The following is a 63,173-nucleotide window of genomic DNA, read 5'->3' on the forward strand; positions in this document are numbered from 1 at the left end:
TATGTGGCTATTCAAACAATACTAGGGAAAAAAATCTGACATCTTTCACTCACCATTTCTATAATTAATGAATGAATCTGGCTTGTCCAAATCTTAAATTATGAAATCACACTATGTAAAATGCACCTATTATATTTAAAAAGTTAAACCCATATTTATTTACTAGCACTGTTAAACATTACACAAAACACAGTCAAGTGGCAAGTAATTATAATGCAAGCCCTTGCATGGCAATCCAAATTTATTGAACTACTGATGCTAAGTTATACAAAATTGCACCACTTTAATTAAGGCTTTTAGTTTACATTTGGCCACCTCAAAGTCGTTGTAACATTAGGTTGGTCAATTTAAATACTGTGGCTCCCTGTTGGATAGACACACAATCTTTACACCCAAACGTTAATGCATACAAAGCAACAAGGCATTGTTAAATAAAACAGCAATAGTTACTGCAACTTAGGCCTTGTGACCAATTACACATGATTAAAATTACTTCCCACATTCACATCCACAGTACTCGTCCACCATTTAACATCTCAACCAAAACGTTACACATGTGAAACAATCACTAACAGGCAAAAATACTAAACCTGTATATTTGGTATTGCAAATACACTTATGCATGAGCAAGCAAGGGATTCACAGTGAGAATCTACAGCTGCAGAAGCCTGAAAATGATTTACAAAAATTGTTAAATCATTAAAAAATTGTTTGAAAATATACACTTCTTGTTGTAGACCCCCACTGTACACACAACTATAAACATTGTTCCCTATGTAAACAAAAAAGGAAACATATAATAAAAGATTTGAAAAGTCTGGACATTTCCTTCCCAACAGATATTAAAGGCAACGTCTTTAATCTAAGACATTATACTGAAAGGACTATCATATTTTAAAGACAAGATCACTGTCTCCACAGGTTTTTTTAAAAATTAAAAAAACTATATAGCTGTGTTAATCAAAGCACTTATTTGTACAATACAATGATAATGACCTTGAATTTCTTAAAAAAAATTACAATAAGCTACAAGTATCAAAGAAGCGAAGTTATCTGGAGTAGTCTATATAGGAGCTCTTTGGACTTTCTTTTATTATGCTAAAATAGTGGTGCTTTTAGGATTTACATTATTGTACTCTCCAATACAAAGTATGGGGCATGTTAAAGTATACAGTACACCATTTTCATACATGTACAACATTGGTGGATGAAAAATGTCTCTTAGCAGTAATACTGGATTGTAGCCTCTGGTTTTACCAGCTGCATACTCTAGGACTATTATATAAGTAAAAATCTCTCTTGTGATACTGGAAAGTGATTAGAATGTGCAAACTGATGTAGTAGCTTTCATCCGCCTCTTAAAGGGTACCACCACAGAAAGTCCATTTAAGATGTTGGTAGGTTTAACAAAGTTGGAATGCTGGCACTGTTGAATTGGGCAACAGTTCTTCAGACCTGTCAAAACGAAAAAATTACATTGAAAACATGGGTTGAAAACAGCACACTCAAGATCCAAAGGAACACATTAAAACGACAGTGTTAAAGTGTTAGAAATGAAGAGAATACAGGCCCTTGTCATTATATTCGTGACGATGTACACACAACTCATAGCAAAGCAAAGTGTGGGGAGACATTTTCATCTTTTTGGAATGACTTCATCTATTCTGCTGCCCTCCTGAAAGTCAGTCAAATGAAAGTTTTAGATACAAAAAGGGAATGTACCTTAGTGCAAATTTCTGTGTATTACCCTTCCAAAGACTAAAAGCAGAATAATAAAAAACACCACATTAAAACTTTAGGTCAGGTCAACTTTATTAGAATTAGGATTAAAAAACAGATAGCGACATTAACAAAATGAATGTTTCCAATCCTAGAATTACAGAAGTATAGAATGCACATCCAACCAGGGTTTCTAATACCAGAAAACCAAGACCTTTCTTCCATACTCTTCCAGGAAGAGTGGCTACAAAGCTAGTTCAGAGTAGCAGACAAAACAGAATTTATTTCATGATGGCTCTTAACAGTTGACAGTTATAAATGTTCTAATTCCATATTTAAACAAATTAGATCAACTTAAGATGGATGTCAGAAAAAGCTGGTATTATGCTAAAATCATACGTAATTAAACTTAAAAAATTTGTGAGTGATGTAAAAGAAGTAAAATCAGAACTCTTTCTGCCAAATATTTATTTTCTTTGGATGATTTTCTGTATACATTCCTGACTATGAAAAAGTTTTCTTTTTTTACTGTTTCTCTGGGGTTCAGACTTGCTGCAAGTTCCAGAAATGATGTTAATATAGATATGGCTGTTGAAGCAATTTTTATAAATGCCTTGAACTTTAAGTCCTCATTTAGTCTGAACGAGTTTGGTAACTTTTCTAAATCCTAGCAGACTGAATGTAGCAAACTGAATGCACAGATGGGAGTGTGTGAGCTCACGCACATGTGTGCCAAGAATGGGCATGTGGTCAGGAGTGAGAGGATGTCAGGAATGAGGGCACTTATCTAAACAGAAAGCTTTAAATGCAGAGTAGGGACAGAAACTCTAAGAGGCAGAATCAGAAGTGCTATAGTAGAGGGCCATTTTAACACAGGAAGTAGCAGAGCCACAAATACTAAAAGTTCTCAAGGATAAGTACAGTAAAATATAGTTTTAATGATAAGGGGGCAAGAAACCATTCTCATTGGCAAAGAGCAGCAGATGATAGTTGAGGGTTTACCAAGTACCAGGTACTGATCTAAGTGATTTACAAGTATTAACTCATTTAAAAAAAATTAAAAAAAAAGTTTTTTTAATGTTTATTTTTGAGTGAGAGACAGAGCACAAGTAGGGGAGGGGCAGACACACACACACACACAGAATCTGAAGCAAGTTCCAGGCTCTGAGCTGTCAGCACAAAGCCCGACGAAGGGCTTGAACTCACGAACTGCAAGATCATGACTTGAACCAAAGTCGGATGCTTAACTGACTGAGTCACCCAGGCGCTCTGATATTAACTCATTTAATATGACTGTTTTCAAAAACTATATAAAAATGTTGCATGTTCAGTTTTCCTTTGTCGTCTCATCTCTTGAGTTGTTTCTGTGGTTTTCTATGCCTGGGAACTCTCTGGCTATCAATGTCTTTTGCTGACGGACTTTCCCTGAATCCGCAGTTTATATTTGACTAATTTGGTGCCCCAGGTATATATGCTCCTATAGGACCTATAACAGCATAGTGACTAAGCATGGGCTTGAGAGCTAGTTCATTGTTTAAATTCTGAGCCATGAACTCAGATCACTGGATTCAAATTCTGGCTCTGCTATTTACTAACAGCAGGGCATGAACAAGAAATAATCTTTTTGTGCTTTAATTCTCTCATCTGTTATAGGAGAATAACAGCTCCTGCCTCAGAGGACTGTTGTGAGAATTCAATTAATATGTGGACAATACTGAGTGCCAGGGATATGATAAATGTGTCAGGAGTTTTTACTATCAATCCGATGCTGGACTTATACTATCCTGCATTTATCATATTTTGCAACTGTTTGTCTAATTCTTCCACTAGACCTGACTTAGCTTAAGGCTATAGATAGGAAAGAAGGTTGGTTTTGCTCACCACAATACCGTCAGCACAAACCAATGTCCCAGTGGCGCATAAGTATACACTGGATGAACTTACCTACAATATTCAGTTACATGAAATACCCTACTTTTGATGATATATAAAGGAAATAATTAATTACTGGGATATCATACTAACTTGTGGATATCTTAAAAAGGAAGTAACCATCTTTTTTTTTTAGAACAACAAAACATTCTATACTCGTTTTCTTCATAGAGTGCCCTTAATGAAGCTGAAGTTAAAGGTTAGGGAAAAAGATAAATTAACATACCTGGCTCAGAGCTACAATGCATTTAATATATTAAAGCAGCTGACATGTTGACTTTTTGCGGGTCTTCCCAGGCACTGGAGTTTTTCTGTTAATTTGCCGCACTAGGTCATAAAAGATCTGCAAACACAGTATTTTTTTTTTTTTTAATTTATAGGAGAAAAAAACCCAAAAAAGAAAAAGTAAAATGAAAGACTGAACTTTCCATGGATATATATATGAACTCCAACAAGTATTGGAGTTAACTTAACTTATTGGAGTTAACAAGTTCAGTTAAGGAATAAGTAAAACCAGGTATTTCTGTAACTGCTAAATTTTCTTATTTATTTTTTAGGGGTGCTAAAATTATTCTCCTTAAAACAAACACTGACTTAAGAAGCAGCAGAGATCTTATTGTAGTTCATTAGAACATTTAACACCATTCAAAGAAAACAATCTTTTACTCTTTAAATCTTTCTATGTATCTTTATCCTATAATATTACTTAAGCCCCTTCAAAGCAAGAACCGTGCATGCCTTCTTGAATTTGTCTCCATCTTTTTTTTCTTTTAAAGTTTATTTTTATTTATTTTGAGAGACAGAGAGCAAGCAGGGGAGGAGCAGAGAGAGGGAGAGACAGAATCCCAAGCAGGCTCCATGCTGTCAGCGTGGAGCCCAATGCGGGGCTTGAACTCACCAACCGTGAGATCATGACCTAAATGGAAATCAAGAGTTGGACGCTTAACCAACTGAGCCACCCAGGTGTCCCAATTTGTGTCCATCTTTTACAAAACATCCTTTATACACACACACCTGAACTCTTAATCCTGTCTTTCCCACCCCTATCTTTTTTTGTCCAGTCTTTCTTTTTTTCATAGTAAATTCCAGCATTTAATAAAGAGGCTATAATAGATAGCTGTGCTGCTTATTAACACATATATATTTAACATAAGATTTTTGGTTAGAAGATCAACAAGCACCCGGAGTAAGCATTAACTTGGAGCTGTGTTAACACATACACATATTTTTCATTAATTTTAAATCCTGAATTCCAAACCAAGAGTTTTTTTAAAGTATGTCACCATACCTCATTAACATTTATTTTTGATTTTGCGGAGGATTCTAAGAATGCACAATTGTTCCATTGTCTTGCTAGATTTTGACCTTGTTCCTTTCCTACAACTCTTTCATCTTCCAAGTCACACTTATTACCAACCAGAATCATTGGAACCTAAAAATACAAAACAAAATTGTGAGGGTAAAAAAAAAGTAAGTGAATATGCTCTATACATTCAAATCCAAAGAATTCTAAGAGTCAACCCTAAGGATTACTTTTTATGCCCAAGAAAAATACTAAATTAAACAATATGTAATAAAATTTATAGTCAAATATGAAAACCTTAACTCTGTTCAGAACCTTTCATGTGAAATTTTTAGAAAACAAGCCGTGATGTACTTATAAAAGAGGGAAAAAAAACTTTAAAATTATGTCCCAATGGACTTATAACTAAATATAGTAAGCAAAACACAAAATATTTTTAAAAAGTACAAAAGGGTATTACTATGAAATGTCAATATATTTCAAAAGTTTTAAATGTTTTTCTAAGGGATGTGAATCAATTACAAGTTTTTTGGTTTACCGACATGCATTTATCAAATAATCATTCTTAATTTAATAATATAAAAAGGAGAAATTTGGAAAGCTCCTAAAAGTTTTAGTTTTTACTAAAAATTTAGACAACCTTAATCATGTGATGTCTGTAACTTTAAAAGGACACTATAGAGATAAATAATACTTACTCTGTAAAATTCCTATTAATCATTTAGAGATTGGTTTTCTAGAGAATTTTTGGGAAAAAAATCCAAATTAGAATATCAAGAATTTTGGCTTTTAGGAACAGATATAAAATTTTATATTCATACTTATTTAATTTAACGTAACTGATAGAAGAACACTAATTATCAGAAATAGCAGAAAACAGACTAATTGTGAAATGTTCACTGAGCTGTAAAGATGTAATAATTCCCCAAAGTTCTCCTGTTTTAGAAGTCAAGGAAATGGGAACATTTCCCACAGATGCCTCTGAACTCTTACAATATTTGCTTATAATTAAGTTATGTATATAATACAGTGGTTCTTAAAAGTGTGATACCCAGACCAGCAGCATCAACACCATCTGGAAACCTGTTAGAAATGGAAATTCTTGAGCCCTAATCCTAGACCTACTGAATCAGAAATTGCGGGAGTCAGAGTTGGCAATCTGTTTTAACTAGGCATATAGCTGGTTCTGATGCAAGATCAGTTCTGAGAACTGCTATCTATAGTATGATGAGGAAGTTAAGTAATCCTTTTAAAGTTTCCTACAGGGATTAAACTCCATTATGGTGCACTGTGAAGAGGTATGCAGGTTAATGTTAGAATCTAATGTATTTGTTGGCTTCCTTCTAAAAATATTATTATGCTCCTTTTCTATCAGTTGAGGTGTGTTCATATGTAGTTCTGATTCTTGTTTGAAAGGCTCTTAAGTCTACCAAAAATGTATAGAACATCTATTAGTAACATTTGCCACCCACATCTTTCCTTCCTTCCCACCAAATGCATGATTTAAAGAGAGGAGGGGGATAAAATTTATTTTACACAGGTTAAGAAGGGAGGAGGGGATTTCTTACTTTCCACGTTATAAATATTTGAAAATACTATGAGTGTTAAAGATGTATTTCTGCCTTTTAAGGAAAAAAGCTTTCGAAAAACTAGTCCCCCAACCCCCCACCAGCCACATGAACTTTAAATTGGATTTAAATTCAAATTCTTAAACTGGGTATCACTACAATAAGGGTTTGAAATAAAATCTATTCATTAGGAAATCAGCTTACATCATCAGTGTCTTTAACTCGAAGAATTTGCTCTCTCAGATCTTGTAAATCATTAAATGTGGACTGTGCTGTGATGGAATAAACTAATGCAAAGCCTTGTCCGTTTTTCATGTATAAATCCCTCATTGCGGTAAATTGTTCCTATAGCAGAAACAAAGGATCATTAAAAAACAAAGTTCTTACAGTTAATTTGATAATTTTAAACGTCTATAATTAGTGCTTGATGAAGAATATAGTAGTATTATGTAACATTACTTAAAATTATAGTCCATGGCAAGATGCTATTTGAAAACTGGTATTTCATGAAATTTTTACTTAACAATAAAACAACCAAAGCAGATTTATGTGCAATAAATATACTTAAGTGGGGAAGAAATATCCTTTCTCCAAAAGAATCCGAAGGAGGCTCCAGGCTCTGAGCTGTCAGCACAGAGCCCGACACGGGACTCAAACTCACGAACCGTGAGATCATGACTTGAGCTGAAGTCAGACGCTTAACTAAATGAGCCACCCTGGCCCCCCAAAAGGCAGTTTTTTAACATATAATATGTAGGGTACTGAAACAATCCCCAAGTTACTCACAGCTCATTTACTAGCTAGTTTACTATAGCTCTAAGGGGACCACCAGCATGCTTACCTACCTTATCTTGCCATTTTCCCACATTTTTCCTCCTTCACTAGACTGAGAGCCTTTGCAAGTAAGAACACAGCCCATGCCACATTTCCGGTACTCAAACATTAGATGAATGAATACCATATACCCAGAATAAATCTTCCCTTCACCTTCAGATACCAACAAATCTAAGTTGGTCTATAAATACTTTGAAGGAGGAAAGATACTGCTCAAGATATTTCACGAGCCACTGAGAAATAAATGTTTACCAAAGTATTTTCCACATTAATTAAAATATGATAGTACAGCTTAACTTGTTTTAAAAGTACTAGTGAGGCTGAAAATTTTCAAACAAATTTTCTACTTTTCTTCAATAAATGACCCACTGCAATTACAAAGCACACGCATAAAAAACAGAATCCAAGAGAACAAAACAGCTTTAAGATTTAAGGCAAGTAGTAAACTTTTAAATAAGCTTAACTAGTATTTACAAGGTCAATATTACACAAGTTGTACATATACTTTGGTACTTGTTTTACATACCGTTCCTGCAGTATCCAAGATTTCAAGCATACACTGTTGTGCATCTACTTCAACTTGCTGGGGGAAAAAGCAAAACACATCCTCATTTTTATAAGATATAAAAGAATACTTCATTATATACAAAAGCTAATATGACATTTAAAATAGAGATTGCCACTTTACAACTAATCTCAAGCAATACCTGAATAAAACAGGAGAAAAAAACAGCTAGATAATCAAGGTCCACTGACCCTACCCACCCCCCCAAATTGTGTAAGGTGCAAAAATGACATGCTTGCTTTTTTTTTTTTTAATTTTTATTTTTACAGAGACACAGAGACACAGAGCACACAAGTAGGGGAGAAGGGCCGAGGGAGAGAGAGAATCTTAAGCAGGCTCCATGCTCAGTGTGGAGCCTGATGTGGGTCTCAATCCCAAAACTGCGTAAGGTGCAAAACAACATGTTGTTTGTTTGTTTGTTTTTTTCAATGTTTTATTTTACAGAGACACAGAGCACACGAGTAGGGGAGAAGGGCAGAGAGAGACAATCTTAAGTAGGCTCCATGCTCAGTGTGGAGCCTGATGTGGGTCTCGATCCCACGACCCTGGGATTATGACCTGAGCCAGAATCAAGAGTCAGACGCTCAACAGACTGAACCATCCAGATGCCCCTAAAACCATGTGTTCTCAACTCAAAGAAACCTACAAGATCCAAGCTCAATACGAATCACTCAGAACTTAATTCTGGGGAGGAAAGGATTCCAAAATAGCTCAAAAAATAATTTAAACCAGTAGTAGTTCCAAATAAGATCAGAAGTCATTCTATCTTATCACTGCCATACTTTACTTAGATATACCTTCACTTCTCTAGATAACTACATCCCCTTCGCTGCACTGGAACATTTCTGGTAGCAAAGAAGAAGACATGTATCAAATAAGTTATATATCCCTGTGACCTCTTTCCACCTAACATTTCCTAGGATAAGAAGTAAAACGGTATCTACACAGCAGCAGAGGACAAGCTGGCTATTACATAAGAGAGAATTCTCTCCCGACTAATTAAAAACATCTTCATATTAAGTTTTATTGTCACATGTTGTGTTAGTGGACACTAACAGCAGCAGTAGCACTTTCTCAAAGAGTTATAAGTAAAAAGGTTACGGGAGACTTCTGTATTTCCATCTCTAATTTAAAAAGAAAGGAACCTGAGAGTATTCAGTCTTTGGGGGAAGGGTGAGGGGATGTGGAACTATCACTTGAGATGGCCTCGTTCTGAAGTTTGTGTGTCAAATTACAATTTTAATTGTAAACTTTAATTGTAAACTTAAAACTCTCTGAGAGAGAGAGAGAGAGAACAAGTGTTTTAAGATTCTCATTAACTGGTAAGGATGCAATGTCAGGATATAATCAAGGGTGAACTTTTCCTACTAATTTTATAGATTAACTCAGCTTCTTCATCCTACTTTGTAAACGATATTCAACACTTACAAAGCTAAAAATATTCATTTATATTTATAGTAAAGTCTAAAGCAAAAGGCTTTCTAGGGTAACATGTACCTTTCTATAAGAATCTTCTATCGTAGGATCATATTTTTCAACAAAAATTCCTTGAACAAACTGTACAGTCTGAAAAAAATAAATAGCACACCATTATACTTCTTAAAGAAAACTACAAATCCAAATATGTATGCTTTAAACTATTAAACTATTGATTTCATATAGGCACTTATGCCATTGATGAAAACAAAACCACCACTATATTTAAAGTATGCATTAGGTGAGAAAATTACCTTAGAAAGCTTTTTTAAAAAAACATTAGTAACCACTATGCTCCTTATTAGGTAATTCTAACTTTAGAGCTCACATATTTAAAAAAATTTTAAATGTCTTCTATTTCAAACAAACTCAATGGCTTAAATTTGAATTGAATTAGAAAGAGGCTAATTATTTTGTGTACACAAGTACATACACCCTCAAGACACCGCCCATCACTTTGGATACATTTACAAGTGAAAGAGCAGCTCAGGTCCCATGGTACCTACTTTGCAGTTTGATCTAAACACATCAAGTTCTGTGCATGGTGGCCAATGTAAGTGGCTGAGTTAGATGGTCAATCTGTCTTATCGTGGGGTTTTGCTGAACTGAACTACATGTACTCAAGTTATTTAGCCTGAGTTTCTCCCCTTCCCCAGCCACTACTGTCAAGTTTTCTTTTTTCTTACTATACTATTCTTGAAATGGAAAGCATGGCTGCTAAAATAATGTGAAAACTGGACAGTCATAGGAAATATTTGAAAAAGGTTTTTTATAAGCTTTAATATTTTTTAGCATAAAATGTATACTATAAGCCAAGTCACAATGAGAAAGACCAAAATTCATTCCTATCTGGCTCAGAATACAGATGGACACACATTTATGTGTTCTGTGCTTAGCCCAAATTGTATTCTGCTTATCTCATGTTGGTCTGGAACTAATACACCAGGGGGGGATATGATCTACCCAGATACAAGTAAAAGCTGACTAAAATTACAGGAAAAAAATATTGTATTGCTTCTAAAATCACTGAGATTTCACCTTAAAAATAAATGAAGACAAAATAAATGATAATCAAAACCTAAAACTCAACAGAAAAAGAACATGTGTTGGAGTGAATTAGCTTAAGTACAGTGAGAATGACTTACCAGAGCAGATTTTCCAACGCCTCCTGAGCCAAGAACAACTAGCTTATACTCACGCATGGTGCACGCTTGTCAAAGCTAGTACCTTGTAATGAAAAAAAAAATTCTTAAGTAATGTCTTTGTATTCATGTGCTTCTTTTATAAATTAGATATTCAACCAAGTAACTTAAAAATGATTATTCTACCATACTAGTGTGGCACGTTCCATAAACAGACTTACTAACGGGTGCTGTTGGTAGGGCTCTTTATGCAACATCAGAGGTAGAAAGAAGCCACAAAATTACAACTTGCAACCCTATCCTAAATTTATACAGAATATTTGCTCTATATTAAGTAAAAAAAGGGGGGGGGGCTGAAAAACAGCATGAAGGGATATTTTACTGGTTACAAGATGGCAGTGACAGGCATGTTTAACTCCTTTTCCTGAACCATCTGTAACCTTGAGACCCAAGTAGAGTGCCTACTAAGTACAGGGATATATCCAATGAACAACAACAACAAATTCCTGCCCTCACTGAGCAATATTCCAATAAAGATGAACAGACTACAGCACAGGTCTGCAAACAAATCCAGTCTATCACCTGTTTTTGTACATAAAGTTATTGAAATTTAGTCATGTCCATTCATCTGTGTATTGTCTGTAGTTGCTATCTTGCTTTAGTGACAGAGTTAAGTAGTTACAACATAGGCCATCTGGTCCACAAAGCCTAAAATATTTACTATCTGGCATTTACAGAAAAAATTTGCCAACCCCTGGGATACATGAATGGTAAATGAGTTAGCAGAGAAAGCAGACCAAATATCTATTCCTGAAATGGGGGAAGGTACAAGGAGCCTGACAATGGTCAGGAATCAGAGGCAGAACTAAAGAATATGAGTGCCCAGACTGAAAAACTATGGCATGTTCAGGATGATGAATTAGTGGAAATCAAAACCAAACCAAAAAGAAACAACTAAAATTTCAGTATACTAAGGATAGAGAAAGAAGATCCTAAAAGTTTCCAGGCTAGGAGAATAATGTAAGAATACAAAACTCCTACATTCCTAGAAAACAGTAATTGGTCAGTGGCCATTATATAAAGTAGCCACCAGAATAAGTTCTAAATCTTTTTTTTTTTTTTAATTTTTTTTTAACGTTTATTTATTTTTGAGACAGAGAGAGACAGAGCATGAACAGGGGAGGGGCAGAGAGAGAAGGAGACACAGAATCTGAAACAGGCTCCAGGCTCTGAGCTGTCAGCACAGAGCCCAACGTGGGGCTCGAACTCACGGACCGTGAGATCATGACCTGAGCCGAAGTCGGACGCTTAACCGACCAAGCCACCCAGGCGCCCCAATTCTAAATCTTCTTAATCAAGAAATGATAGTTCTATAGTTATAGTTAACAAGTAACTACTAGAACTGGTTTAAACACATTTAATCTACCAATAACCAATTGCTTCAATGAATGAACATGCTTCTGCAAACTAGCCATTACCATCAGCCCCTTACTTCTAAAAGTCAGTCAATCAAGAAGGGACTCAATTTAGGCACATTTGTGTTAAATCTCTTTATATACTCTTTCCTTTTCTAAGACTTTCTACAGTCTTAGAAAAGATATCATTTGTTTTACCTTTTTATGCCACTCTTTTATTTCTCCTTAGGACACCGTATCTATTGCCATGGCTTCCTTTCAAAACTTTCTCCATTTCTGACTTTAAATATGTAGACTATCTAGCATATTTTCTCTTCTCCTTAATGGGAGGAAAATCGCCCAAACCAACCAACTAAATTAGCTAACTTCTCCACTTAACTAGTTCCTATGTTTATTTCTACACTGATTGAATCCATCATTTCCATGGACTTTTACCCCAGTTCTTGAACACTGTCTCCTTGACTTTTGTGACCTGGATGATTCTTACCAGATTATAATTTTAGAAAAGGGGATATAAAAGTTGGATCTACTTTTAGCTTTAAGAATATTTCACACAGTAGTATCCATACAAATTTAGGACAAATTACTCTTGCAAATTTATTTTTTAATGTAAAAAATCATTTAAAAACAGGATTATTCAGGTGGCAATTCTATTACCAGTCCCATGCTGACATTACTCAACCACACAGGATCTATACTGAACAATTTGAGAAATACTGTTTTAAAAACTTCAGGTTCTATGAAAGATGTTTCCAAATTTGTGCTTCTGAATCCAACTAGAGAAAATATGGTAATTTTGGGGATAAGAATTTCCTAAACATCCCAAATACTTCAGTAATAGTAAACCAAATATTTTAACATCAAGAAAACTAGACTCATCTCTCTGCATTCTTTTATCCTTCATGTAGCTGGGCTGTGCCAATTTCTGATAACTTCATCGTGGTTTATCTATCACTTAAAAAAACAACTCACTTCAATGAACATACACCAAAATGCCAAGCAACTGCCTTGACAGTGTTTCTACAGTTGACATTAATTCACTCCTGCCTTTGAAAGTTTGTCAATGTTTGAACTCTTGAGATTCCCTCAAACCCTGTAAGATTAGAAGTCTGGTCTGCTGAGGGGAGGTGTCTGACCAGGATATCTTTCCCTTAAGTAACCAATAACTGCAGCTTTGTGCTTTTTGTTTCAGATATTGAATGGTGCCTTCCACTCTTTGATATTTGACCTTAGACCCTCATTTAGCATCATTCCACATGATGCCCTTAGACAAACAAATGTACTGAATGGGATGCTTGTGTCCGACCAATTTGTTTGTTCTATGAATTTGCCATCACATGGATCAGTCTCAACAATGATGGGAACTCCAACTGGCTCCTTGAGCTCACACTGCCAAATTTATTTTGTTATCCCAGCATTTGTACCAAGCAGGTCTTTGTAGAATGCAATGAAGCCTTTTGGATATGGCTTGGAGGTGTACTATTTGGTAAATATTTTTGCCATTAGTTTAATTCTTCAGCTACTTGCTTTTTGTTCACCTATGTGCGCAAAATTTTGTGTCATGTGTTTTGTTTTGTCCTGGACTGTCTTGTTTCCAATCACTGAATAAAGGAATGCTCCATTTGGAATGAATGGAGGCATAGGCCCCACAAGCCTCCAGTCCAATTCAAGCTGGCCCCAGGCACTAAACGTTGAAGATGAGTAAAACCAGTGGCCCCTTAGGCAGAGGCAAATGATTGGTCAAATGTCACTCTGGGTCACTTGCAAAATTTTGTGACAGTATATTATAAGGTCAATAACTGTGGGGCTGTTGATTATGCAGCTCCTCCCTAACCTCTGCTTGGTCAGGGAACCCGAGAATCTGTAAAGACACACTTGTTAAAAAATTTTTTTTCCAAATATTTATTGAGAAAGAGAGTGAGTGGGGGAAGGGCTGAGAGGGAAAGAGTATCCCAAACAGGCTCTGTGCTATACAGGGGCTCGATCTCACTGAACCGTGAGATCATGACCTGAACCGAAACCAAAAGTCTGATGTTCAACCCACTAAGCCACCCAGGCACCCCTAAAGCACTCTTAAATCACTTTTACTTAGGAATAATTTCTATCCAGTGAAACAAGCAGATCTTAAACAGTGAAATGAATTTTGACGTATGCTAATACCCTCACAACCACAGACACAGCCCTCATTACAATTTAAAACCCTTCCATCATCCAGAAAGTTCCCAATGTGCCTCTTCTCAGTTAATTAACGGGATACCCTTTTTCTTAACTCTAGGGACTGCTTTCTTAGTTGTCAAAGCCACAACTTTCCCTAGGAAGAACTTCTGTGTTTTTTATAAACTCAATATAATCTTGATTCTTTTAATTTTTTTTTTTTTTTTATGTTATTTCGGAGACAGAGAGAGACAGAGCATGAGTGGGGGAGGGGCAGAGAGAGAGGGAGACACAGAATCTGAAGCAGGCGCCAGGCTCCGAGCTGTCAGCACAGAGCCTGACACGGGGGCTTGAACTCATAAACCGTGAGATCATGACCTGAGCTGAAGTCGGATGCTCAACCGACTGAGCCACCCAGGCACACTTAATCTTGACTCTTGTACGTATATGGGCAAATGACAAAAATTGTGACTGACAAGAATGACTTAATTGGACTTATGGCCAACTTTTAAAATATCAAAATTAATACATTAAGAGAAACTGTAACTACAGAAAAAATTATTAGACAAAATAACATTCAATAATCAACTTCTTTAATTGGTATTCTGGGGCCTCAAAATGACTAAGAGAGCCTACTCTTCTTGAATCGTTCTCTTTACTCACACTACCCACACAATCCTATTCCTTTTGCTCCTTCCCCTTACCTCTGAAATACTTTTCTTGAGGGTTTGTCACCAAAGGAACAATTATACTCACCTCTTTAATTGCTGGAGTAAAAGAACTAAATAGAAACTGAATTTAAACATGAGTATAGATTTAGTTGAAGTTATGGTTAAGGAATTTTCTTAAATCTCAGGATTTAGAAGACAGAAATTTGTTTCTGGATTTCAACTTAATCACTAATTACTTTTCTCTTTATAAAGAAAAATGTTAAAAGCAGAATAGGAAAGACCAGATTCAAAGAACCCAGCATATTTTAAAAACTGGCCTTGACAGAACAAGAACCTATTTAGGAAACACTATTTCAGAAGTCTTTCTTAGAGGTAGACGGGTCAAGATTTAAAACTGTAAACAAAATAAAAATGACTTGATATGAAACAAAATAAAAATTAATGTCAGGAAAGTGTAAAATGTATTGTTTTAGACCCAATAGCTGAGATAAAGAAAGGCATATCTGTTCTTTCTGTTAACTGGGCTTAGACCTGAATAGGAAACTTAAAATAAGAAATTAGTAATTTAGAAATCTACAATGGCTGAGATTTTTCAAAGACCCCTACAAAGTAAAAAAGCTAGAAAAACCAAACCAAAAAGGTCTTTGTTTTATGAGAAATGGGAGTTTATGGATGAAGACACTTACATAATGCAAGGAGGAGAGCCATAGGAAGGACCAATGTTTCATGTTTGCTAAGAAGTGAAATACAATGATTCAAAATCTGTCCCATAATGCTGCTCCAAGTAAAACATGAGCACCCCACAATTCCTGCCGTTTTTCCACAAAAGGTAGCAATGGACTGACTACATAGAATCACAAGGGAATTTTGGGGGGTGATGGAAGTGTTCTAACACTAACTGTAGTGATGATGCACAACTTTATGGTTACTAAAACCCAAAACGAAACACTGACACAGCTGACTGAATTAACATAACAATTACCATTAAAAATATTGACTATAAAAAGTAAACATTTATGGGAATTGCATTTCTTAATGAGATGGTTGAGACCTACTTCCCCAATTGCTTTATTTATCCGTGAGTATTACCTATTGTTAGAATTAGAATCAGGTTCATCCACATTATTACTTCCATCAGTATTTTGTTTCTTTTATTCCTTATGATCAAAAATTATATTCATTGTAGGGATACATGACATTTTCTTTACACATTCATCAGGTGAAGAACATTTGGATTATTTTCAGCTTGTGGGTAATATAAATAATGCTTATCTATTTGTTTTAATTTTAGAAATTCAACCAAAAAGAATTTTTATTATAGAGCCCTATGGTCACAGGAAGTTTAAAACATTTCAAATTTTGAAGTAGAGAAATCTGATGTTGTCAACAGACTTTCAGATCTAAAAACATAGTGACAAACACATCTAACTTGCCAAAAAGGTTTGTCACAAGGAACACTTATAAGGAAATGCAACCAAGCAAAGTCATTATCTTTCATTAATTTTTACTAATATCTCCTTATATATACCAAACTAAAATATTAAAAAAAAATTATCTTGAAAGAGAGAGAGAGCATGAGTGGAGAAAGGGCAGAGAGGGAGAGAGAATCCCAAGTAGGCGGGGCTGACATGTGGCTGGATTTCAAGACCCTAGGATCATGACCTGAGCTGAAATCAAGAGTTGGACATCCAACCGATTGAGCCACCAGGTGCCCTCAACTAAAATATTTTTATTTAAATCCCGATAAATACCAATGCTAGGGATATTTTTTCCTTAAAACGAAAACCTAACTGTATGATAGCCAAGATTTGAACTAATATCTACATTTTAAATTGGTACTTTCCACTACACCAGCTTTGAAAAATTGTTTAGAGATTCTAAGATTGAAATAATGGATTTCATTGTGAATGCTAGTGACTGAGAAAGGCCACTGCTTCTGTTTTGAAAATGACTGTGGGGTTGCATCTAGTTTTAGCAGAAAAGACAACTCTGCTCAGCAAGTAAAGTCTGTCATTGGCTTTTTGGTGGGGAGGAGGAAAGAAGGTGCTGGCACCTGTGTATTTGAGATGTGGGCAGAACCTTCCTGTTCAAGTGCTGTTAACTTGAAGCCCAAGAATAAGCACTTGAGAAATCTGAATTTCTAATTTCATGCACAGTTCTGATGGGGAGAGTTACATCTGAATTTCTAAGGGATTTGTGATAACTACTGTTTGAGACATCGAGAATAACTGCTCTCTTTTACAGAATCCCAAAAAGGGACAATTTTGACAGCATAGCATAGTGGTTCACAGCACCTAAGTTTCAAATCCTAGTTTTGTACAACCTTGAGCAAGTCATGAAAACTTTCAGAGCTTTACTTTCTTTACGGTGAAAGTGGAAGCAGTAATACCTACACGATAAAGTTATGAGGCAGATACAAGAATGTAAACTCCAGAAAAAAAATTTTGTCTGTTTTACTCATTGCTATATCCCCAGAACCTGAAACAGTGCCTGGGGCACATAGTACGTGCTTAAGAAATTAAGGAATGAAATGTAGTAGTACTTTTCTTTAAAAAAAAAAAAAAAATACATACTTTTAATGTTTATTTTTGAGGCAGAGAGAGACAGAACATGAACGGGGGAGGGTCAGAGAGAGAGGGAGACACAGAATCTGAAGCAGGCTCCAGGCTCTGAGCTGTCAGCACAGAGCCCGACGCGGGGCTCGAACTCACAGACCGTGAGATCATGACCTGAGCCGAAGTCAGAAGCTCAACCGACTGAGCCACCCAGGGGCCCCTGTAGCAGTACTTTTCTTTAAGAGTCATGGATCCCATGCACATAGTAACAATCAACAGAAGATAGCTTTTTAATAATAATAGAGGAGGGGTCCCTGGGTGGCTCAGTCTGTTAGCATCTGACTCTTGATCTCAGCTCAAGTCCTCATCTCAGGGTCTGGAGTTCAAGCCCCACGTTGAGCTATGCGCTGGGCATGAAGCCTACTTAAAAAAATAAAAACAACAGCAGCAATCCTCTGAGCTGTTGCTCAAGTTACCTCAGTTGAGAATCCATGCTCTACCCTTTTACCTACTCGCTCAATAAAACATGTTGAGGGAATAGCAGTCCAGCTTTTGTTTGAGAACGTTTCTTCTATGTAGGTAAAGAGACACAATGTACAGGCTAAAACTGTTTTCCATCCATATATGGGTTTTTGTCCTTATTTCAGTCCTCGTGTTACTACAACCAGTAGTGGAATAGTGGAACAGTTCGGAATATTTTAAGATCAACTGAAATATATTGTAATTCTTTAGCTACAGACTCTAAGGCTTCCTACTATATTCTACTAAATCTAAGAAGCACTTAAAAAAAACCACATTTTAGGGGACCCCTGAGTTGTTCAGTTGGTTAAGCATCTGACTCTTGATTTCAGATCAGGTCATTATCTCAGGGTTTGTGAGTTTGAGCCCAACTCAGTTTGTGAGTTTGTGCGTCGGGATCTTCACTAACAGCACACTGTCTACTTGGGATTCTCTCCCAAGGCCCGTGCTCCCCCCCCTCTCAAATACATACCTAAACTTAAAAAAAAAAAAAGGTACTATACAAAAATTTCTGTAATAGTGTTATCTTTGCTCTTTAACATTAATTACACAAGTGAATGAAGATTACTGTATGTACCTCAAGTTTCGCAGACTGTTATTTTGACTACCTAGGGAGAATCTCAGTATACTTTAGAAGCAGAAATATCTTGAGATGCTAATGTAAAATGAATTTTAATTCCTTTTGAACTTGTAAAATAGATATGTGTATGTGATAATGTGGTGGGATCATTTTCTTCTACTTTTGTTTTTCCTGAGTTTTTAAAATTACTAATAAACAATATATTTATAAAATATGCAAATGAAAATTAAAAATTGAAGGCAAAAGAGGAGTTGTGTTGTCTTTTAATTACCCGATGTTACTATCATTTAAGAATGTTGATAATCATTGGCATTTTTATAATTTTTTTTAAATGTTTATTTATTACTGAGAGACAGAGTGTGACAGAGCATGAACATGGGAGGGGCAGAGAGAGGGGGAGACACAGAATCCGAAGCAGGCTCCACGTTCCAAACGTCAGCACAGAGCCCGACGCGGGGCTTGAACTTATGAACCATGAGATCATGACCTGAGCCAAAGTCAGTCACCCAACCAACTGAGCCACCCAGGCACCCCTTATAATCACTGGCATTTTTAAAAAGTGGTCATTAGAAACTCAACAATACCAAGTTGAGTCAGTCATTCAATTCACAATGAATAATAATTATAATACTGCTACTACCAGAGAAAAGTATCTTTCTGATAAATAATATACTGATGGTGACAGTGCATGTTTAAAGAAAACAAACAGGCAAGCTTAAAAGAACCAATTAAAACTCTTTTAATGCTATTTTTAAACCTTAGTAACTACTGTGCTTGTTCTGAAAAAGGGCTAAGAGGTATTATTGAAAATTACAAAATTAAACATACTGTTTTAAGTGCTTTACAGAACCATCAATGTAAATACCGACAATATTTACTCAAAAAATGTAAATATTGAAATTTTAAACATTTTACTCTCTATTGTCAAAGAGATATTTATCCTTATGCTAATTAGCATGCCAAAAAAGTCTACTTAGAAAGAAAAGATAAGTAGGGTGGCAAAGGAGTTAAGTTCTAAGTATTTTAACGGGCATGCCAGCAGCAAAGGTTTGTATTCTGAAAAGCTGGCTGGTTTATCTTCTTGTACTTCAGCAGAAAATACAGATTGAAACAAAAAGATACAAAGTAAAATTAGGGTACTTGATATTAGAAATTATTAAAAATTCTAGTTGTCAGGTGTTATTGCCATGGACTGCCATCTGAAGAAATGGGAAGTGCAATTAAAACTATTTCATAATGATCTAAAAAATCTACACTGGAAGAAATTTTAAAACCTTCAAGCAGTTAAAGGCAACACCACAAGAAAATGATAAATGAAGACGTATCAGCAATGGGGAAGTAGGTCTTGGTCAAACTCTATGCCAAAAATTATGGTGCTACTGGTCAAACGTGAAACATTCTAGTTTGAGTTTCTTTTTTTTTTTTTTTTTCAACGTTTATTTATTTTTAGGACAGAGAGAGACAGAGCATGAACGGGCGAGGGGCAGAGAGAGAGGGAGACACAGAATCAGAAACAGGCTCCAGGCTCCGAGCCATCAGCCCAGAGCCCGACGCGGGGCTCGAACTCACGGACCGCGAGATCGTGACCTGGCTGAAGTCGGACGCTTAACCGACTGCGCCACCCAGGCGCCCCTCTAGTTTCAGTTTCTAATACAGGTAATGGGATCTGGTTGATTTACATATGATTTTGTGGCATTCCTTGTAAATAATGGCATTTATTTGTAAAAATTAAATGCAGCGTGGAAGTTGAAAGCGAAGTTATGAATTGCTAATTAAAAAAATAATATGCTTATGTTAATCTGCATTTGAACCAAGCTTTAATCTGTTAACTCACCTATTATGTTAAGTCATAAATTAATAAGGGACTCTCAGATCCTCAATTTATTCAGGTGGTTAAACCGGTAAGAATGCTGTATATATGCAAAATGAATTCAGTGCTGTTAATAGTGCCACTTCTCACTTATACTTCTTCAGCAAAAAAATGTAATTTCTACAACAAGCAGGCACTTACACAATTATAAATATGAAGCATGATTCACATTACTTCTCTAATCATCTAAGATTACAAATGAAGAAAATTAAACACTAAGGAATCTACTCCTGAAATCATTGTTGCACTATATGCTAATTTGGATGTAAATTTTAAAAAATAAAAAATAAAATTAAAAAACATGAAGAAAATTAAATTGGTTTAATAAATAAATTGAATAAAAAATACTTGAGGTTAAAATTTGCATAAAAATTTAGGAGGGGGTAATTTTTGGGTATTGTACGTCATTTACATGTAAAGATTTCTAATTGTAATTACTTATACAGATTTCCTAAAATTTGTGTGACTTACAACCAACTCCTGATCAGGGAAACAGACTGATATATCTTAGACTTTGCTGCATTTCTTGCAAAACACTAATCACTAATTTAAAAGATTGTACCCAATGAGCCCTTTGAATAGATTAAGTTGTGTTTTCAACATAAGTTTCTACCATTTGGCTTTATTGTTTATTTACTTTTATTAAAAAAAAATTTTTTTTTTAGTGATTATTTGTTTTGAGAGAGAGAGAGAGAGATAGAGAGCAAGCAGGGGAGGGGCGGAGAGAGAGGGAGACAGAATCCCAAGCAGGCTCTGCATCGTCATCATGGAGTCTTGCGGGGCTTGAACCCACAAACTGTGAGATCACGGCTTCAGCCGAAATCAAGAGTTGGGCACTTTACAGACTAAGCCACCCAGGCACCTCCTGTTTATTACTTTTAAATCAACATCTCTGGTGGGGTAATATGCCAACTTATTTGTGGCTGGAGTTACACTTAGATTTGGGAAAGTCACAGAGATCTGTCTGGGATCCACTGGAGAGGTCACGGCTACAATGTCCCTTCCTCTGCTAGTGGGTGAAAATGGGATTTCTGTAGCAATCTAAATGTAGTTGGTATTATGAGGTACCATTATTCAATATGTACAAAATGCCCCTCAGTGATTTCCTTTCTCTGCTTTATACACAAAGATATTCATGATGCCCTCTCCTGCCCACTGCCCCCCACCATTTGTAGCAAGAATACTACACAGATCAGGATAGAATGTTCCTGACCAGCAAATACTCAGAATGCAATTCTGAGGAGGGTAGTGTCAAGGAAAACTTTTTGAAATATTCTTGAACTATCTCAGTCCACAATCAGTTCCCCTTTCTGACAAGCTACACCAAATACTCTAGCACTTGATTATATACTATCTTGTACTGTCTTTTAAGAGGACAATTATAGAAAGGAACATTATCTTAAGGTTTAAGAAGGTTGGCTCTATTTAAAAAGTTATATAACTTGAGATAAACTACTTTATTCTCAATTTACAGTATCCTTGTTTGTAAAATGAGGGTAGAGGGAAGGGGGAAGAACGGAACATAGAGATGCCTTACATCAGCCAGGTAGGCATGGAAATGCTTGAAGCAGGAAGGTGTTAATATTAGGAAATGGCATGAGCAGAATGAATGCTTATACAGATGAAGTCATTCAAATTCTGAAAGTTGTGAATATTGTGAAAACAAACAAAATCTACTTAAGGTATGGAGATTTGGGTTCTGGTACTAGTTTTCTACTTCTGTACTAAATGATCTCTAAGGTCCCTTTCAATTCCAAAATGTATTGTTACATATACGGGGCTTTGAAGAATTATATATAGACAGAGCTTTTAAAAGTATCTTAATGTTATATTCCCTTTTTTAAAAAGTATTTTTTTAATGTTTACTTAATTTTGAGAGAGAGCGTGAGTCGGGGAGGGGCAGAGAGCGCGCAAGACACAGAATCCAAAGCAGGCTCCAGGCTCTGAGTTGTCAGCACAGAGATCGACACTGGGCTCGAACTCACAAACGTGAGATCATGACTTGAGTCGAAGTTGGACGCTTAACTGACTGAGCCACCCAGGCACCCCTCCCTCTTCTTAATTATTATAAAATAAAGGGGCTAAAAACAATACAGGACAATGTACACATTCACAGGCTGCTCTCAGCTGGGAAGATCCATTACTACCACCAGGTACTCAACCAAGGCAAGATGCAAAGGCTTTCCGTATTTTCTTCTTAGTCCAACATGCTTTGTGCAATTAAGATCTCCTTTTCAACTAATTTATGATTAGGGTATGGACATGAGGTTCTCTCTCACTCAGGGTGGTAAACATGGAATGTGGAAAGAAGGGAGCCCTAGAACTGACTACCTATGCAACTTACCAGAGGGTACTTATTCTAGGCTTGTCTTAATCTATAAAATACAGACAATAATATCAATTTTACAAACTTAATGGACAGATTAAACGTTTATGGTCTATGAAAGTCTTAAGTGTTAATCATTACTATCATCAACGGGATGAAGAGTAGTTCCTCGTTATTTTGTCCCCAATTTGGTCTAGAAATATTTGTTAAATCAAGGAATGACTAAAGACTAATAATTCATTTCCAACAAAGGAAAGAACTATTTAGATCCTTTTTTTTTTTTTAATCTTTATTTTTGAGAGAGAGACAGCGTGTGAGCAGGGGAGGAGCAGAGAGAGAGAGGAAGACACAGAATATGAAGCAGGCTCTAGGCTCCAAGCTGTCAGCACAGAGCCCGACAAGGGGCTTGAACTCACGAACCGTGAGATCATGACCTGAGCCGAAGTCGGACGCTCAACCGACTGACCCACCCAGGTGCCCCAGGTCCTTTTGTTTTTTTAAAAAGAACTATTTAGATCCTTAAAAGACCACAAACAAGTTACCTTTTGTACATAAGTTGCCATTTAAGTTCACATTCTTGACAGACGTCAAGAATCCCAACTGAGAATGAATTACACAAATCTTGAGAAAAATCAGTTCTTACACTTGCCGTGTAGGAATGTAATTCGAGTAGAAAAGAAAATGCTCTGGAGCAGGAAAAGTATTAAAAGCAACTTTTAGGTTCCAGAGACACCTGCTCTCAACCTCAATCTGATTTATTCTTTAAATCAATCTCATTAATAAATGTAAAAAGCAGGTTATGGTAAGAATCAAATCCTTGAAAAGTGGGAAGTGATATTTAAAAAGCTTTAATTCTTTGGGGTGCCGGGGTGGCTCAGTGTGTTGACTCTTGATTTTGGCTCAGGTCATGATCTCAGGGTCATGGGATCGAGCCCTGAATCGGGCTCTGCGCCGAGCGTGAAGTTTGGGATTTTCTCTCTCCCTCTGCCTCTCTCCCTGGCTTGTGCTCTGTCTCTCTAAAAATAAAAAAATAAAAATAAAAAGCATAATTCCTTTCCATTAAAATGTCATAGGGTCTCCAAATAGCTATAGTCAAATTAAAAATTTTCCAAAAACAATGGTTAACTCAAGCAATTCTATCCTCAAGTTATTTTGCTACAACACCCACCCCCAACCATCCATCTTGAAATTCTGTGATCTTAAATTATAAATAAAGGACTAAGTAAAAAACTTAACTACTGGTTCCTGAAGTCAAGTGACATTACTTCTCCCACTGAACACTTTCTGGAAGAGACGATATTTTTTTTTTTTTTTTTTTAATTTTTTTTTTCAACGTTTATTTATTTTTGGGACAGAGAGAGACAGAGCATGAACGGGGGAGGGGCAGAGAGAGAGGGAGACACAGAATCGGAAACAGGCTCCAGGCTCTGAGCCATCAGCCCAGAGCCTGACGCGGGGCTCGAACTCACGGACCGCGAGATCGTGACCTGGCTGAAGTCGGACGCTTAACCGACTGCGCCACCCAGGCGCCCCGAGAGACATTTGATTTCTCCTTTCCGCCTCCAACTCCGAAAGAAGTATTTTAGCAGCTGAAGAGGACTGCTGTGTTCTCTTTGCACTCCTAAATAAATTTAACTAATTAAAATGTTAGGAGAACCTGGTATTAATCCATTGGACACAACGACAGAAATCAAAACTTCTGAGATTTAAAAATTATTTTTGGAGGTCCAAACACTACCTCTCATACTCTTTTAAAAATAAAACTAACAATGAACTACAAAATAAACAAAAATCCATTAAAATGAGTATTACTTATCATATTTACTTTCTGAGTTGTCTGCATCTCTCTTGAGGGGAAAATGGGAAATGTTTCTAATCTTATATTCTGCTGAGAAAGGTCTTCTCTGTGAATCAGTTTTAAATCTAGTTAAGTGCAGAATTTGTAAGCTACCCAACAATTTCACTGTTCTGACTACATTTATAATACCTCAAGTAAGGAAAAAATTTTTCTCTTGCCCTTTTCATGGATTAATATTGCCGGTAAATAAAGTTTATTCCTACATATACTATGACATGCAATATAAGGTCATGGTTTCTAGTTTTATTACTGGAGTTATTACTATAGTTACCTTTCAGTTTAGTACTTGATCATTTCTCAGCCAAATCAAGAGAGCAAGGTAGTTAGGTGACAAAAAAAAATGGAGATTCCAACATGTTTCAAAAAGAAGAAGAAATAATATGGGCTCAAGATGACCTGTTTGTTAGTTTCTATCAGATCCATCCCAACAGGTTGGATTTATGTAGAACTCTCCTCTGCTCCCAAGAGTTCTTTGGACACAACTTAAGAATCTACCTTAGGGGCGCCTGGGTGGCTCAGTCGGTTGAGCGTCTGACTTCAGCTCAGGTCACGATCTCGCAGTCCGTGAGTTCGAGCCCCATGTCGGGCTCTGGGCTGATGGCTCAGAGCCTGGAGCCTGCTTCCCATTCTGTGTCTCCCTCTCTCTCTGCCCTGCCCTGTTCATGCTCTCTGTCTCAAAAATAAATAAACGTTAAAAAAAGAAAAATTAAAAAAAAAAAAAAAAAAAAAAAAAGAATCTACCTGTCGGTTTTTTTTTTTTTTCTTCTTTTTCTCATCAGATCTAGTAGTAAATTCTATAGGTTATACATAATGACTAAAAGATCTTCTGTGTCTCCCAAACATAATTTAGGTAAATATGGATAGAATTATGGATATTAACTTTACTATTTGTTATATATAATTTAGAATCTGATACACACACGCCTTATTTAACTATATCTTAATTAGGGAAAAAACCAGGAAAATATAAGAATTAAGAGCACAGATTTTACATCTGATTTCCTAAAATGCCAGTTCTAACTATTAGCTAAATGACCTTGGTCATGTTATTTAACCTCTCATTTAAATGAGAGGTTATGTGCCTCATTTCCTCATCTGAAAATGAGAATAACAGTATTTGCTTCATAAAGTTTTAAATATTCAAATGAAATGTGCAAATGTTAACAGATAGTAAGCAGTATTACTTGCTATTTTTAAAATCCCATCTACCTATTTACAGTGCTCAAAATTTGAAGCACCTACAGTACCTCAAAATCATACTATACTATAGGAACTTGTATATCTAGGGGAGTTGTCACTCTCTCTTATCCATCCCATTACCAAGTCTGATCCATTCTACCTTGGCATCTCTGAAATCAATTCCATTCTCTCCACTTCATTCCTTTATAAGAGCCCTCATTATTTCCTACAATGAAAAAGCGCAGGGGGGAGGGGTGGTGGATCCAAGAGGCAAACATGAAGAGAAAACATTAATATGTTGTACACTTGAATTTCAATGACCAGATTACAGATGTTAGTTTATTTTTAACTGTGAAGACAAAGAGGTAGGACAAGCTAGAAATTTGAGGGAAAAAAATATGACAACTACATTTTAGTGGCCTTTATACCCCAGAATAACTGTTGGTTTAGGACATTAAAATGTAGTGTTCGTGGGGCACCTAGGTGGCTCAGTCAGTTGAACATCCGACTCTTGATTTCAACTCAGGTCATGATCCCAGGGTTGTGGGATTAAGCCCTGTATTGGGCTCCGTGCTAAGCATCTAACATGCTTAAGATTCTCTCTCTCCCCCTCTGCCTCTGCTCTTGTGCTCTAAAATAAATAAAAAATAAATAAATAAAATAAAATACAATGTAGTGTTTGCACTGTTACCTCACAATCAAGCAGGGTCTACAGAACAAAGGGCTATGTGTACACAGAAGAGAATTCTCTGCCTATACAGACATGTCGAACAAGGCTCAAGAAACCTATATGGATATTTAAACCAGACCAGTGGATATTTTAAAGAAGTAGGGCAGTTCACTAGGAAATGAGGACATTCTGGGAAAAGGGATTATGAATGCATGGTGTGGAGGGAGGGGGGAGTGGATGGACAAGGAAGGGGACCCTCTTAGCTTGAGAGTTTGACCTGTATTCGACAAGAAACTGAGACAAAGAGTTTGCAAGTTGGGAAATGATATGACCATATCTGTGTTTCAGAAACTGAGTATTAGTTTTCTGAATTCTGGGAATTGGGTAAGAAGCTACCGCAGGTGAGAGATGGTGACCTAAGTTAGGGCAGTGAGAGAAGGAATCAAGAAACATGGTGACTGACTAGATGGGTGAGGAAAATGGGATGGGATACAGCATGATCAGACATGGATAGTGAGGCCATTAAACCAGATTGGGAGCCTAAGAACAGACTTGGTTCAGTAAGTATCTTATCTTTTACAACAGGTCTTAAAAGATGGCGGGGTAAAAACTGACAATGGTATAGACATGGTAGAATTTATTACTAAAGAGATTAGGAAGAAGATGCTCAATGTATTCAAAAGGCTTCAGGCATAGAACAGAGCATTGATTTGTTTAGCAAGACTGTAAATGTACCATGTATAATGTTCCACTCAATATTCCTGGCTTATTAATTGAAATATAGAATTCATTTAGATGACTACAAATCTCAATTTTAAGGTTTATAGTTTTAGTTAAGTCTTCATCAAATGATCTTTGATTTGATGAAGGCTTTTATCAATTTATGAACAGAAAAAATTAATACTGTACAAAACCAAAAGCCTTCTTAGGCTTAATGAGTATCTTGGGGCAAAATATTCAGTAACAAACTTGTGTTGTACAATAAACCATAACATATAAAAATCATTTGCCCACAAAGTGTCAAATAGTGTCTTTACACTTGCTTCTTTTCCTCCTTATCTGAAGCCTTTTGTGATCAGGGCAGTAAATATCTTGCATCCTATTTTCTCATTTCTTTAGGATTAAACAAGTAAGTACTGCTATGATGACACCACTGCCAGTGTTTACTTCACATTCTTTTATTAACATCTAGTCTAAAGGAAAATTTATCTATTAAAAATCAGCCAAAACTACTATAAGCAAAGTACAGATTCCTTCCTTCTTTTGTGAAAAGAACACCATTCTTTCTCAACTTCAACCTAAAATTTTCCATTTTCTTGTCTTCTCAAGTTTTTTTCATCGCTCAAATCTGATCTTTACATTTCTATATAGGAATATAATGTTGGGATACATTTGCTCTAAAGGCACAAGTAATTTTTCTACAACAATGTGGTCCAAGATATAAGCTGGCAAGTCTCACAGACTGGCAAAAAGAACCATAAAAATCTAAAACAACATCAGAGGATTCTATTCACATTCTTAAAACAAGAAAAAAAGAGGATAACAACCAAGCAAACTATTCCAGAAGAGCCTATTTTAGCCAACAGATTAGTCAAATTAAAGATGCTATTATTATTTCACATATAGCCCCAAGAGGTACAGTTAAAAAATTTAATCATTACAAAATGGGGGGGGGGGAAGGAAGGGAGGAAAAGGGGGAGAAACCAGGTCATTAATGTCCTTTTGGTATAAAGTATCGATATTTTGAATGGCTCTTTCCCAATAATACCACCAAGGCACAGTGCATGTCCCAGAATAGTTAAGCTACTATAGCTTAACTGCTGATAAAACTTGCAAAGATTTTTGGTAATTTTAAGTTATATACCTGCTATTAGAGAGATTTCAGCCATGGACTTCTCTGATTTATATACATGAGGACATACAAAAGCCAATTCCAGCAAAGGAATGACTAGGCACAGACTATCCTAGACATTTCTTTAGAAACAGTCTCTGCAGTGCAAATCTATGAGCAAAACTCAAACCACTGTAAAGGGAACTAAGAGGAAAATTTCAGGTCACCTCAGACTTTGCTTTATTTAATACAGTGCACTGAAATAAAGCATTAATCATCTGACAGATTATGCAATTTTAAATTAAACAGTTGAGCAGCACCACTTTCTCATAAAGTCACCAATGATATGTCATACACAAATATATTCCTAAATAGATCAATTAAGCAAGTGCACTTTTGTATCTTCATTTGAACATTTAAAAATGTCCAATACTCAGAAACTTAAAAAATAAAAGCTGAAGCGCCCCCCAACACCTCCTCCCGCCAAGCCAATCACCTAGTTACCAGGCATTTACTACACTTCTTAGAAACTGTGCCAACAGTGATATGCAAAGGAGATGGCTACAGCATAAAGTGGAATCAGGGTTACCAAAAGTCCTGGTTTTAGCACTGTAAGTCTTGTGTCCCAGGAAATCCTTAGTTCTGAGCAAATCAAGATGGTTGTTCATCTTAGTAGGAATACATCTTCATATGAATTTGCTTTCTGTTATGTTTCACAATCTTAAAGATACGAGAAGCTTCTGGGTGGCTCAGTCAGTGGAGTGTCTGACTCGTGATTTCGGATCAGGTTATGATCCCAGGGTTGTGGGGTCAGGCTCCACCTTGAGCATGGTGCCTGCTTAGGTCTCTCTCTCTCTCTCTCTCTCTCTCTCTCTCTCTTTTTCTCCCTCCCGCTCCTCTCCCCTGCTCGCACATGTGTGCACTCTCTCTTAAAAAAAAAAAAAAAAAAAAGAAAACAAAAGAAACTGCAAAGGCTTAGAAAACATCTTGCACAAACTTGGGGTACGACATAGCTTATCTTTTTCTGCAATAGAATCATACTCTTCTCTGAAATAAAATATGGAAATTAAAAACCAAATTGTATGTGACACTATGCATAAGAGCCAAGTTGAGTGTTTATATGGTAACAGACAATATTCGTACAGCATTTACAATTTACTGTATATCTTGACACGAGTTTTCTCATTTGGATACAAGTCTAGGGACGTTTCTCATTAAGAAACACTGTCCCCTGCTTAATTAGGAGTACCTTTCATCTAATTAGTATTTGAATATGCCTTAAGTGAAAGTCACAATGAAGGTTACAAAGATGAACAAAACATACTTGGTCTCAGGAAGCTTACAATTTTGTAGGAAAAATGACATAAAATATGAAAAATATCAAAAGAAACAAAAAATACTGTCAAAATCTGAAGACAGGTCAGGGAGAGATTTATGAAGAAGGAGGCAAATGACCAAACGGCACAGCACTTCAATAGGAAAGAACATACTAGAGAAAAGAAAAGTGAAAGCAAAGGCACAGAAGGCAAAAAAATGTAGGAATATGAGTAGACTCCATAGAAAGCACAGTCTGAATGGATCTCAGGGTATAAATGGGAAAATAAAAACAGCAAGAAGGTCTACATACAGTTAACATAATATAGATCTCTGAGTTTGGTCAAGAACCTTGTCTCATTTTTTTTTTTTTTTAAATTTTTTTTTTTTTCAACGTTTATTTATTTTGGGGACAGAGAGAGACAGAGCATGAACGGGGGAGGGGCAGAGAGAGAGGGAGACACAGAATCGGAAACAGGCTCCAGGCTCCGAGCCATCAGCCCAGAGCCTGACGCGGGGCTCGAACTCACAGACCGCGAGATCATGACCTGGCTGAAGTCGGACGCTTAACCGACTGCGCCACCCAGGCGCCCCTAGCCTTGTCTCATTTTAAAGAAAAACAATTTTTAATGTTTGTTTATTTTTGAGAGAGACAGAGAGAGGCAGAAAGATAGGGAGACACAGAATATGAAGCAGGCTCTAGGCTCTGAGCTGTCAACATGGAGCCTGATGCAGGGCCATGAAATCATACCCTAAGCCAAAGTGGGATGATTAGCCGACTGAGCCACCCAGGTAGCCCTAGAAACCTTGTCTCATTTTTATAAGCAACAGTCCTAGACATTTTGAAGAGAAACATACCAATATTGAAAAAACTAGAGGTACTTTTTAAATGAATAAAAATAGTTCTAACAGAAGGCTGGACAATACATCTAGAAATGTTAAGCATTTTATTAAGATGATTTAAATATGGTCTACTTTTAAAATGCACCGGTTTGCAACAAAAACCTATAATGAGTTGATGAAAACTAAAATTAAGAGATCAGAAATAATGTACTGCGTGGAGGAAAGAAACTGCAAGAGACTGACAAAAAGTTAAGACAATCAGTAATTTCAGCTTCATTCTATAAGACTGTAGGAATACTATGTACCTACTATGTGCACACAGTGCAGATACCAGATATACACATCAAGGCTATTTTTTATAACAGGATGTTAACTTTGATGCCATAGCATGTGATATCCGAAGCATACTGAGATTACTTTTAGTTAATACCGCGACCACACAACATGGCACCACTTAGCGTATTTGCGTTAAGATCTCACTTATATTGACAAATGAGGCAGATTCCTAGGGCAGGCCATACTTTTCCTCAAGAAGCTGCTTTGGATCCATCCAAGTACATAATACTCAGTTATGACTTAAATATCTCATGGCCAGGGATCTAAGTGTGAAGTTAATTGCTGCATAAACAGCACTTAACACTTGGAATACAGAATGCAATTATTTGTTGAATGAATCAAAACCAGTTTCTTGCCCTAGGGTCTGGCAAACTCCAGACCTCAGGTCAAATCCCATTTACTGTCTGTTTTTTTATAATTAAAGTTTTGTTGGAACACTGCCACGCAATTGCATATTGTCTATGGTTGCTCATACTACAATGGTAGAGTTGAATGGTAGTGACAGAGACTGTATGGTCCACAAAGGCTAAAAATTTATGATTTGGCACTTTACAGAAAAAGTTTGCTGATACCTGCTCTATAAGCTAGAACCTCGAAGTAAGGATAGATCTTGTCCACTAATTCACTGGTGGCCAACGGGTTTTAGCTCAAACAACAACTCAAAATATCCTGGAGTGCAGTGTTGAGAATGATTCTGAGACCAACTCCGGTCCCAAAGGGAAAGATTACAGTTCTTAATTATCAATCACTACTGTGGTTTAGGAGGAGAAATAGGGTTGTAACTCTAAAAACACTGAAAACTTCTGTTGCAGAATACTTTATTTTAAATAACTAGCACTGCTGTTTGATAATTTACAAAGATATATTAATTAGCCACAAAATAATATGCACACTCTCTCCCCCCAAAAAACGTGAAAGGAATCACTGAGAATGGTTTGCCTGAATGCTGAAGACTGTCTACCAAAAACAATGACTTTGGATTCTGGCACAGTTGCTGATGCTCATTTTTACAACATTCATTCATTCATCATTCATTCATTCATTCATTCAATATTCATTCATTATTCACTTGGTCAACAGATTCAGTTGTTTAGAACCATTCCTAAGGATGACTAAACAGTGTTACCAGAGGAACCTATGGCAAGAAGATAAGCCCCCAACATACCCCAAAACTCAATCAAGCTTTAAAGATAAAATTGAAAAGGGCATGTTGGGTAAAGTACATTTTTACATTTGAAGCTAAATTAAATCTGCCCCCTTTGATTCTGGAAGTAGTCAATGGAGCAAACAGTTTAACATTAAAGGATTCATGCCACTGGAGCTCTGCAAAGTTTCCCTTTAGATTATTTTAGAAAATTCCTTTGTTGGGGCGCTAAGTGGCTCAGTGAAGCATCCAACGTCGGCTCAGGTCATGATCTCACGGCTTGTGAGTTCGAGCCCCACATCAGGCTCTGTGTGGACAGCTCACAGCCTGGATCCTGCATCTTCCTCTCTCTCTCTCTCTCTCTCTGCCCTACCCCCGCGCGTGTGCGCGCATGCTCTCTCTCTCAAAAATAAATATTAAAAAAGAAAATAAAATTCCTTTGTTTGCTGGACCTACCACAAGTACTTGCACCCTAGCTATAAAGGAGGCTGGGAAAACTAGTCTCCAGCATTTTTATTTTCTACAAAGCAAGTTTGTTAAATAGGACTTATTTAGATCTGTGTCTTTTCAGACACTGGTCTCTCTTAAGGTAAATGTGAACACACACATCTGTGTATCTATAAAAGACATTTTAAGGCAGATATTATATTTCTGTTAGATGTACTCTGGCCCATATGGGCCACACCCCAGAACGACAGGAAGTAAGGAGCCATGCATGGGATATGGGAAGAGGTAACAAAACCACTGTGGGGAATGGTGACAAGGAGGGTCTCAAGATCAGATCAAATTTAAATCTGAAGACCCAGAAGCCTACAAGAGCTAAGTGATATTACAGCAGTGGTTATCATATTGATGACCTCTCATCATAGTAGGGATTTTAAGTGTTTGTGTGTGAGCGCGCATAAGTCTTTAAAAGCACTTCTGAAAGACTCTGATAAAACCTCCATGTTCTTCCTAAAGTCCCTAAGACCTACATTCCTAGCAAAGAAAGGTCAGTTCACCACAGACTGTCTTCCTCATCTTTTTGCCTTCAAATAACTGTCCCCCGATTTAGTAAAGAAAAAGAGGGTCTCTCTGTTCCTCAGGTCTCCAGAAATCAGATTCTTCAGCAATTTAAATAACTTGCTCTCAAGGTCTTAACTTTCACAAGTCACAGAAAAAGAGAAAACAACCACTGCAAAGAGATGACCATTATTGGGGGTAAGAAAGCTAATGATGTATTTTTCTGTTCCTAGGTGAAGTCACATCTTCTCCAAGTTTGCTGATTTGTCATTTCAGAATTTAATACTAACACCAAAGATGCTTAATAAATCTTCTGAACAGGTTGCAGAATCAGAGAACTACAACCACAGAGACATCCCTATTTGTTAGATAAAATATCTGCTTTCATATATTTCAAGCAAATGCTACACTAAGTAGTTTATGAGCTGTTAGGGTAGAGGTAAAAGAAATCAGAAGTGAGGTGCTTTAGTACTAGCAGGTAAATTAGAATTTAAGTTAAGGGTAGATTCCAGAACAAACCAAACCTGTCTTCATAAATGGAAGAACATCACGACTATTTCTTTTAATATAAACACTCAAATTTTACAAAACACCACCATCTATAAGGATGGGGGAACATTTTTTTTAAAACATAATTTTACAATCTGTTTCAACATAAGGCTGAATTCAGAAACAGAATTAGTGTCTTCCATGAAAGAAGGAATAAATGACTGCAAAAAATATTTTATTTCATTGTACTGTTAACCTCCTAACTAGGATTAAATGAAAAAGCTTAATGTGACTACCCTCAAATGCATTTGAAACCATAAGAGGAATGCCATGATTTAGACTGTGGGTTCATAATTTGCATGACTAAATTACATTCTAAATGAAATTTCAAGCCCAGGACATTCCTAATGGAAAATTCCCTAGTAAACCTGCCAAAAGTTCAGAGGAGAAAAATTAACCAACTAACAAAAAAGAACAGTGGAAGCAGAGGTACTTCCCATAGTTTTCTCTTGTAATTTTAGTATCTCAATCTAAGTAAGCAGCAGTTTATGCTAGCTGCTTAATGCCAACACTGGTTTATGCAACTAATTGTTTTATGAAGTTATTTTTAATTTAAGTTCTTCCTTTTACACTTTGCCATGGTCAGTTTGTTCAAAGATGCTCTCAGTTATTGAGTAAAATAAAGTCCATTTAGAAAAATAAAATGCATGCCACACTCTGGAAGCCACAAATAATGCTTGTATTTGGCTTTCTCATACATTACTCACTTACTTGCATAATTAGTAGGTCAGTAAGTATTTTTTTTTTTTTTTAAAGTAGCTTCAGAACTTGCCTGTCTTGGCAATTCTAAGAAATAGAAGTCAGTATCCAAAAAATAGCATATACATGTTTGCATTCTTGGACATTCGTATATACCAAATGAATGGAGAAAAGCAATGAGAACCAAAGTTTGGGTGTTAATTAGGTTGTTAGAATAAGGAGTGCACATGGGGAAACCACAAAAAGTATGCAGGGACTTTCTGTAATCAATTCTGAGTTCCAAAGAAGCATCTTCAGATATTTCCTTCCTTCCTTGTCAAAAACAAGTGATTCCATCAAGGATTTCTATTTTTTATATGTTTATGTATTTTGAGAGAAAGAGTATGTGTGTAAGAGAGCATGCATGCATGGGCAAGGCGGGGGAGAGGAGAGAGAGAATCCCAAGCAAGCTCCACACTGCCAGTGCAGAGCCCAACTCAGGACTCAATCCCAAGAACTGTGAGATCATGACCTGAGTTGAAGTCAAGGATTGGATGCTTAACCGACTGATCCACCCAGGCACCCCCCCCCCCCCCCCCCCCGCATCAAGGATTTTTAGAGATCAAGTCAGCCCTATATAGTATTCCTATTCCAACCTCCTATTGTACTCTTACTTCACAATTAAATGTATCATGTAATTTTTAGAAACCTTATGAACTGGGAGACAAACTACATGATATCTTAAAAGACTTTAAAAATCTACCAAGAAATTGTGGCTAATATATGAGCTGTCAATCATTAAACATTTTAAAAAACCACTTATTATGTTCCAGGCACCAATATACACAAATGAATCTTCACTATTTCCAAACATTTAACTGGATTCTAAGGAATTAGGTGGTTTTCCCATTCCTTAAGAGACTCATCACCCTAAACAGGGCATTCCAGCCTGAATCTGTGTCGAAAAGAATTGCTTGGCAGAGACTGTTTGTAAGCTAATGTTTTCAGACCCTGATGTCCTCCCCAAAGACACAAAGTAATAAAGAGTAAAGTCTTTCTAACAATTTTAGATCCATTTTTCATAGAAGATATAATTTTTTTACAGAGCAAAACCTCACCTAAGTACTACCATGAGGCTATTTAAAGTTTTTATTCATCCTATTCAGTGTGACTATTCATGTTTCACTTTAGAAATATTAAGAGTTTGAATACTCTTACTAATATTCAAAACAAATCTTTCCACAAAATTCTGAATTCCAAAACACCTGGGACCAAGAATTCTAAGTGAGGGATTCTGGGCCTATAATTCATTTCATAAACATCTACGATAGCAAAACACTTCTTTGAAAAACTTTGCATTTTCTAATTTCCGTATTGTTGCCTACCCTGATTCACTGATGGTCTAAACCTTACGTTCTCTCTTGATATCATGTGTAGATCATACCCACCTCATTTTTTAGGTCTTTTTGGACTACTAGAGCCTAAGATTTTTCACTATTCCTCTGACTCTATAACCATTCATCTCTATCACTCATTTGGGTATCAATTATTATTATTTTGAACTGCTATTTAAATTTCAGATTAACTTTTCATGTCTTTGCTAAAACCTTTTGTGCATAATTACGTGATTTAATTCTAACATACAGTAACTGAGAACAACTAGCTCTCAATAACATGCAGTCAGATGAATGAGTCCTCAAGAGACAGATGCCCTAAATAATGAAGAATTATAGTTGGAAACAGATATAACACTTAAAAAAATTAGTGTAAATGGCCTATGATGGGAACTGATAAACTACGGAATACTTTATGTATTTTTCTCATTAAAATAAAAAATTGTTGAGCACTATGTGCCAGTTACTGGGCTAACCATTTGAGATTGTGGTGGCAAAGTGACATGGTATTCCTGGCCTCCTGAAACAGTTTAGAGGGCAAGAGAGAATAAGTGGATAAATGTTAATTACTGATTATGATAAGAGCTATGACGACAATAAAGGGGATACTCCTTTATATAAGGTGATCAAGAGAAACTTCCCTGTAAATGTACAGCTGAGTTAAGATATAATGTTGACACTGAGTCAGAACTGCAGAGAGCTGGAGAAAGATCACACTAGAGAGTAGCTGTAAACCCCAAATCTCAAAAGATGATAAAGGGCTTGTTGGGTCAAGATCAGAAAGTTGTTCAGTATGGATAGAGCTTTGTTAACAATGGAGAAGAGATAAAGTTGTGAAATAAGCAAGAACTGGATCTGGTTTCTATTTTAAGACACTGGGGGGGGGGGGGATTGGGACTGGAGGATACTACATGATCTGATTTACATTTTTTTTTTTTTAATTCTAGGTGGAGACTGAGCTAGATGAAGACAAGAACTGAAACAAGTTAGGAAGCTCCTGTAGGAGTCAAACAAGAGAGGACTGGCTTAAACAAGAGTAATACCACAGAAACACAGGATTTTAGCGCTCAAAAAGACCTAAACAGCCATTTAATCAAACTTGCTTTATGGAAAGATAAGTCCTAAGAGAGAAGTTAACTTGTTCAAGGTTTTACAGCCAGTGCCAGAGAGAAGCCTGAGACACTTAGGTCAAAATTATAATCACTAAGCCATGCTACTTAACAGGCTGGAATCAAAGGTCTAGCAACTACTGAAAACTAGCACATCATTCCTCAAATTTACCCCTCAAGCTTCAAGTCATCAGCTAAAACTTATGCGAAAAGTAAGTGTCCAATTTGAGCACCCGAAGGTTCAGAGGAAAGTACATAAAGGGTCTGTCTGTTGAGGAATAAAAGTACTCTCAGCTCACACTGCTTAGTGACGGAACTTTTACTTTAAACCCCACAATCTCAGATAGGTAATATTAATTTATCTTCTACCTAGGACCCTTTCTTTGGTAGATAAGATGGATCAATCACTAAAACATCACAAATGCTTTTCAAAGTGTTTATCATTCCAGTTCAATCAGAACTCTAAAGTGAATGCAGTTAACAGTAGTCTTGCTCATTAGAAAGAGAACATCTTAATCATCTTCCTTACTCTTTTCTGCACTATTTCCTGCCCTTCTACCTCTTCACTGCCTATTATCACCATCATCACTTCATGTCAACAGAAAAATGTTATGAATGCTCTTCTGTCTTTAAAAGCTTGCACATCCTGTCTTCTCTTTGTTGAAGATGATGAAGGTGACAGGACTCTTCAAAGAAAAAAAAGTATAAAAAAATCTAAAATAGAGAAAATTTCATACAAATTTTTTTCAGCTAGCAACTAAAACTGCATAGCAATAGCCAGTGCTATTAACTGTAATTTGGGTGTCCTGAACCTAAAATATAATCTCACTATGTTCCTTAGTTCAGAACAGCTGACCAGGTAATTGTTTAATATAGAGAGAACTAAAGCTTCCTATTAAATTCCCTCCCCCTCACTGTGGAATTAGCTTTTGTAGGCAGGAGTTCTATAATGCTTACTCCTCAAAGCTACCCCAAAGTTAGCATTTTTACACTTACTCCTCTACACCACTCCACGCCTCTGCCTCTTCCTCTTCTGTCAACGCTGTTCTTTCAAACAGTGGAACTCAGACTCACTACTCTTCACAGAACACATCCATTTTATTATCTCTAGGGAAATAACTGGCACTAAATTTCTAAGAAATTAAGTACAGTATAAGCTACAACTTACCCACCTTCTTTCATAATCTGAAACTTATTACTTGAACTGAATGCAGATTAGCCTAAAACTCCTTTAAAATTTGGAACTGGGGTGCCTGGGTGACTCAGTCGGTTAAGTGTGTCTGACTCTTAGTTTTTGCTCAGGTCATAATCTCCCCGTTTGTGAGTTCGAGCCCCACATCATGCTCTGTGCTGATAGTGCAGAGCTGCTTGGGACTCTCTCTCTCCCTCTCTCTCAAAAATAAATAAACTTTACAGTAAACAAAAAAAATAAAAGATTTGGAGCTGTTCTATGACATGAAGTTTATAAAAATCCTTAACAAGGATTGCTACAACTGTTCCTAAACAAGCATGAAAGAAGAACTTTCTCTCAGAAGAACTTACATTTGTTTTAAAGGTATCTACTAAAGGGGCTCTTGGGTGGTTCAGTCGGTTGAACATCTGAGTCTTGATTTTGGCTCAGGTCATGATCCCAGGGCCGTGGGATCTGCATTTGGGTCTATGCTAAGTGTGGAGCCTGATAAAGACTCTCTCCCCCTCTTACCTTCCCTACCTTGTGCATGCTAAAATTTAAAAAATATATACATTTTAAAATGTATCCACTAAAGGTAGACAACACAGCAAATTCTCAGGTCAAAGAGACATTATTAAACTTGAAATGAGAAGAAAATTGATAGCTTTACTACAGGAAAGCTACTATTCTAAAATCATGAAAGTCAACTATTAAAAAAACTACCTTAAGGTTATGTCAGAATTTGGGCACACGTACAATCTATGTATAGATGAATTACCAGGTGTACAAAACAAATATTAAAACCAAGAAATAGGCTTAAAAAATAATAATCAGCTAATCTGTTACTATGATCAAAAGTTGAATGGAATGCTCAAGAAGCCTATTAAAAAAGTCAACCTAAAATGACTACATATTAATAAGAGATTTCAAGATGAAGCACATGAAAACATGGCTTCACATTTATCTATGCTTCCTATTCTTACATTCCCCTCCAACATAAATCAAAGATGGTAAACACTGAGAACAAAGCATGGAAAAATGAGTGTACAAAAAGGTGAATAATAACCACACAGCTGGAAACATTTAGTAGCCTTAAATGTCGATATTCTCTTTTGATACTACACCAAAACTTGACAACTGGTTGCAATATACTGGAACGGAAACCTTACCAAAAAACTTTAGATCTGCCGGAATATTAAAACCCATTGGTTTAATGGAAGGATTTCTTACCCATGCATGATTTTGTAACATCATGCATTGGTCATTTAGAAAACACTTGTACAGAGTTATGTGGATCTTCAAATGTTGACACATTATATATTCTTTTTAAAAAACGATCTTCTTTAACATCACTAATATCATCAGAAAATTTTTTCTAAATATTGGGAAGCTGTCAAGAGCACAGTGGCCGATAGAAATCTTCCACAATTCTAATTTTCACTTGAAAACTGGAACTTTATCATTGACCATAAATACTGTTGATCCTTTCCTTAAAGCAACAGGCTCATTTTGTTTATTATGGAGAAAATGTCTCCCCAGTACCCAAGTCTGAATAACTGTAGTTTTTCAGGGATTCTTTAAAGTAAAAATGGTATTCATGAAAAAAGTGGCTGGTTCAGCCTGCAACTCAAATTACACAAATGCTTTTCCTATAGAGAACTGTTGTATCTTCAATATGCCAGCAAAAACAGTGTTTCAAGCAATCTTTTCATTCTGTCATAGCATATTGAAATAATATGTACAAGAGCCAAGATTTGATTAAAAAACAAAAAAACAATTTTTTTTTGTTTTTTTACTTCTTCATCAAGTGCATTTAGGTGAGTGAAGTTTTTTGTTTCTGGTTTTTGTTTTTTTGTGCATGGCAGTGAAGAATACAATGACTATGAATACAGCATGGTGCTCTGACTTGACTGGTTCTAAGGTGCCCTAAATTTTACACACCACTGCTTTCGTACCATTGGTACACATGTCAACGCAGTAAAAAAGGTAAAGAACATCTCAGTATTATTGTAAAATTTGTATGTGCAGACTCCTGAAAATGTTCACGCAACCCCAAGGATTCTTTGGAGCATACTTTGAAAACCACTGAGCTAGACAATTTGTTATGCTGTTCACAATCACAATGATTTTGTCTTAGTCCTTATTCATACATTAATAACAGTCTTAAAAATCAACTTCAGCTGGAAGAAGCAATGCTACAGAGGAATAAAAGTTTTACAGAACAAGAACTAATACTACATTAGTATAGTCTCTATAATAATTTACGGATAATACTCCACTTAATCCTCAACAACCCAAGGGATGCCTGGGTGGCTCAGTGGGTTAAGCATCTGACTCAAGTCATGATCTCACAGTTGTGAGATCAAGCCGTGTGTTGGGCTCCAAGCCCTCTCCCCCTGCCCCTCATCGGTGTGTGTACTCTCTTAAAAAAAAAAATCCTCAACAACTCTAATATATGTTATTTTTCCCACTGAGGAACCACGAGGAGGAAAACTTCAGAAAGGGAAGTACAAATTTTGCCTAAAACTTCATTGTACTGGTGGAATTATAAGTGATACTGTCTTCTTTGTATTCTTCTGCGTTCTAAAACACTTTAACAAGAAAATTAAAAAGACAAACATTTAAAAATGCAGCCAATCTTACCAATACAAACCCAGTGCAATTTCAAGTTGAAGAATTTCAAGAGCAGAAGAAAATACACACATATTTGTATACTTCATCCCTATCCTTATTATTTGTACAGTATAGAATTCAAGATTACCAAAGGATTCCTCAGTTTTGTTATCAAGTAACTTAAACATAACTTATAAATCTTAGAAGTAGCAGCTATAACTTTGTTAGCATAAAATAGTAATATTCTCACTGCAACCTTAAAACACAAGGTAACAGTTGGATGCAATATGCATACCACTTTGACACCAAAAACCTATTAATTAAACAGTTTATATTTACAGTTTTTATTTTATCGATACCCTCAGTTCCATTAACTTTCAGAAAGTCTCCCAATTTTTTTTTTAGAATAAAGTGACTTGGAAAAATATATTCCAATGTATAAACTTTAGAAGTATAAATTTTAGAAGACACAGATAATTAGAACTTTATTTTACATAACATTTTCCATTTCCTTTCCAGAAGCCTTTGCCAAAAACTGCTATTACATGGACAAAACAGATTTTCTTTCATCTTTTTCTCTTCCCACAAAGCAGAGGAAAGCAACAGGTAATCTACCAGTGAGGCCATCAGTTCTGTGTATGTTTTCAAGAAAAAGTTATTTAATGAAATGCTAAGTTTTGAATAAGAAAAAATGTCTATTTTATTAAAAGTACATTTTTACTGAAATAAATTTTCAGAGCAACTACTGAAAAATTCAGCAAGATCTATAATGTAGTGAAGGTGCTGATTCCAAGTCAATAATTTAAAGCAATCAAAATTATTTATAACTGTTTTTAAATAGATGTTCTCTTCCTTTAATATCTTTATTGAGTCTATCTGTACAACAGTTAAAAAGATTCAATTCCTCACCACTGGAAAAAACTACCTAGCAAATTATCTCATAAGATCAGAATCCAGTTTAAATTTAAAAGGTCTCACTGGTTACATACATAAAATATATAAGGTATATAAAGGAGCTTATCTACAAAATTATAAAATAGCATAACTATAAGAGTAAGCTTTAGAAGCCAGCTCAATGTAAAAATCCAGAATCAGAACATTAATTACTCTCTGTGGTTAGAAAGACTAAGATTCTTAATTTAAAAGTAAACATATTTCTAGTACTCAAGTACCTCAAATACAAATAATTTTAATCATAGTTATATTCCAGATACTGTTCTGTATAATAAAAACCAGATGGAAATTCTGCAGTTCATGTTGCAAGTATTTTTTCTTTTGGTAATTTAAATATTATTTAAAACCTGGTACATTTCCCTAAATGTTCATTTCTTTCTTTTATAAATTTAAGGTTCCTTAGAAACAGTTTAAAAATTCTTGATCCTGTGTTAATGCAGAACAAAAATTCTTTTTAAATTGCTACTGAAACAATAATCACTTGCTGTATACCCTTAATTTGACTAACATCAGGAATAAACACATCAAAGCTAGCAAGTATGGAATACTGGTATTTCTTTTTGTTTGTGGCACATTTTAAAAAGTGATTTTAATTCTTTAAAGGCAGCACAAAAATGGTTCTTCTTTAAATGTCTTTAAAACAGAAATTCCATGGGGTACCTGGATGGCTCAGTCTGTTAAGTGTCCAACTGTCAATTTCAGCTCAGATCATGATTTTATGGTTTGTAACATCAAGCCCCACATCGCTCCATGCTGAGCATGGAGCCTGCTGGGAATTCTCTGTCTGTCCCCCGCCACCCGCCATGGTCCAGGTGCATGCTCTCTCCTCCCACCCCCACCCCCAAAAAGAGAAATTCTATGGAAAAGGGATTGGTCTTAAAATCCAGTGTTCAACTAGGCTCAAAGTATAGCAAGCCAGTCTTTATTGCAAATGGATAAATTCATTCTATTTTTTGTAGCTACTGCTTCCAATGTATTCATGAGATTTCCAAAGAATTAATAAACTAAAGACTTAAGTTCTCAAATGGTAATTAGTACCTTTTGATACTACTGCAAAGTATCTAAGAACACTGAAAAATATTTGGCTTCAGCCCAAGTGTTTCAGCACATGGTACTCCTGTTTATTGAAAAATTTGTTCAGTGTTATAATGAATCATTGCATCAGCCAAAATATCTGTTCCTTAACTTTTTCTAAAAGAAATTTAACTTAAAAAGGCTAATAGTAAAAACTTCAGCCTAATCTCTTAGACTATGGAGTCCTCAAAAATGGTAAGAGGGGAAAAATAATCAAGGCACATATTTAGTCACAACTTTATGTGGTCTTACAAAGTTTAAGATAAATCTTTATCAAGTTTTCTCTAGACTGAACATGTGACATCACTGTCATAACAAAAAAAGAGCACTTTTGAATATTTAGTTCACAAAGACTAAACTATTCCTGGTGTGTCAAATTTAGACAGCACAGATCAATACCCACCGTCTTTATATATACACATATACACGGGAACATGTCTTTATATATACACATATACACGGGAACATGTTATTGTAAGTCTAGGGAACATGTTATTGTAAGTCTAGGAAAATGACACATGTGTATCAATAAGATCTTGGTATTATTCAGTAATAAAATTACCTATTTAAAATCACACATTTGGGAAAAAACTAAATATCTGTGTAAAACAGTGAAATTTTCTTTGTATCCAGATCTAGTTCACACATTAATTTTACTCCCCTAACAGATATTTATCAAATACCTACAACAAAAGTCAAAACTGAACGAGCAATTTCTCATCCCAATCTCAGACTTTCTACTTAAAACAACATGTATAATTAGTTACCATGTTATCAATCTCTGCATAGGCCTTCTACCAGTCTTGAATTACATTGAAGATACACTTAATATGATATTTATGTACATGATCAAAGTTTTAGGATTAATTCTTCATTACAACTCAATAGATGCCCCTTAGCATGGAGGCTTACTTTCCTTTCATATAGCAAAGAGAAATGTTGGAATTTTATAGTTAAGGATTATCTTGAGGATAAAATGAAAATCAGTTTGTAAAATTAAAAGGATCCCAAAGCCAATGTGTTAATGTTTATTTCTAAAGGAAGACAAAGTGCTCTCCAAATAGTCTCTCTTTAATGTTTACTACAATTAATTTTTCTACCTAAATGCTAAACCCTTATGTGCAAAGGCAAGGTTCTCAGAACTAAGATTATCATGGGGAATGAAATGGATCAGTTCCTCCCCTCATTATGCTTACATTTAACAAACTGGTATTATCTATGTGCAATGTACGTGCTTTGGGGCATACAAAGAAGACATCCTGTCCTTGGACTTTACAATTTAGAGTAATAGATAACAAAAATCATACGAATAATGACAACAGAACAGTAGCAGAATGTTGGAAGTGATAGGTGTCATAGCAAGAGAGGACCTTCCTGGAATGGAGCAGGGGGTATTACGGAGAGAATGCAAAAGAGCAATTATTTTCATGCCCCCATCACATTTTTTAAATTAAGCCAGTGTATTATTGGGCTCTTCAGCTGTATTGATACCTCGAACATTAAAACAAAACTGGCTACAGGTGTTTTAAAGATCTGCTTTGGGGCTTCCTCAGATAAGACAACATCACAATTTATTGTGAATGCCAAACAAGAAAATCCAAGTGAAAACACTTGGTGCAGTGCAGAGTTTAAAAGCAAAGATGGGCTCAAATAAGACACTCTTTCAGGGTTCTGTGTCCTTAAAGTTATTTAGCCTCCTTGACTGTCAATTTCCTCTCCTAAAATCTGGAAGTGAAACTACCCAAGTGGTTCTTCCACACTATTTGACTAAGGTACCAATCGTTTTGTGTATGATTACTATCCTGTAAAAATGTAATTCACTATAAAAATACTTTATTTCTTCTTCCAGTTTCTCTATTACATACTGTCCTAAAAGTCCGCAAGGCCACTAACTAATCTTATCTTTTCTAGGCCTCAGTTTCCTCCTCCATAAAATGAGAGGGTGGGACTGGATGACCTAAATAGTCCCTTCCGGCTCTTCAAAAGTCCCATGACTCCGTTATGACTCAAATACTATTCAAGAGTCAGCTTTCAGGAGTGATAGGACTTTGAAGTTAAATGAACATCTCCCTTCTTTTATGTTACTTCTTGCTAAGATAAGATTTTGTTGAGCAAGTCTAAACAGCTTTCTAATTACAAAAAAGTAAAAAATTTACAAGTTAGAAGCTTTAAGTTGTAAGCACTCGATATATATTAGATGCTACCAGCAAAACAAAAATCCAATTAGACTGAATTAATTTTAAAATCACGATGTTCATTTAGTGTCAACTTCTACCCCGTTAAAAATGTAATTTCCCGTTACTGTAATACAGAACTGCTTATGTTCCTTCCAAACAAGAGTTGCAGGGCAAAAATGCTTTGCTAAACTAATAAATGTGTGGGGCGGGGGGGGGGGGGGGGGGTAACGGCGAAGGGGAAGCAAATCTTGTACTTAAACTCGCAAGGATGATCTTTTCTCCAAAAGCCATCAGTTCTTTTCAGAAGAAAAATCCAAATGGCCCAGTTAACTGGGGACAGTTTTAAATAAAATTCATGGTGCTGACAGTTTTAAGATTAGACACATCGAGATGGCGAAAAAGAGAAGACGACAAACTTCCTGGATTTTGTCTCCCTCTGTAAGAGAAAAGAGATTTCCTCTTGCTGACGAAAGGAAAGGCCCCTTTAACAGTTTTTCCCTACGCGGTGGCTGCTGCCAGACTAGGTGGGGCTCCCTCCGCTGCCTTCCTCCTGCCACTTCCCGCAACAAATGGAGCAAACCAGTCCCGTTTCAGGCAAACTTTTTCCCTGTCAGGCTGGAGCCTGCAGGGCGCCGGGGAGTGGTTTCCCCGAACGCTCCCCGTCCTGGCTCGGGGCTGGGGGAAGCTGGGTCTTCTCAAAGGACAACTTTCTGGTTTCCGTTCTAACTTCCACCCACACCCAGGAGGGCACAGGGGTGGCCAGCGAAGGGGCTCCGGCGCGGGATACTAGTGTTCCGGGGAGCCCGGCGGGGAACGGCGGGCAGCGGGAGAGGCTGCGGCGGCCGCGGGCAGGAGGGAGCGAGCGGGTGGGGGGGGGGGGGTCCTCGGGCTCTCACTTCCTCCGCCATATTTCAGACATTTGACCCCTTCCGCAAAGCGCGCTGTTCCCCGGCGGCGGCGGCGGCGGCTCGTCCCCGCCGGCCCGGGAGGCAGCGCGTTCGCCGGCCGGCCGCCGGGCCCTCGCACCACCTGCCGCGCGCCGTGAAGCCGCCGCCGCGGCCGCCAGGGTCCCTGACCGCCGCGCGCGCCCCGCCCGGCCCGCGCCGCACCCCACCCGCTCCCCTCAGCCGGCGCCCGGCCCCCGCCCCGCGCGGCCGCCGCCACCGCCGCCGCTCCCCTCAGCGGCCACGCACACACTCTGCGAACCTCTCACGCTGTCACCGGGTCCCCGCAGCCCGCGTCGCCCCGTGCCTTGCGCTCCCTCCGGGTCGCTGCTCCGGCGCCACGGCGGTCCTGCCGCTGCCGCCGCCGCCGCCGCTCGGGCTGGTTTACACGCCTGACTCTGGGCGAGGTTTGGCGGTGTCGCCTTGACGTCAGGCGTTCAGCCTCGCTCTCGCTTCCGTCCGCGGGCGGGGCGCGCGGGTGCGCGGCCGAGGAAGGGGCGGGGCCGCGGGGCGGAGCGAGGGGAGCCGAGGGGGCGGGGCCTTGCGCGCCGCCGCAGCGCAGGCCGGACCCACGCGGCGCCCTTCGCGGCAGCGTTTTCTCCGCGGTGTTTCTCTGCCTGCACTCGTCCCCCTTTCAGCTTCGCCTGGGCCACCTGGTTCGGGACCCATAGGCGTGTCGGCTTCGCTGACTTCAGCGGGTTACGGTGGTGCGAAGGGCTTAGAAATCCTCCGAAACTTAAAAGATGCGTTTATTGCGAGCTGTAATTCAGTCACCAACGCCACCTAACAGTTAGTGCTCGCGTATTCCTTTGTGCTGGGGAAAGTGGCTGGGAAGTAACTGAGCGTGCAGTTTCCACACCTAGAGCTCCCGTGAAGGAAGCCAGGCCAGGGCACGGTCATTTTCATTCTTCAAAGGGTTTTTCTCTTGACAAGTATTTCAAACACTGGTGTCTTAACTCGGGTGAACTCTTTGTCCAAATTACCCTGCCAAACTCATTTAACAAACCTATGATCCCAAACAACTTTGTACTTAAATCAACTATTTATATGAATAAAGTAAATTGCATATTTAAATGCATGACTCGGGCACTTTAGCGGGTTACTCATAGGTAGGTTTATGGTGAGGCTACTGGGCGACAGAAAGCATTCTCTGTTCCAAAAATGCCTTGCTCCAAAAAGGGCGGGAACTTGACAAGGGAACTTACATTATTAGAGAAAAGACTAAAATATAAATACCCGTCTTACAAAATATCAGCTCTTTTATGAAAGGAAGTTTTGATGGAAGAAGAGATTCAAAGAGAGTAAGTGCAGGAAAAAGTCAGACTTGGGAGGTAATTGAAAACTAACATTTGCTTAGTTCAGTTTAACTTTATTCTTTTTTTAAATGAATTTATTTATTTTGAGAGAGAGAGTGCGAGCAGGGGAGGGGCAGAGAGGAGAGAGAGAATCCCAAGTAGGCTCCTCGCTGTTGGCACAGAGCCCGTTTGGGGATTCCTATCTCACAAACCGTGAGATAGTGACCTGAGCCAAAATCAGGAGTCAGATGCTTAACCCAATGAGCCATCCAGGTGCCCCCACTTGATTCTTAAAATAAGTTTTTATGAACTTTGATAAATTTGGAAGAGTAATGAGAAGTATGATTAATTTCACTCCTGTAAAGAATACTAGTAATTGAAAACTAACCAAGTTAAAGAATATTCAAGAATGAATTATAATTTGCCTGTTTTCTGTATGTAAGTGTTTTCTAGGTATCTCGCAATTTAGATGAATTGAATGTTACATATTTCTGCAATTTCCATTTCCTTAGAAAACCCCTTTTTAATGGAAATTTCAAAGGCAAATTTCAGAGCAGTCTTTAGGAATTATTATAAAATCTAAATGAATGAATTTTAAATAAATTTGACTTGACTTTGCATGAAACTTTGATCAAGTCTGAAAGCCTGAAACTCTTAAGTTCATGGAAGCAGATGTTACTTGAGTATACCAGTGTTTTTTCTTCTTTCTCTCAACTTTCCTTGACTTTCCGGCATTTGATTATTTATTTATTTATTTTTTTCAAAGCTCGTTTTAGAAGTTTGGAGTTAGGATTATTTAGACTTTGAGGGAATACTTTATTTTAATTAAAAATACATTTGTTTCTCTTTTAATAGACTAGAAATCATTACACTTGTATCAAACTATTATCTTTATGCAGAGAATGCGAGAATCTGCATGTCTCAGCACCAAACTCTTCTTGAAATCTTCACCAGGATATTCCACCGGCAACTTCAACTGGTCATGCATGACAACTGAACTCACCATCTTTTGTCATCAAACTAGTTTCTTCTCCTCTTCTTTTGTTAATCGTATCACCATCTTTTAAATTAAACGGTTTCCCAGCCTGATCCTCCTTTCTCTGCCTTTTCTCAAATCATCAGTCAGTTGGCACATCTATAAGTAATTCTTTTCTACTGAGACCACACTTGTTTAGGTTGGCACTACCGTCTCAACTCCTTGACTTTAGCCACACCTTCCTACCTTGCCTGGTGGCCTCCTGTCTATGCCTCCTGTGATTTATTCTACACGTCGTTGCCAGATGAATTATCTTAACGCATATTGAGCAAGTCAGTCTCTTCCTCAAAAAGCCTTCAGTTACCCTGTTGCCCTACCAAAATAAAATCCTTGTATAATATCTTATTTTCCTTCTTACTGAACACTGCCTTACAGTCAGAGTGGACTTTACGCCCAAATATAGTGCTGTCCCACTGCTCTGGTGTGGTATAGGTGATGTCCTTTGCCTGAAGCGTTCCTTCCCACTCCTGCCCGCTATTCAAGGTCCATTTACTTTCTCCAGGAAAGACTGTCTTTCTAATCTAATATGGTCTGATATTTTCAATCGAACGTGGTTTCTTCTCTTTTGAATCCCTGTAACACCCTATGGCTCTTTTTTTTTTTTTTTTTTTTTTTTTTTTTGGTCACTTGTTTTCTACCTTCCTCCAGAACAGGAGTTTGCAAACTTTTTCTGTAAAGAGCCGGATGGTAAATATTTAGGGCTTTTGCCAGATGGTCCCTGTTGCAGCTACTCAACTCTAACTTTGTTGTGCAAAAACAGCCATAGGATACGTAACAAATGAGTGTGGCTGTGTTCTAATAAAACTTTCTTTATGGACACTAAAATTTTAATTTCATATAATTTGCACATGTCACAAATCCCCGCCCCCCTTCTTCTCCCCCTCCTCCTCCTCCTGCTTCTCCTTCTTCCATTTAAAAATGTGAAAACCATTCTTAGCCCCTGGTTGTACAAAACCAGGCAGTGGGGCAGTTTGACCTACTGTGCTCAGGGCCAGCTTCATGGATGTGTATCGGGGTCCTGTGCTTAGAAAGGCTCAATGATCAGTTTAATGCTCTGATGTTACCATCTTGAAATTTTAAATAATGTTTGAGCAGGAGGCCTGCATTTTTTTTTAATTTATTTTGAATTTTAATTTATTTTGAGAGAGAGAGAGAGAGAGAGAGCTAGCATGAACTGGAGAAGGGCAGAGAGAGAAAAGGAGAGAGAGGGTCAGAGTTGTCAGCACAGAGTCTGCCTCAGGTCTCTCTATCTCTATCTCACGAACTGTGAGATCATAACCTGAGCCGAAATGAAGACTTGGATGCTTAACTGACTGAGCCACCTAGGCAGCCCAAGAGGCCCACATTTTCACTTTGCATTGGGTTCCCCCAACTACTAGAAGAGAAGATCCATATGATCAGGATGTGTATTTCTTGCATTTGGTATGGTGCTTTTCACATCATAGGCATTCAAAATGTATTTGTTGAGAGATCTCTCAGGGTTGTATTTGTATTGAGCAATATTGAAGGATGAGGTAACACCCCCCACAAGAGCAGAATTGCTTCTACTCACTATAAAAGCAGCACATCTCCCAAGCTCAGGGTTTCCCTCCTGTATTACTATCCCTCTGCATGTGTAGGCATCTAGGCAAGTCTATTTTCATTGTCCCCACAGGACTTGAGGGATATGTAGAACCAGTGCAAGCATGATGCTCTGGCTACTGCTTTTGCTGTGAGCAATAAAGTCCTTTGTCTCTGAAAAAAAAAATGTATTTGTTGAACTTTCTATTCCTAAGGCACTATGGAGTGGTGGAGAACACAAGAAACCTCAGCTTCACCACTTGTTAGTTGCATGGTCTTGGGCCAATTCCTTAACCATGGAGAGCCTTGGTTTTCTCATATATAACATGGGGATAATAAACTCTGCCTTACAGAACTGTTGTAAGATGGAATGTAGGACATGGTCATGTCTTAGCCCCTGGGACTAGATGAAGCTCAGAGTTAATCTTTTCCTTTTTAATGGAAGTTAATTCATAGTGTGCTTATCCATAATTCATGCTGCATTTAACTTGATATAGTATTTCTGATTTTTCATGTTGTTTCCTTAAAAGTTATACTTCAGGGGCGCCCTGGGTGGCTCATTCAGTTAAGCATCTGACTCTTAGTTTTGGCTCATGATTTCATGGTTGTGAGTCTGAACCCCGTGTCAGTTGTGAGTTTGAGCCCTGTGTCGGGGCCTGCTTAGGATTCTCTCTCTCTCTCTCTCTCTCTCTCTCTCTCTTTGCCCCTCCCCTGCTCATTCTCTCTGTCTGTCTCTCAAAATAAATAAACTTAAAAAAAAAGTTATAAAAAAAACAAAAAAAAACCACACAAAAAAGTTATACTTCAAATAACATCTATACCTCAGTAGTTCTATTTCAAAAGCCCACATAAATAAAGGTCTTATTGCAAATCTAAAATTAGATTAAAAAAAAACCTCATATTTACAACTTTCATGATTTTCATGAATTAACAGTTCATGATTATTAGCATTAACAAGAGTCATGCTGTTTAACTTCCAGTTAAGTATGGTAACAGTAACACTGGAAGTCATTAACCTTAAATATTATCATATTATTTCATTCACAAATGAACAATACTGAAATTTGATTCTTTCAAGGCACTTTCTTACTATTTTTGTCCTCTTTTGTGTGTATTCATGTATGTGTGTGTATTTATATAGATACATATATATAATATGTATGTGTATAGTGTATATGTAATACGTACATATGTGTATAATATATATACACCACTGTGTATAGTGTATAGTATATTAAAATAGTTATATTCCTTTGTAATATCCTGCATAGTTGGAGGTGCAGACTGAGAAGGATAAGAAGACTACTTGCTGATGCAAAAGACAAAAAACCATGGCTTAACTCCTCAGGTTCATTCTGTTCTCTTGGTCAAAGATCGTGTTTCAAACTCCATGCAGTTATTTTCTAAATTTTGCTTTTTATCACACAAGAGACGAAGTAAGAGCATATTAGACCATTGTTACTCAGAACTCATACTCCCCTAGGGTGGTTTGTTTGCTTCTAAGATTTCTGTTTTGGGGAAACCAACTATTCCCATATAAGAAAAACGAGGCAGCTTGGCATGTTTTCTACTCTGTGTAATAACTGCTTATTTGTCTCAAGATATATTTCAAATTCTGTCTGTATTCTATTTTGGCAGTTGGAGGCTTAACCACCAAACCTGCCTATGCCACATTAAAGAAAGCTAACAGTTCTATAATTTTGTCATTGCGAATGTCTATGATGTAAGGAACAGATAGTGCTTAAAATTTCTCCCTTTCTTAAGCTGTGGCTGAGAAAAACCATACAAATGAAAACGACATTCCCCAAGCCATTGTGCAAATGAGTGTTAAAGGAGAAAATCACTGGAAGAACCAACTTTATGAAATACCCGCTGTCATGAAACTTTCAAAAGAAATTTAGAGTAAGAAAATCTTTTAACATCACATATAAGTACTTTCGGAATCCGGGCTGTCTCCAAATAAAACAGCTAATATAATCATGCCACAGATGCTCAGAAGTTAGGCATTCTCTCAGACTTTATCATTGCGATAGCATTTGGCATCTAGCCCAAGTTACCCCTGAATCCTGTGTGTGAACCACATACCTCCATATTAATGGCCAAATTCCAAGAGGTAGGTTTTAATGACCCATTACACAGATGAGAAGGCTAAAGCTTAGAAGACTAAGTGACCAAGGCCATATAGAAATATGTGGGCAGAATTGAAATGTATTATCTTTGTCTGCCTTCTTTTGACACCATGCTGTACTACCATTCTTTAACTAATGCTGTTTTTTCATCCAGAAAATCTCTCTTGTCTCTTTTGTACTTATTTAAAGCTTAGTCATTGTTTAGGATCCAGTGGTTTCTTGCTTCTCTGAATTTCTCTAATAATTATTGTTTTTACCACTCATTTGGTACTTATCAGACATCACTTTATTTAAATAGCTTTTGTTTTCTCTCTAACCTGAGATTCTTGGGAACCAAGACCGTATCTTACAACATTTCTACCTATATTGCCTGGCATCACATAGTAAAAATAAAATGTAGTTTAGGGGATCTTTCTAATCTTTCTTAGACCCTCCAAGCTGATCATAATGTATTTGTGACCTCTGGCAGTTATTTGACCTTTCCATGTTCCCTTTTAGTAATCTTCAAAATGCATGTGACAATGTCTATAATGTAGGGCTTTGAAATTTTTTTTTTTTTAATTTTTTTTTTTTTCCAAACGTTTATTTATTTTTGGGACAGAGAGAGACAGAGCATGAACGGGGGAGGGGCAGAGAGAGAGGGAGACACAGAATCGGAAACAGGCTCCAGGCTCTGAGCCATCAGCCCAGAGCCCGACGCGGGGCTCGAACTCACGGACCACGAGATCGTGGCCTGGCTGAAGTCGGACGCTTAACCGACTGCGCCACCCAGGCGCCCCTGAAATTTTTAAAAATAAGAGAGCAGATACAAAAACGAAAGTACTACAGAGCAGCGATGAGTGGATTGGTTCTGGAATCAGAAATCAGACTGCAAGTATTCAAACACAGGCTCCATTCATCCTAGAGGATTTACTTCTGGCAACTCAGTTTCCTCACTGGTAAAATGAGTACAATAATAGAACCTACATTACAGCATTATTGTGAGGATTAAAAGAGTTAACAATGCAAATAGTGCCCACCACAAAGTAAACACTCTATAAATGTTAGCTGTCGTCATCTGGAAGATTCCCAATAAATGTTGGTTCCGCCTACAACTTCTGGCACAATAAAACTGTGCAAACATAGTAAGAATTCAACAAGTGTTATAGCTAAACCTTCCTTTTGCTTTGCTTATGACAGTCCTCAATTAAGGATTGGCTGTGTTCTAAAGTTTCTTTATGTCAGTAGCTTATAACTTGAAAATATGTATGCAGTGGAAACAATGATGTAAAGTTTACAGCATGAGTATCTGAAAATATGACTTGATTATTAAGGAAGCCTAAAAAAGCCTATTTTAATCCATAGATACTAAAAACACAGTTCTAAAAATACAGGCATACCTCGGAGATACGGCCAGTTCCGTTCCAGACCCCCACAATAAAGTGAATATTGCAATAAAGCAAATCAATTTTGATTTTTTTTGGTTTCCCAGTGCATATAAAATTATGTTTACACATTCTATAGTCTATGAATCGTGCTATTAATAGCGTGTCTAAGAAACAATGTACATAACTTGATTTAAAAATGCTTTATTGCTAAAAAATGTTAGCCATCATCTGAGTGTTCAGCAAGTATAATCACTGATTTCACGTCATCATAACGAATATAATCATAATGAAAAAGTTGGAAATAGTGTGAGAATTACCAAAATGTGATACATTCACACCAAGTGAATAAATGCTGTTGGAAAAATGGTGCCAAAAGTCTTGCTCAATGCAGGGTTGCCACAAAGCTTGTTTGTAAAAACACAGTATCTGTGAAGCACAATAAAACAAGGTATACCTGGACTCTTTCAACTACTACTAATCAGTATTTATTTATTTATTTTTTGCACATTTATTTATTTTTATTTTTATTTTTTAAATATAATTTATTGTCAAGTTAGCTACCATATAGTGTATACAGTGTGCTTTTGGTTTTGGGGGTAGATCCCCATGATTCATCACTTCCGTGCAATACCCAGTGTTCATCCCAGCAAGTGCCCTCCTCAATGCCCATCACCCATAATCAGCATTTCTAACACTGTTTGCTTAGTTCTCACAGCACCTTTTCCTTGTGGTTTTCCTCTTTTCTCTCTGGCTGTTTTTCCTCACTCTCTTTGGGCTATCTCTTCTTCCTTCTGACCTTTAAGGGTTGGAGCCCCCCAGAGCTGGATCCTGGGCCCCTTTCTTGTCTACTTTCTTCTGGGAAGTTCTAGTCTTTCCCATGGCTTTCTATGCCAGCTAAATGTCAGAAGCTCACAGGGGTGCCTGGGTGGCTCAGTAGGTTAAGGGTCTGATTCTTGATTTCCGCTCAGGTCCAAATCTCACGGGTTCGTGGTTCAAGCTGCAACTCCCCTCCTGCCGCCCCCCCCTCCCCCGCCTCCACTGGCAACACAGAGCCTGCTTGGTTCAAGCCCCCCACTGGCAGCACAGAGCCTGCTTGGGGATTGTCTCTCTTTCTCTCTGCCTCTCCCCCCCCCCCCAAAATAAATAAACTTTAAATAAATGTCAGAAACTCATAGATCTATGTCTGCAGCTCAGACTTCTCTGCCGAGCTCTGGATGCGTAGAGCCAATTGCCTTCTGGAAAGATTTCCTTTGTTGACCTTCCCCCTAACTGCTTTTCCTCCAGGAATCCTCATCTTAATAGAAGGTGGCAGCTTCCTAAAACAGAAATCTAGCACTTTCCTCTATCTTACTCTGCATAGCAAATTCCTTACCAAGTCCTATTGATTCCACTTCCAAAGTCACTAAAATATGCCCACTCTTCTCTATTTCCCTCAGCAGCTTGGCTTGTGTACTTTCACTTCTGTCCCTCCCCCCATCCATTCTCTGAACAGTGGTCTTAAAAATAAAACACTTTGGGGGCACCTGAGTGGCTCGATTGTTTGAACATCTGGCTCTTGATTTTGGCTCAAGTCATGATCTTGTCCATATTTAAATTTTCCATTGTGATGGGTGATGTATACACGGTTACGTGTTATGTTTATACCTTTTGTGTGACTTAAATATTTTATAATAAAAGTAATATATCTTATTTTCTAAATAAGGAGTTGGGGGGGAAAGAGAGGAAAGCAAACGATAAGGGACTCTTGACCATGGAGAAAAACGTGAGGGTTACTGGAGGGGAGGGGGGGTGGGCTTGATGGGTGATGGGTATTAAGGAGGACACTTGTGTTGAGCACTGGGTGTTATATGTAAGGGATGAATCACTGAATTCTATTCCTGAAACTGATATTAACACTATATGTCAGCTAGTTAGAATTTAAATAAAAATTTGAAAAAAAACCAAAAATAAACAAACAAAAAATATTTCCATCGTGGTGTATATCATTGTTGAATTATTATATTGTACATCTAAAACTAATATAATGTTATATACCAGTTTTCCTTGATTGAAAGAAAGAGGAAACCAGAGTCTGAAGAGTTAATAAAACATATTTTCAGTCCTCAAAAATTCCTGATTGTATCAAAGATGACTTTTTACTGTTGATTTGTTAAGTTCATCATCCAAACAAGTCCAAACATTACATTTAATTATTATGCCTATTGAATGTCTCTTAAACTCTAATCGTCTTTCCTCCTTTTGTTGAGTCAATGACTATCTGTATTTTTTCTTTTGTGATGTGCCTTTTTGTTTCTTTCAGCTTTTGTACAAATGGCATCCCTTTCCGTCAATACCTTCCTAAATATTCTGTGGCAAAAATCCTATAGCTTTTACATTACACACCTTTATCTAGAAATACAAGACTGAAAAAGTAAGAACTTCCTTTTCACATATTTACATTATGTGAAGAAAATATAGAAGATGGATGGAAAACAATTCATTCAGCCCCAAATCCAGGCAAGAAGTCTAGATATTAAGCCTATACTACATACTAGGAAGTTATCTCATTTGATCCTTTATAAAAACCTTTGAGTTGGGTTTTTTAATATCTGCCTTTAGGGTAGGAAACAGATTGAGGGGGATTAAGTAAAAAATATGGGATCACAGTGTCAGTCCTGAGTCAAGGCCAGGTCTCTCTTTCCGAGGGGCTCTTGGTCTCCCCACTGGGCTATGCTGCTGTGGTAATAAAGACAGTGATGAGGTGATGAAGGGTGGTTTAAATGGGGGGAAACTACCAAAGGAAATTCTGGTGGTTGCTTTACCCAGATGAAAAAGAAAAAACAGGGTCCTACCCAAGTGTATATCAGGGGGAATAGATTATTTTGGCTTAAGGTAAATATATTTGAGAAAATAATTATTTAGTGGGATTCTGATAAAAAGTGGTAAAAGTCTGATAAAAGTTTAACAGCAGCAAAAGCAGTCTTCTGAGGGCATTTATCTCTCAGTGCCCTGCTCTAGCTGATCCTGTCTTTTTTCTTTTTAAATTATATCCTTTGCTTTTTTTAAAGACAGACTTTAACATCACCAATGTGCTTATACATTTCCTTCCTGCTTCTCAGTAGACCTCAGAACCACAACGTTTTTCACTAGAATCCCTTTCCCCTTCTAACTATCTCTATCTAAATTCTTCAGCGGCTTGTCATGTCCTTAATGCCTAAGAAAGCATGTCAAAGGATCATGTTAGCCAAGGGATGGAAATTACATTTAAAATATATTTGGCCTGAAAAATTCTGTCTGCTTCACCAGCCTGCCTGAATGTGCCTGCATCTACCAAAGATGTGAGCCAGCCCAGCCTCCTCCCGCTTGCGATGACATAAGAATCATAAATACATAAACTTAAAAACAAGATGACACAATAATCTTTCTAGATAATTACGCATTTTATAATTGCTTCATAAAAGGAGACATCCACAAAACAAACAAACGAACGAACAAACAATCAAACAAAAGGCAAAGAATAACTGACCAATAGCAAAGAGAAGAAAAGTATTTAAAATATCTTGGCTGCTATTGGGTATATTCCCAAAAGAATTCAAAGCAGGGACTAGAACAGATATTTATTATACCCATGTTCAAAGCAGCATTATTCGCAACGGCCGAGATGAAAACAAACCAAGTGTCCATCAATAGAAGAATGGATAAGCAAAATGTGGTGTATACATACAATGGAATATTATTCAACCTTAGAAAGGAAGGAAATTCTGACATTTGCTACAACATGGGTGAATCTTGAGGACATTACACTAGGAGAAATAAGCTAGCCACAAAAGGAGAAATGCTGTATGATTCCACTTATATGACTGCTCCCTAGAGACAGAAAGTAGCATGGTGGTTGCCAGGGGCTGGGATGTAATGGGGTGGTAGTTTTTAATGGGTACAGGGTTTCAGTGTGGGAAGATGAAATGTTTTGGAAATGGATGCTGGTGATGGCTGTGGAATAAGGTAACTGTACTTAATGCCACAAAACGGTACACTTAAAGGTGGTTAAATTGGCCAATTTGGGGTTACGTGTATTTTGCCATAATGCAAAAACGTGTCGGTGAAGAACTTGGGCTCTGAGTGAGAAAGCCTCGGTTTAAATTCTGACTCAGTACCTTATTAGCTGTGAGAACCTGCTCTATTTCCACATCTTAAGTTTGAGTTTCTTTACCTAAAAATTGGAGTAAGAATAGAGACTTGTGAGAATTAAATAAAACAATCCATTTCAAAGCCTTTGCACGTCACCTTGCACATAGTCAGTACTCAATAAATGTTAGCCACTATGATTTTCTTATCATTTAGTTACATCTGGACTCACTTTTAGAGGCTAGACTGGCAGATTTTTCTGATGAGTTTTTAGGAATTTCGCACAGGTTTACATGTCTTAATGATGTGATTCCTGAGGGTGATGTCACTCACTACCTACATCAGCAACAAAGGTAGCTGATCCAGAGACACTGATGGAAGGGATGAAGTTCCAATGAGCTTGTGAAGTTTGGTGGAAAGAACGAAGGTATTGGAATAATTATAAAAGTACCCCGTCGTGTTCGGGAGGTGCGATTTTCAGCCATTTTCTTTCAAAGGTTCGATAATAAGAAGCAAGGCAAATGATATTGATTTATGAATATTCTGAAACTTTAGCTAGGTTTTAAAACTTGTCTGGTAATATCTGCAGCATAATCCGAGAGATGCTCTCCAAGTTGTGACTATAGGAAACTTTCCTCTGGCCTAGATCGTGTCCTTCTTTCTGGCACTGAGTGTGCATCTACTGACTTGACGAATTATAGGACCATGATTGTGAAATGTCTCAATTCTACACTCAGAGGTATGATCCTTTCGTGTGTGTGTGTGTGTGTGTGTGTGTGTGTGTGTGTGTGTTACTGAGCTGTAGTTTGAATACAGGTTGATTTGGCTCCAATGTCCATGCTCTTTATCTCAAACCATAGGCCCCAAGCCCCAACATCTTGTCATGTGTTGCTGTCACGAGGGCTGGCGTCACTTTGGGAGTTGCCGCCGCCGGTTGTGAAGTCGCAACCACTATCACTGGTGGAATAGAGTGGTGGCTCTTTGCTCTCCAGCCTGCCCTCTGCGAAGAGGGAAGGAGCCACTGCCCAGGGAAAGCAGAGGGAGTGGGAACAGTACAGCCCCCGTTGCCCTCAAATATTGCTTCTCTTCCCTTTCCTGACCTCGAGCGGCCACGATCAAAGCCACTCAGTTTGGAAAACAACGTGCCATTGTCTTCAGAAATCCCCTGTGACAGTAGCCACGGGCTACCTGGGAGTAGGAAGGAGGGACAGGGTTTCTTTCACACTCTCTCTCAGAGAAGCTAGTTGTCTCCTGGAAAGCCTAGAAAGACTATCTCAGCCTCAACAAAGACACACTTGACAAGTGTCACTAGGGCTCAGGGAGGGCCCAGTGAGGCCAGCAGGCGTGGGCAGGGGTCATGAAACCCACGTAATGATGGGGCAGCCTGGGGACCCTGGAAGACATGGCTGCCTGTAGTAGTGACCGTCTTTTGGTTGCAAGTAACAGAAAACAACCTGAGCTACCTTAAGCAGAAAGGGGACAGTATCAGAAGAATACAGAGGTATCTCAGGGAACTATGGAATTATAGAACAGCCAGGCCTCAGGAAGGGAAGAGTCAAGGAAAGTCCTGGGACTGCAGCAGCAGTTGATGGAGGTCCCGGCCCATAGCAATCCAGTGACTTGACGTGGCTCTCAGTTCCAATATTTCTTCAGGCTCAAGAGAGAGTGAGAGTAGGATATGCTAGGCTCAGATTATTCTTTGCAGTTGGCTTAATCAGCAATGGCTGAACATGGGGAGGGGAAGGGATTGGTGCAGTGGGAAGTTCACACAACAGAAACAGGAACCCTCTGTGGGCAGAGATGAGGGGCGGGGATGACACCATATTAGACACCCCCCCCCCCCCCCCCCCCGCCCCAGAGACCGATTTTACGTGGAGAGTCATTCTGCAGGGAAGTTGCTCACAGGCAGTATGGTATAGCAGTTGGGAGTTCAGGCTTTGGAACTAGATTGCCTGACCTCAAAGCCCAGCTCGGCCACCTCCCAGGCAACTTATGTAAGTATCCTGTGTGTCTGTTTTTTCCCCTCTAGAGTGGGAATAGTAACAGTACTTACTACATGAAAGCGTTAGGATTCAATGAGTTAATAATACCAGCAAAGTGCTTAAAACAGTGCCTGGCACACAGTAAGCCCTTGATAAATTACTATTATTATCTGGCTTTTGAGGCATCATCATATTTATTGAAATTGTCAGATGGGTCCACCTCACTTTAAAAATACCCACTGGGGTGCTTTTTAACATGCAATTTTATGAAAGAAAGAGGAGAGCGATCAGATAAAGGCTCTGTTATGAAAACAAGCATGACAACTTATGTTTAACTTAGACATAAATACAGATGCAACAAATTAAAAAATATATGGATACCAAAACATTAAGAAAAGAAGTAAAACAAAGAAAATAAAAAGGAAAAATACAGATGCAACACCAAAAGCACAGTCTATAAAAGAAAAAAAGTTGGGGGGCGCCTGGGTGGCTCAGTTGGTTGAGCGGCCGACTTCGGCTCAGGTCACGATCTCGCAGTCTGTGAGTTCGAGCCCTGCATCGGGCTCTGTGCTAACAGCTCGGAGCCTGGAGCCTGTTTCGGATTCTGTGTCTCCCTCTCTCTGACCCTCCCCCGTTCATGCTGTCTCTGTCTGTCTCAAAAATAAATAAATGTTAAAAAAATTTTTTTTTTAAAAAAAGAAAAAAGTTGATAAATCAGACTTTATCAAAATTAAAAAAAATTGCTCTTCCAAAAGTGCCATTAAGAGAATGAACAGATAAGCCACAGACTAGGAGATAATATTTGTAAATCATATATCTGATGAAGGGCTTGTGTCCAGAAAAACAACCCTGCTTACAGTTCAATTAAAACTACCTAACTAAAAAATGGGCAGAAGATTTGAAAGACATTTTACCAAGAAGCTACCTAAGTGGCTAATAAACACAAGGAAAGATGTTTGACATCTGGGTTTGCGAAACGCAAATTAAAAATTACAATGAGTTTCCACTATAAGCTCACTAGAATGCCTCTGATCCAAAAGATCGATTTATCAGGGCTTCCGGGTGGCTCAGTCGGTTAAGCATCTGACTTTGGCTTAGATCGTGATCTCACACTCTGTGAGTTCGAGCCCTGTGTCGGGCTCTGTGCTGACAGCTCAGAGCCTGGAGCCTGCTTTGGATTCTGTGTCTCTTTCCCTCTCTCTCTCAAAAATAAATAAGCATTACAAATATTTAAAAAACCCCAGAAGACTGGTTTATCAAGTATGGAGGACATGGAACATACTCTTTGCTGGTGAGACTGTAAAATGGTGCATCCACTTTGGCAAATTGTTTGGCAATGTCTTAAACATAAATTTAGCATATGACCCAGCAATTCTTTTCCTAGGTATATACCTAAAAGAAATAAATAACATATGTTTACAGAAAGACTTGTATAAAAATGCTCATAGAACCATTGTTTACAATAACTAAAAAAAGACAAAATTCAAATGACCATTAAACAAAATGTAGCATTATACAATGAAATACTAACCAGTCATAAAACCCCTCAGATTATTGCTATATGGACAACATAGGTGAACCTCAAAATCATCATGCAAAGTGGAGAAGACAGAAACAAAAGACTGTATCTTGCATGTTTCTGTTTATATGACGTTTCTGAAAACGGCAAATCTTTAAAGACAGAAAAGCAGAACAGTAATTACCTGGGCTAGGCATGGGAGTGGCCATTGCAAGCAGCAATGACAGAAATGTTGAGGGTGATAGAAATGTTCTAAAACTAGATTGCAGTAATGTTCGTACAATTGCACGAACTTATTAAAATCGTTGGAATGTATACTTGTTAGCAGGTGAATTTTATGGTATGTAAATTATACCTCAATAAAGCAGATTCTGTCCCATACTCACAAATCCTGACTGAGTTACCAGTAAAAACCATAGCTGACAATAATTAAGAAAGAAGAAATCTTTTAGTCCAACACTACTTGCAGGGCCTCTTTGGGTTTCATAATGTTTTATGCCCAGTCCCGTCCCATCTCCCCACTGATCCACTGCAGAGTGGTGACGTTTTATGATCAGGATTGAGAAATCGTGTAGAGATAATGGAGTCTAGGAGTACTCTGCCCTGAATCTTTTAGGTGGGGGTTCTTTATGAACTGTACTTAAAAAGCTCTAGCTATTCCCATTCCTATTTGCTATTCAAGCTTTCCTGGAGTGTAGGAAACCATCCTCCAAGGAAAATTCTCCAATGCTGATTTCTGTAGCTTGTTTGCTATTACCCAGGAATTTCTTTTCTTTCTCATCAATGTATCATAGTGCCCTGACCTTGACAGGAAGAAAACAACTTTCAGGTTGACTGCTACATCATAGAGCCTTCTCCTGTTACTAAAAAAAACTTCATTTGCTTGATAGTTATTTCCTGTGTCAAACTATCAAATGTTTCTCCTGACTGCAGCCATCTGGGGGTTTGTTTTTTTCACACCAACATGTTAACATAAGCCACCCAGAGGGAACAGTATTCATTCATTTATCCATCCATCCATCCATCCATCCATCCATCCATCCATCTTTCCATCTTTCCATTCTTCCACCCATCATCTATACATTCAACAATGATTTCTTGAGTCCCAGTTAGGGACCATACACTGTACTAGATATTAGGGATGGAAAAATGAGTAAGAAAGTCATTGTCTCCACCCTCTCAGAGCTTAGAGTCTTTCTTGGATGACAGTACAAGACTAGCACTGAAGACATGTTTTTTTCCACTTTCCAGGTTTTCTTGGGCTGGTCTTTGCCTCTCTAGAGGCTGCACTGGTGGCATCTCAGGTGATCTGGTGTCTATGTGGTAGCTGTAATGGTGGAGGCAAGGAGCTCCTGGCTCCTGGGGATGGTTTTGATCCACAGGCAGTGGTCACTTTGGTAGGCTCCAGAGGGGCAGCTCTCTCCCTCTTTTTTTAAGATTTTACTTTTAAGTAATCTCTACACCCAACATGGGGCTCAAACCTACCACTGCAGAATCAAGAGTAATATCCTCTACAAACTGAGCCAGCCAAGCGCCCCCGAAGCAGCCCCTTCTTCAATGGCAAGTGCAAAAGTTGTAAGGGTAGCCACAAGAACTTTGGTGGTGGTAGCTGCAGCTTTGCCATTGTCTCAGGTGACTCCAGCACGTCTGCAAATTAAATAGACGTCAGACGCAAGGAATGGGTCCTGTTGCCTGGGAGCATATCAGATCTGTAAGGTAGAGATGAGAATTCATTTGTTTCTCAAATATTTCGTATTTCTGGGAATACACGGTAAATCAAGGTTGCTTTCCAACTCTTGCAGTATTTTCAGCTCAGTGGTATGTGGCAGCTAGGCAATAATATTAGACAACATTGTTTTAAGAAAAGAGGAATTAAAAATAATGTGTCTAGTTGGGACTCTACAGAGCAAAAAAGACAGTAAGTAATCAGTCAATTGATAGCTAGAACCAAAAGGTAGAGTTTTACACTTTATTTTTTCTTTAAGTTTACTTATTTATTTTTGAGAGAAGACAGATTGAGAGAGAGAGAGAGTGAGAGAGAGAGAATTCCAAACAGGCTTGGCCCGATGCGGGGATTGAACTCACGAACCGTGAGATCATGACCTGAGCTGAAATCGAGAGTCGGATACTTAACCGAGTCACCCAGGTGCCCCCCCACTTTACTTTTGAACAAAGCAATAAAAAGTGTGTACAAATGGAGCAGCGCTTTCGACAACCTGAGTTAAAAACTCATAAGAACATTGTATTTGCTGGATAGTGTTTCTATTGTAAACTGACCCGGCATATGATAAAGTTTGAAGCTTCTTGAGTCAGATATTTTGCAGAATGCCCTAGAGTCTGATCTACTTAACTGTATCAGTCACGTCCATCAGCTGCGGCAGTCCCCTTCTTCCTGCCTCTCTGGAGATTCCTACCATTAAAAACACTTCCTGTGAGGTCAGGGAAGACAGATAGATACATGGCAGACATGCCCATGCCCAGAGCACCAACTTTATTTTAGCCCTCTTCACCACTGAGTCCAGAAATGGCTTCAGCCTCCCTATCAGCTCAGCATCCCAGACTCCACTACCGATCAATTGGAATTAACACATGGCGATGAAACTTACCTGTCATCCTTGGGTTAGAGAATGAAAACAAGGGCGTTAACTTTATAAGGCTGTAGTGAGATGAAAATATATTTCTTGGCAAGAAAGAAGTTGCCTTGACCAAGAG

General features: G+C 37.7%; 1 protein-coding gene across 1 annotated transcript; it reads right to left on the bottom strand.

Annotated features, from left to right (window-relative positions):
* Window positions 1–223: 223 nt before the first annotated feature.
* Window positions 224–45,868, bottom strand: RAP1B (RAP1B, member of RAS oncogene family). The gene is made up of 8 exons (XM_086712856.1): window positions 45,732–45,868; window positions 10,543–10,624; window positions 9,419–9,487; window positions 7,883–7,939; window positions 6,727–6,867; window positions 4,940–5,083; window positions 3,878–3,994; window positions 224–1,455 (listed from the first exon to the last, which is right to left on the bottom strand). Exons 2-7 carry the CDS (start codon window positions 10,597–10,599, stop codon window positions 3,908–3,910), a joined length of 555 nt encoding a protein of 184 aa, XP_086568982.1. The 5' UTR covers window positions 10,600–10,624; window positions 45,732–45,868; the 3' UTR covers window positions 224–1,455; window positions 3,878–3,907.
* Window positions 45,869–63,173: the final 17,305 nt, after the last annotated feature.

The sequence above is a fragment of the Puma concolor genome, chromosome B4 (assembly GCF_028749965.1).
Source record: "Puma concolor isolate L17-30 chromosome B4, mPumCon1.1.hap2, whole genome shotgun sequence".
NCBI classification, from domain to species: Eukaryota; Metazoa; Chordata; class Mammalia; order Carnivora; family Felidae; genus Puma; species Puma concolor.

Coding starts and splice junctions, on each gene's coding strand:
- RAP1B (XM_086712856.1), bottom strand. CDS start 10,599: ATGCGTGAGTATAAGCTAGTTGTTCTTGGCTCAGGAGGCGTTGGAAAA. Junction 6,868..7,882: donor TCTTGGATACTGCAGGAACG/GTATGTAAAACA, acceptor TTTCTGCTATAG/GAACAATTTACCGCAATGAG. Junction 5,084..6,726: donor GAGTTAAAGACACTGATGAT/GTAAGCTGATTT, acceptor TTGTATTTTTAG/GTTCCAATGATTCTGGTTGG.